Source organism: Lissotriton helveticus, chromosome 4_1, assembly GCF_964261635.1.
Source record: "Lissotriton helveticus chromosome 4_1, aLisHel1.1, whole genome shotgun sequence".
NCBI classification, from domain to species: Eukaryota; Metazoa; Chordata; class Amphibia; order Caudata; family Salamandridae; genus Lissotriton; species Lissotriton helveticus.
In genome coordinates this window covers 1,165,359,862-1,165,431,950 of record NC_136063.1, presented here as the reverse complement: position 1 = coordinate 1,165,431,950, position 72,089 = coordinate 1,165,359,862, and positions in this window count along the sequence as shown.

The following is a 72,089-nucleotide window of genomic DNA, read 5'->3' as shown; positions in this document are numbered from 1 at the left end:
GGGGATGAGGTGGTCGACGCGTTTCAAACCCCACTCGTTACTGGGGTTCTCCTCAGGACCAATAGATTCTAAAACAAGACAATGAAAGTGTGCTATCAGCAAGGTTCCATACCAAGTAAAACAAGAGACACAGTCCCCGTGAACACACCAGCCTACCTTAACCTGCAAACCACAGCGTATTGAATATTCAATTTTCAAAACCGGCGGCTGATTTGATTGCGCAGCAAGGACGCGTGGCGACTGTGATCTAGACAGAAAAACCGTGATGGTTTCAATTACACGAACTCGCTCCACTCATACGCTCTATCCTAACCTAATGCTAGGTGGGGCTCTTACCTGGACTGCGACCGGCTAACGACTTGCCGTCGGGTCCATCCTTCTCCTTCTCCCGTGGGGTAGTTGCCGTTACTGTAAAACGAAGGAGACACGTGAGCGGTTCATACGCATGCTGAACCTCGATTCTGCTAGCGGTTGCGAATGGTTTCAGCATACCTGTCAAGCAGATGGCATCCCTCCTGGTTTCCACAAGTCGTTTGGGAGTAATTTGGAAAACTGGGATTCCTGGGATTCCACTTCCTGGTTTATGAACCCAGAGGGAATTCTGGGACTTGTAGTTCCGCTGCCAAAACCGGAGTTTTGGGGAATTGATTGGTGCCTACAGCTTAATTCTTATAGATCTCAGAGATCTCATTTAATCCTTTACCGGCTGTGTTGAATTTCATGATAAGTAGCGCCTCGCGTTGAGACAATTTAGCGTCCACATCTCCTCCCCTTGGGTCTTTTTCAATTTTCGAAAGAACAGTCCATTTAAACGCATTCTGTTCATGTTTCATTCTAGTCCAGTGATTGACTAGTGGTGCATTTTCCACTCCTCTTTTAATTCTAGATTTATGCTGGATGATCCTGCTTCTAACCTCTTGCGTAGTTTTCCCTATGTATACCAATGGGCACGGGCAAATGATGGCATAAACGACGTTTCTACTTTTACAGTTAGTAAAGGTGTCATGCTTCCAATGGATGTTATCCTTACTGAACACAGAGTCCTCAATTGTGTCGTTACAGCATGTACAAGTTCCGCACTTATGGTGACCTTTGGTAGGGGGAAGTCCAAACAGGCTTTTCAGAGTGGGTGCTTTTGCTTTAGGGAGGGCAGCTCTAACAATATGGTTGGCTACACTTTTTTCTTTTTTGTACGCGAATAATGGAGGTGACAAAAAGTCTTCATGAAGGTCTTTCAACAAATGCCAGTTCGACAAGATCAATTTCTTGTATGGATTAGCTGCTGGGCAGAATGTAGTCACACATACCAATCTTTTCAGATCTTGTTTAACTCTCTTTTCCAAAAGAGTTTCCCTCGGGGTCCACCAGGCTCTTTTGATGGAATTCTTCAACAATTTTTTGGGGTAACCCCTTTGTATAAGACGCTCTTTGAGGTAGTCAGCATGTTTGAAGTATTCCTCCTTTTTTGAGCAATTTCGGCGTATCCTTAGAAATTGGCCGTAAGGAAGGTTTTGCTTCAAGTTGCGAGGATGGTTACTCGTGAAGTGTAATGCCTTGTTCCTATCAGATGATTTACGGTGCAAGGTCGTCATTAGTCCCTGTGTGGTGGATTCTATTTTCACGTCCAAGAACGTGATGGATTCGTTAGATGATGTGATGGAAAATTGAATATCAATGGTTCTAGAATTAAGCCATGCCACGAATTGGTTTAGTTCCTCCTGGTTCCCTGTCCAAATCAGGAACACGTCATCGATATAACGCATGTAATGTGAAATGTGAGAGCTATATGGGTTGTCATTAGCAATGAATTTCCCTTCATATAGTCCCATAAACATTATGGCCAGCTCTGGAGCAAAGGGGCAACCCATCGCTACCCCTTTTATTTGAAAAAAGAACTCAGAGTCAAAAATAAAGAAATTCTTCTGTAATGCAAACCGGGATAGTTCAAGGATGAACTCGGTGGGGACTCGAACTGGTCTCTCCCGCCTGTCCAAAAACCAAGCTAGTGTTTCCAAAGCTTGTTCTTGGGGGATTTGCGTGTACAAAGACACGACGTCAAGGGTCACCAGTAGTTGTGTACTACTGTCAAAAGTGACGTTAGCCAAGCGATTCAAAAAAGCAGTGGTGTCTCGCAAGTGGGCTGGAATGTTATCAATAAATGGCTTCAAAAAGAAGTCGATGTATTTAGCGACTGGCTCAAATAGGGAGTCACACCCAGAAATTATAGGGCGACCCGGGGGGTTCATCTCATCTTTGTGCATTTTCGGTAGCACATAAAAAACTGGGGTTCTAGGGTTCTTATTTTGCAAAAATGACAATTCCTTAGGTCCAATTATACCTTGATCAAACCCTTTTTGAATGACGTCAAATAGTTGATTTTTGATTTCTACAGTAGGGTCCTTACCAATGCGTCTGTAGCATTCCTGATTGTCTAGTTGGCGGTGGACCTCATGTTTATATTTGTTTACGTCCCAAATAACTATGGCTCCGCCTTTATCGGCCTGCTTGACCACAATGGTATCATCGTTTTTTATGGCCAGGAGGGCATCTCTCTCAGTTTTAGATACATTGTATTTAACAAAGGTTTTGGTTTTTTCCAAAGCTGAGATTCCAGATAAAATGGTATTCTCGAAAGTCACAACTTCTTTGGGAATTTTAGGACCTTTGGGACAGAATGTCGATTTCCTTTTTAAACCTGTTACCTCCTCTTGATGTTCTTCAACTGAGTCTTGGAAAAATGTTTTCAGGCGGATTTTCCGACAAAATTCAAGCGTCTCTAATTTCATTTTCACATAATCAGTAGGTCTACATGCTTTGTGACAATAACAAAGTCTTTCCACCAATATCAGAATAATACATGTTGACTGTTGATTTTTCAAAAAAGACTTTAAAATTGCACATTCGAGAATAATTGTTTCCATATTAACTCATGACCCAAACGTGGATTTACCTGTTTTTTTGTTTATTGGTTGTTATATAACTGCTTGTGTGAATGTGTCTTTGTATGACTGGACGGCCATGTATGTTGGAAGTATGAAAATGCTTTTCTTTCCTTGACACTGTTGTATATATTGTATATATAGAATTTAACTGTTTCTTCTTGCATTAAGACTTTTGTCTAAATTCGAAACAAAAATTGTTATAAATATAAAAATAAATCTGTTTTTCATGCTAATATCAGCAGGTTGTGATTGTTTAAATTCAACACTCCCAGTCAAAATGGTTTAAATTACTCCTCAGCATTGGCTTTTGTATTGTTGTGTTAGTTTAACTGGCTCAGCCTAGCTGAGTAAAGAGTCAAGACCCAGTTGTGTTTTTTGACTTTGTAGCGGGCAGGTGCCCGCGAGGTCCTGATAGGCAGGGAAAATCCTGCCACAGGGTGTTTAGTTATTTGTGTGATCTGGTGTCGTCTGCCCAGTTGTGGGGCATTTGTGCTTGGTCTTAGTCACTGTTAAATACACTTCAACTATTTGACGTCATTCAAAAAGGGTTTGATCAAGGTATAATTGGACCTAAGGAATTGTCATTTTTGCAAAATAAGAACCCTAGAACCCCAGTTTTTTATGTGCTACCGAAAATGCACAAAGATGAGATGAACCCCCCGGGTCGCCCTATAATTTCTGGGTGTGACTCCCTATTTGAGCCAGTCGCTAAATACATCGACTTCTTTTTGAAGCCATTTATTGATAACATTCCAGCCCACTTGCGAGACACCACTGCTTTTTTGAATCGCTTGGCTAACGTCACTTTTGACAGTAGTACACAACTACTGGTGACCCTTGACGTCGTGTCTTTGTACACGCAAATCCCCCAAGAACAAGCTTTGGAAACACTAGCTTGGTTTTTGGACAGGCGGGAGAGACCAGTTCGAGTCCCCACCGAGTTCATCCTTGAACTATCCCGGTTTGCATTACAGAAGAATTTCTTTATTTTTGACTCTGAGTTCTTTTTTCAAATAAAAGGGGTAGCGATGGGTTGCCCCTTTGCTCCAGAGCTGGCCATAATGTTTATGGGACTATATGAAGGGAAATTCATTGCTAATGACAACCCATATAGCTCTCACATTTCACATTACATGCGTTATATCGATGACGTGTTCCTGATTTGGACAGGGAACCAGGAGGAACTAAACCAATTCGTGGCATGGCTTAATTCTAGAACCATTGATATTCAATTTTCCATCACATCATCTAACGAATCCATCACGTTCTTGGACGTGAAAATAGAATCCACCACACAGGGACTAATGACGACCTTGCACCGTAAATCATCTGATAGGAACAAGGCATTACACTTCACGAGTAACCATCCTCGCAACTTGAAGCAAAACCTTCCTTACGGCCAATTTCTAAGGATACGCCGAAATTGCTCAAAAAAGGAGGAATACTTCAAACATGCTGACTACCTCAAAGAGCGTCTTATACAAAGGGGTTACCCCAAAAAATTGTTGAAGAATTCCATCAAAAGAGCCTGGTGGACCCCGAGGGAAACTCTTTTGGAAAAGAGAGTTAAACAAGATCTGAAAAGATTGGTATGTGTGACTACATTCTGCCCAGCAGCTAATCCATACAAGAAATTGATCTTGTCGAACTGGCATTTGTTGAAAGACCTTCATGAAGACTTTTTGTCACCTCCATTATTCGCGTACAAAAAAGAAAAAAGTGTAGCCAACCATATTGTTAGAGCTGCCCTCCCTAAAGCAAAAGCACCCACTCTGAAAAGCCTGTTTGGACTTCCCCCTACCAAAGGTCACCATAAGTGCGGAACTTGTACATGCTGTAACGACACAATTGAGGACTCTGTGTTCAGTAAGGATAACATCCATTGGAAGCATGACACCTTTACTAACTGTAAAAGTAGAAACGTCGTTTATGCCATCATTTGCCCGTGCCCATTGGTATACATAGGGAAAACTACGCAAGAGGTTAGAAGCAGGATCATCCAGCATAAATCTAGAATTAAAAGAGGAGTGGAAAATGCACCACTAGTCAATCACTGGACTAGAATGAAACATGAACAGAATGCGTTTAAATGGACTGTTCTTTCGAAAATTGAAAAAGACCCAAGGGGAGGAGATGTGGACGCTAAATTGTCTCAACGCGAGGCGCTACTTATCATGAAATTCAACACAGCCGGTAAAGGATTAAATGAGATCTCTGAGATCTATAAGAATTAAGCTGTAGGCACCAATCAATTCCCCAAAACTCCGGTTTTGGCAGCGGAACTACAAGTCCCAGAATTCCCTCTGGGTTCATAAACCAGGAAGTGGAATCCCAGGAATCCCAGTTTTCCAAATTACTCCCAAACGACTTGTGGAAACCAGGAGGGATGCCATCTGCTTGACAGGTATGCTGAAACCATTCGCAACCGCTAGCAGAATCGAGGTTCAGCATGCGTATGAACCGCTCACGTGTCTCCTTCGTTTTACAGTAACGGCAACTACCCCACGGGAGAAGGAGAAGGATGGACCCGACGGCAAGTCGTTAGCCGGTCGCAGTCCAGGTAAGAGCCCCACCTAGCATTAGGTTAGGATAGAGCGTATGAGTGGAGCGAGTTCGTGTAATTGAAACCATCACGGTTTTTCTGTCTAGATCACAGTCGCCACGCGTCCTTGCTGCGCAATCAAATCAGCCGCCGGTTTTGAAAATTGAATATTCAATACGCTGTGGTTTGCAGGTTAAGGTAGGCTGGTGTGTTCACGGGGACTGTGTCTCTTGTTTTACTTGGTATGGAACCTTGCTGATAGCACACTTTCATTGTCTTGTTTTAGAATCTATTGGTCCTGAGGAGAACCCCAGTAACGAGTGGGGTTTGAAACGCGTCGACCACCTCATCCCCGTTTTTGGGTCTACATGCTTTGTGACAATAACAAAGTCTTTCCACCAATATCAGAATAATACATGTTGACTGTTGATTTTTCAAAAAAGACTTTAAAATTGCACATTCGAGAATAATTGTTTCCATATTAACTCATGACCCAAACGTGGATTTACCTGTTTTTTTGTTTATTGGTTGTTATATAACTGCTTGTGTGAATGTGTCTTTGTATGACTGGACGGCCATGTATGTTGGAAGTATGAAAATGCTTTTCTTTCCTTGACACTGTTGTATATATTGTATATATAGAATTTAACTGTTTCTTCTTGCATTAAGACTTTTGTCTAAATTCGAAACAAAAATTGTTATAAATATAAAAATAAATCTGTTTTTCATGCTAATATCAGCAGGTTGTGATTGTTTAAATTCAACACTCCCAGTCAAAATGGTTTAAATTACTCCTCAGCATTGGCTTTTGTATTGTTGTGTTAGTTTAACTGGCTCAGCCTAGCTGAGTAAAGAGTCAAGACCCAGTTGTGTTTTTTAAATGTGAGATGGAAGCACTAGAGGGGGAGCAAACTAAGGAAATATCAAAATGTACTCCCATTGGGAAGGTGGAAAGAGATAGGGATGGGCAAGTAAATACGGCTAACCCCAGGCTAACCGAGCTGGATGCGAAAAGAGTAATAGGATTAGGTGGAAAGCTGAACATCATGTCATGGAACATAGCGGGCATAGCAGGCAAATTTGAAAACATAGATTGGCGGAACCAATTAGAAGGGTTCCATATAATAGCCTTGCAGGAGACATGGGCAGTTGATCCCTCGCAGTATCAAATAGAAGGCTATAAAGGCTTTTTTGTGCCAGCAAAGGAAAGCAGAATGGGAAGAGCAAAAGGGGGGCTAGCCCTCTATGTCAGCCTAACCTTAGAAGGTAGATGGTCAGCACCAGCATGGACGTCACAAACATTACAGGCAATAAGGTTCCAAGGTAGAGGGCTCAGGTTATTTGTACTCAACGTTTATAATTCAGGACCCGTAGAAGGAGAGAATGTTGTCCTGGGGGAGATAGACGAAAGACTGAGTCAAGAGTCAGAACAGAAGACAGGAGGGGGAGGACCAATAGTAATATTAATGGGAGACTTTAATTGTCACCTATGCCAAACCTTTTTTTTTTTTAAAGTATATTTTTATTGCAGAATTACGGACAAAACATCGAGAAAAGCAACCATTAGCACCCCCACCATACAAGGTACCACATGTTTCCTGGAATGTACACAGCCCATCAGCCCACATCCCGGAGGCCGGGCGGCGTAAGTTCAATGTCCAACAAGGTTTCCTAGTATGTTACATAGGGATGACTGGTCAAAATTATAATCCTGTTTCCGCATTTTATGTCCCCTCAACAACAACTTCCCCCCCCCTAGACATCCCCCGGAAGGGTCGTGCTTACCGTACAAGTCACACTGAAGCTTACAGAGTGTACAGAGCATAGTCCCGCCGATACATCAGCGTGACGACTCATCCGGTTCATACTCTGGACTACCTGCATTCCAGCTCTAACGGGATAGTCCACGAACTCCTCTATTCCCTCCCCCCCTTAACTGCTGCTGATGTGGGTGGTGGCGATGTGTGTTGGACAAAGTGGCGCGTCTGCAAGAATGTTTAAATGTTCGTGTTTCTAGTCTCCTGGAACTCAGTTTCCGAAGATTCCTCCTCTGTATTGTCCGTCAAATAATCACACAAGGCCTGCACAATCGTCTCCCAAGCCCTAGCTGCCTCTATGCCCTTCTCATTCCCCAATCTGGTGGCCTGCCGCATCCTCAGTGCACTCTCGCATCTCGACCACTTCAGCAACTCATTCGACCATCTCCCCACCACAGGGACTTCCTTGGTTTTCCAGCGCCACGTGATCTCCCTCTGTGCCAACATAAGCCCCAAATCAATGAACTTGCTCGTGATTTTCGTCTTTGCTGTGTGGGGAAACCATAATAATAGGCACGCCGCCATGTCAAATTCCACCTCCCTATCCGTGACCGCGTTCAGAAGGGCGCCCACCTCAGGCCAATACGTATCCAGCTTCGGGCAACCCCACATCATGTGGTCCAGTTCAACCTCCGGTGCCGAGCACCTCGGGCATGCCGCGTCTTGCACTTGAAAGTGCCGGCGGAGCTTCCCCGGGGTCAGGTATGCTCTATGTAAAAGGAAGAAATGTATTTGTTGGAATCTAGCATTTCTGCTACCCTTCCATGTCCGTTTCAGGATGTGGGCCCAGTCTGCATCCAGAATAGGCTTGCCTATACTGTCCTCCCATCTGGCTTTCAACGCCGCGAGCGGTTCCAGCCCGTCGTTCAACATCCGCGATTGGAGACATGTCACCGCCTTGATCGTACCCGCGGCCATCATCACGTACTGACAGGCCATGGTCGTATCCGGCTCCGTCAATCCCACCTTCCAGTGTTTCTGCATTGCAGCAGATATCGCCGCATGCAGGAGATAATCCCCATCCGGGAGGCCAAATTGCTCCCGAAGCACCGCAAACGGGGCCAACACTCCTTCCATAAACAGATCACCCACAGCATGCAATCCCAACTCTTCCCATTCCGCCAGCGAAGACCAATCTCCCCCATGCGGCAGCGCCATCAGCATCCCTATAGGGATCTCCGGGGCATACGGGCTCACTGCCCGCGCCCGCCTCAGGCTCCTATTCCAGCATAGCCGGAGGGTTTTTTCTTCTAAGGTGAGCTCCCTCAATGCCAATCTCAGTTGCATAACAATATAAGAAAGGACATGTCTCTGGATACCCATCCCTCGGAGCCGATCAGGACCCCTAAACTCCCTGGCCACGTTCTGTGTCAGAATCTGAAGCTGGGCCGCCAGGTAGTATAGTTCAAAATCCGGCACCGCCATCCCCCCCTCAAGTTTGGGTCGAATCATGGTGTGCAACGCCACCCTACGCCTGCCATGCCCCCAGATGAACTCAATAATCATCGACCGCAGGTCCCGAAAGATCCGCTGCGGGATCCAAATAGGCAGAGTTCTGAAATAATACAGCAGTCGAGGGAGTGCCACCATTTTCAACAACGCCACTCGCCCATGCACCGACAAAGGGAGAGATGCCCAGAAGGACATGCAGCCACACAATCCCCTGATTCACCGCCCAATATTTCCCTCCAGGAGGCTCGTCGCATCATGGAAGATCCGGACTCCCAGGTACGTAAAGCACCTGTCCGCCCAGAGCACATCTACCGCAAGAGGAGGGCGCTGGGTATCCGCTCGCAGCGGGAAGACACAGGTCTTATCCCAATTCACCCTAAGTCCCGACAAATCGCCGAAGGAGGAGAGCAGCCTCACGGCCCGCTTAAGGCCACCTCCGTATCCTCCAAATACAGCAACAGGTCGTCGGCATACAATGAGATGTAATGAGTACTCTCTCCGCAGCGTACTCCCATAAAGGAGTCCCCCGCCCTGGCCAGTGCCGCCAGCGGTTCCATCGCGAGAGCGAACAGAAGGGGAGAGAGCGAGCAACCCTGCCTAGTCCCTCTGCGTACCGGATAAGCGGATGATATGAGTGACCCCACTCGCACTCTAGCTGTGGCCAATGAATACAGAACTATCGTCCAGCGCACAAACCCCTCACCAAGTCCGAACCTCTCCAGTACCCCATCCAGGTAACACCATTCAAGGCTGTCAAAAGCCTTCTCAATATCCACCGACAAAACAGCCGACGCACCGTCCGAACCCAAGGCACCCTGCAGTATACGGATCAGCCTGCGTGTGTTAATGGCCGTGTTCCTAGTAGGGATGAACCCTGCTTGGTCATCGTGCACCAGCCTGGTCATATGAGGGAGCAGTCTGGTGGCCAAAATGCGGCTCAATATCTTGTAGTCCACCGTTAGCATAGAGAGGGGTCTGTACGACGTCACATCCAGCGCATCCTTACCCGGTTTCAGAAGCGGGACCACTAGCGCCTCCCTCATGGAAACGGGAAGGCTCCCCAACGTCATCGCCTCCGAGTACACTGCCAGCAATCTGGGTGCCAGTACATCCACATATTTCGCATAAAACTCAATCGGCAGGCCATCCACCCCCGGCGTCTTATTCCTGGCCATCCGCTTAATAGCCCCACGGATCTCCAATAGAGAGATTGGGCCGCCCAAATCCTTCGCTGGCTCCTCGTCTAGTACCGGGAGCTGCACCGCGCGTAAATAACCACTTATGGTCGAAGGCCCCGCCTCCAGCTGAGTATCATAAAGGTCCGTATAATACGACTGAAAACGCTCCAAAATGGCCGTTTGAGAGTGGACCACCTCCCCTGTGTCGGTTCTGATGCACATAATCGGGCCACTCTTCGGTGCCGGGTCAGCAAGCCTCGCCAGCAGAGTGCCCACCTTATCCCTCTCCGCATGGACTTTCGTGAGGTATAGTTTATAATCATAGCATCTCAGTCTCTCCGTCTCTCTCGCCACCACTTCCTTCGCTTCCATCAGTCGTCCCTGCAAATCCGGACATTCAGGCCTATTCCGCTCAATCGCTCTCAGCACACCTTCCGCTCTCTTTAAATCCGCCAGGACGGCTGTCCGGACATTCGAGAAGTTACCCATGCACACACCCCGCACCACCACCTTCATTGCGTCCCACTCCATCGATCTCGTGGCAGTCGATCCCTCATTCTCCTCAAAATAAAGCGTTATACCCTGGCTAACCCTGTCCCCAAACACCAAGTCCTCTAGAGTGTCTGGCCGTAGCCTCCAGGTCGGGATCGCAGATCTCGCTCTCTGCCATCTGACCGCCATCAACAAGGGATTATGGTCTGAAATGGTCCTAGCAAGGTATTCAGTGTGTGTTACCATGGCAGCTATGGGGGCGCTACACAGTATGGAATCTATTCTGACATGTAGAGCGTGCAGTGTCGAGTGGAAGGAGTAATCCCTAACAGCTGGATGTTGCGTCCTCCACACATCCAGCAGACCCCACCTTTCCTGCCAGTCCCTTCTACGTTCCGACAGTTTACGCACCGGGGAGTCAGCCAACGGCGGATGGGACCTATCCCACACTATATCTGTGATGGAGTTAAAGTCTCCCCCTAGGATAAGTGGGCCAATGAGCCCGAGAGAACATCAAAATAACGGGCCTGATCTACATTGGGGGCATAAACGCTACATAAGACTACCTCAGAACCATACAGCCTCCCCCACACCGCCACAAATCTGCCTCCAGGGTCCACCATCTGATCCATTACCTGGAAAGGAACCCCCGCCCTGACCCATATTAGCACCCCCCTCGCAAACGCCGAGTAAGAGGTTCCAAACACTTGGCCACGCCACCTTTTCTGCAATGCATCACACTCTAGTTTGGTCAAGTGAGTTTCCTGCAACATGGCAATTTGAACCCCCCTTCTCACCAGATAGGCATGCACCTTGTACCTCTTTGACATTGTCCTAAGACCTCGAACATTCCATGTGAGACACTTTACATCAGGTAATGACCCCATCGCTGCCGTCTCTCCTCCACCCCACCATTGTTAACCAACCCACCACATCATAGCAGCCATACCCTCCCCCCCAAACACCCCAACAAACTTCCCCAACCCCACTCCCCAGGACAGGACCTAACAGCACTGCTCTAGCCCCCATCCAAACCCATAACATCACACACATTCTACTAACCTGTGGCAGTCACCACAGGGAGCCTTAAGGGCAAGAGGGGGGTGTCACCTATGCCAAACCTTGTCATCTGCTGGCACAGGATGGGACTCCTGCCCTTTAAAAATGGTCCGCATTTTGAGCATAATAGTGAGGGTTCACTATTAACTGCACTAACAGAAACCCACTTATTAGCTCATACCATTGACCTGATTGTCCAAGAGGTGGAGGTTACGTACGTCCCAACATTTAAAGGGAGAGGTTGCTCCACCATCATAGATTACATTATAAATGTAGCCGTACTTGTAAAGCGCACTAATACTCCTGAGTGTCCTGGCGCTGTACTCATACCGCTAGGGAACCCTTCCTGGTTTTTCCCCGTGAAATTTCCACTCCTGGGCATCCCCAGGGTGCAACCAGGCATCCCTAGCATCCTTTTCTAAAGCGAGGATTACTAAGGTTAGTACGGAATGGAGCACCTTCAGTGACCATAACCCCCTAACCATGGAAATATCTTGTAATATTGGGGGGGGTAAAACTAAACCGGGGGACACTAGCCTGCAGCCAACAGATCAGGGGAGAAGACTCAAGTGGGCAAAAATAAATCCCAAGGAATTTTATAAAACCTTAATTCAAAAGGGTAGCAAACAAGTTGAGGAGTGTTTGGACTTCCAAGTTGAAGGACCCACTTTAGTGGCAGTGTTCAGGACCCTGACAGAACTGTCCGACAAACTATTGAAAACTAGGGGGCCAAGAAAAGGCAATGATCAACCAAGATGGTTTGATGCTAGTTGTTCAAAAGCACTGAGGAACTTAAAACTGTCTTTAAAAACCAAACCGAGGGACAAGGCTGAAGTGGCCAAACTCAGGCAAACCTATAAATCGAAGGTGAAAGCAAGAAAGATCACCCTACAAGCAGAAGTTTGGGCAGACCTGCGAGAGGCAGGTGAGAATAGGGATTTTACAGAGTTCTGGAGGATAGTAAATAGACCATGCTTTCAAGATCACACTGCCCCGGTGATAAGTACAAACATCCTCCCGGAACAATGGGTTGCTCATTTTAAGGGCTTTTATAGCGACCCTAATGCAGAAGTCAATGAAGGGGCCTGGGAGGGTACCCTGAACTCTGAATCATACCTCTCATTAGAAGAGATAGTATTAGCAATTAATGGGCTAACCCCAAACAAAGCACCGGGGCCTGATGGCACTCCACCAGATCTATACAGGAGTAATATAGATCTCCCCGATTCTAACAAGGGTTTTGAACGCAGCCATTCGTTCTGGGCTACCACACTCTTGGTCCACCGCACGGATCAATCCGATATTTAAGAAAGGGAGCAAGGATGACCCAAAATGCTATAGACCGATCTCATTAATTGACGTGTCTGCTAAAATACTTGGCCGTGTAATTCTGAATCGGCTGATGGATTGGACAGAAGAGCATCGTACCTTGGTGGACGTTCAGTACGGGTTCAGAGCTGGTAAGTCGACCAGTGATCAGTGCCTAAACTTATACCTGTTAACTGCTAAATATACTAAAGCTAGCAATGGTACGATTTACATGGGTTTTATGGATCTAGCGGCAGCCTTCGACAATGTAAATAGGTCAAAACTGTGGGCAATGATGCTTAATATGGGCATTGAGGCGGGGCTAATCAATATTCTAAAAGAGTTACACTGGAATACGACGGCTGTGGTCCGCTATAATCAGTAAGGGGGATGCACAGAACAGTTTCCATGCACAAAAGGAGTAAGGCAGGGGTGCATCCTTGCCCCCTTCCTGTTCTCACTTTATATTAACGCCCTGGAAAGTGCACTAATTGCCCTAGCGGTGGATTGCCCCAGAATAGGATCTCGTCAAATCCCTGTACTATTGTACGCGGACGACGCGGTCCTGCTCGCCCGGACACCAAGGAGCTTACAAAAATTGGTGGACGGATTTGCTCAGTTTATGGCCAGTCTAGATCTGTGCGTAAATTTGAAGAAATCATTCGTCATGATGGCCGGGAAAAATCCCTCAAAAAAGTTTGTATACAAAATAGGGACACATACGTTGGAGTCAGTGGACACCTTCCCGTATCTGGGCCTTTTGATGGATGGTAAACTCGAATTTAATCCTCTTGTGATGGAGCATTGCACAAAGCTAGTTTCCTCGAGTGGTGCAATATTAAGTTTTGCAAGTAGGCTAGGACGATGGTGCCCCAAACACATTATGACCATGTATTCCTCAATTAGTGTAGCAAAGGCCCTATATGGAGCAGAAGTGTGGGGTTTCAGGGACCCTAAAAAACTACAATTAGCAGAAGACAAATTTTTCCGCAGAGTATTGAAAGTCCCACACTCCATCCCTCCTGAAAAAGTGCACACGGAACTAGGGACCCAATATATCTCAGACCTTGTCAAGATGAGGCCAATTATGGCATGGATAAGAATATGGTCCAATCCAGAGGCAGCACTGACCAGGGAGATTATTCTGGACTGCCTGCATAGAGAGAATGGATTAAAAATCCCGTGGCTAAAATATGTTAAGAACGCTCTAGAAAGTATAGATGAGCACCTCCTCTTTAGTGACCCTGTACCGAATTCTGCTAGATGTAAAGCAAGGGTCAAAATGCTGCTTGAAGAGAAATTTAAAACTGCAAGACGTAATGCTGATATGTTGAAAGGATCGATTGCAGCTCATTGTCGAGTCAGCAATGGGGAGGTTATGGAAGCTTATCTGTTCCTGATGTACAACCAATATGATAGATTTTTATTATGTCGTTTTAGGCTCAATCTGTTACCTAATATTTTAGCGTATCCCTCAGGTTTTACCGTAACGATTGAGCAGAAGGGTGCCTGCGGCTGCGACAATAGGTCTCCGCAGGACACCCTTCATTTTGTACTTTTATGTTCTTTTTACTGGAATCCGAGGTGCAGATTTTTGGTTGAGATCCTCAGGAAACAGAAATTCTGTCAGGCAAAAGCTGCATTACTCTTTTTACAGAAAGCTAGCGATATGCATACTCTATGTTGTATTACTAGTTTTTTAAAAGTGGCAGTAAGGTTGAGGAATACAAGGGATTAGCAAACATTTGAACAGGAATATTACCTCCCCATATGAAATGTATCCTTTACTTGTTTTGGTCTTTCTTTTTTAATGTCAAAAAGTTCAGAAATGTAATTTAATGAATTTTTTTTTTTTTTTTTAAAACACTTTATTGTTGTAAGGAAGGAATAGCGGTTAATCAGTGGCATACATCCATACGGTAATCGTTACATTTCGTACAGTTTAGCATTGCAGTAATCAGCGAACTACAATCTCGTAACTTAGGACAAGGTGGTCTGCTGCTTTACGTGTCTCAGATACACATCAACTGTAGAATACGGTACGTAAAGTGCAGTTCCATGGTACCCCCTCCCTCCAATATCAGTGATGGCTAAATTTCTGTTCATTTAGAACCATAATAACAAACTTCCCAACTAACCCCCCCAAAACATGTGTCATCGTAACCCATACGTGTCTTCCACAGCTCATAGTTGCCTGTGCCCCTAGTCATACTGCAATAGAAAGCCAGATTATTGCCACCCATGTAACAATGACATGATCCCGATGCAATCGCCCCACAACCGTTCATTTACTCCTCCTCCCCCTCTGAGTCTGATTCTTCCCCTTCCGGTAATGGATCACAAATATCCCCTCTGTACTTGTTCCAAGCCGCCCAGACTTTGTTCCATTTCCGGGGCGCTGCTCGAAGCACGTAAACCGCTCTCTCCGTCACCATTAGGATGTCCATGCTTTTAGCCCATTTACTGGTGGTGGGTACGTCTGCCGCCCCCCATTTCTGTGCTATATCCCGCTTAGCCACTGTCATCGCCAGGGATGCCCAAATCTGCTCATATCTACCCAGATCGGTAGGGTCCCAGATGTTTAGAAGGCATTTACGTGGTTCAGGTAGAATGGAAAGTTTAAGGGCCTGGGAGATGGATCGGAGAACCTGCCTCCAGAATTCGCGTATGTGTGGGCATTCCCATAACGTGTGGAACAGTGTCCCTTCCTCCCCGCAGCCTCGCAAACAGAAGGGGTGGATCGCCCTTTGTATTCTGTGTAGCAGTGTCCTGGTGTAATAGATGCGGTGTAGGATTTTAAGTTGGACCAATCTGAACCTACTAGAGATACCCACCTCTTTCGGGGAGGCCAGGGCCTCATTCCACTCAAATTCGTCTGCCTCACCCAGGTCCCCCTCCCACTTTTCTTTAAGCTTTAGCGTCGGGTCTTTGAGATTGTTGATCAGCTTTTTGTATGTAAGGGAGGTGGCGCTTTGGAGCATGAAATCTGTTAGCAATCTATCTTCCAAAGGGGAGGAGTCCGGTAGTGTGGTGCCGGTAGGGATAGTCTGTAGTAAAGCATGCCTAATCTGGACATACCGAAACGTTTCTGTGGGTCCGAGGTTGTATTGCTGCTGCAGTTGTGGAAATGGTATTACTGAGTCGGCGTCCCAGAGGTCTCCCACTGTAGAGATGCCTATTGCGTCCCACCGCTCAAACCCCTTACAGCCTCTCAGGTTCCCCAGCGCTTTTGTGTCCCACAAGGGCGTCATTTTAGTGAGTCGGCCTGCCCACCCCAGCCGGGCCTGTGCCATGTGCCACAGCGCCACAGTGTGTTTGGTCGGACCAATAAGGGCCTTCAGTTGTGATTTGTTGTAGAGCACGGACAGCATACAGTCCGTCCCCAGTTGTTCCCAATCCGCCCGATAGGCCGGGTCGCTTTTCGGGGCGTGTATCCAATAGTTTATAATCTTGAGTTGGGCCGCCCAGTAATATAGCTGAATGTTGGGGAGCGCTATACCCCCCTCGTACCAGCTCTTTACCAGCTTGTCATACGCTATGCGTGCCGGGCCTGTGTTCCAAAGCAGGACCGTGACCAGCGCGACAATCTGTTGGAAGTAACGCTGCGGTACCAGGTGTGGAGTATTCTCCAGGACGTAGAGGAGGCGTGGGAGGGCCATCATTTTGTACAATGCTGCCCTGCCCAGCAGGGTCAGGGGGAGGGTCGCCCAGTGTTTAACATCTGCTCGCAGGCGATCCATGGGAGGTTTTAAGTTGTTCACAAAAAATTCTGCCTCCCCGCTCGCGATGACAATGCCCAAGTATTTGAAAGAGGCCGACGTCGCAAGCATAGAACAGTTCCCCTGCAGTCTCGGCGCCGGGCCTTTCAATGTGTATATGGTAGATTTCGACCAGTTGAGAGTGTATCCCGATGTGCGCCCATGCGTGTCACATAGGTCTAGTAGGGCTGGGATGCCGGTCTCGGGTGCGGTCATGTAGACGAGCATATCGTCCGCGTATAGCGAGACTTTGTCCTCCCATCCCTCCTCCCATTTGATGCCGGCGAACAGGGGCGTAGATCTGATCTGGATGGCCAGGGGCTCAAGCACCAGCGCGAAGAGCAGGGGGGACAGGGGGCAGCCCTGTCTGGTCCCCCTGCCCAGTGGGAATCTCGGTGACGTGTGGCCATTGGCCACCACTTGTGCCACGGGCTTCGTGTAAAGCAGCCGTATCCATGAAATGTATTTCGGCCCGAACCCCATGCGTTCCAGTACCACAAAGAGGTATTCCCACTCTACTAGGTCGAACGCCATTTTGGCGTCGAGAGAGAGGATCACCGCCTGTTCCGTAAGGAGGTGCGCGCGGGCCAACACTCCGTGAACTCTTCTGAGGTTCATCGCAGTGCTCCGGTGGGGCATAAAGCCCGACTGGTCTGGGTGAATTAGGGTATTGAGATGGGGCAGCAAGCGGGTAGCCAGAAGCTTAGCCAGTATTTTGGCCTCGCTGTTCAGCAACGATATCGGGCGGTAAGAGGTGCACGCCGTCGGTGGTTTTCCGGGCTTGGGTATAACTACGACCGTGGCCGTGCGTTGATCCAGCGGCAGCTCTAGTCTGTCCCTACTCTCCAAATACATGGCCAGTAATGGGGCACTGAGGTCTGTAGCCGCGGACTTGTACCATTCTACCGGTATCCCATTAGGGCCCAGCGCTTTACCCGACTGTAACGCCTGGATCGCCAGCTGGATTTCCTCCCCCGTCGGGTCTAGCTCTAGGGTGTCACTATCCTCTTGCGCAATGCTGGGGATGGTGATGTCCGCAAGTGTCGCCTCCGCCATTTGTCGTGTGACTCTCCGTTCCGGTGTGTAAATTGCCTGATAGTGTCGTGCCAATTCGCCAACTATTTCTTCCGGGTGTACCAGCGTCCGCCCACCCTCTGTGATGAGCCTAGGAATACCTCTCGCTCCCTTCCCCTTCTTATCTAGCCAAGCTAGCATACGACCCGCCTTGTCGCCCACATCGTAAATTCTATGTTTAGTGTTTGCGATGTAACCCTTCTCAGTCGATTTGAGGTGGGCTAGGTATTGGTGCTGCCGGAGCATGAGGGTGTGTGTCGCGGCCGGGGAGGGGTCCGCCATATGGACGTGATTGGCCGTGTCAAGTGCAAGTTCCAGGTCTGTGAGTTCCTTCCGTGAGTCCCGCTTGTGTCCCGTAATCGCTGCAATGGCCGCCCCCCTGAGGACAGTTTTGTACGCCTCCCATAAGGTGGAGGGCGACTCCACTGTGCCTGTGTTTTCAGCAAAATACAGTGACGTCACCAGTTTGAGTTTCTTTCGGATCTTGGGGATTTTTAAGAAATTGGGGTAGATTGGGTAGAGTCGTGCATTTCGTTTCCCTCCGGAGGTCAGCGATAGGACTATCGGAGAGTGATCCGAGATCCCCCTGGGCAGTGTGTCCACCTTTTCTACCATATCTAGTCCCAGCCCCAGTGTCATAAAGTAGTCTATGCGAGATAAGCTATTATGTACCGCCGAGTAGTAAGTGTATTGGGTGGTCGCAGCATGCAAGTGTCGTCCGAGGTCTACAAGGCCTAGAGCTTCCGCAAAGTCTGACAGTGGCGCAGTGCCTCGCGGTCGGGTTCTGGAGGGATAGGTGTCCCTGAGTGGATCCATGACTGCATTGAAGTCCCCCCCAACAATCGTGTCGCCATCGGGGAGATCAAGAAGGAATTTGCCCAGTGCTGGTAGGGCCACCGAGTGTAGGGCTGGGGGAATATATACTGAGATCACGTTGAGGTTCCTGCCCTCCCACTGCCCATGGATCGCAGCAAAACGACCCTGGTCATCCGCCACTTGGCGGGACATCATAAAGGGGGAAGATCTTTTCACCAGTATGCCTGTTCCCCTGGAGCCAGTAGTGAAGTCAGCGTGTACTGCCATTGTGTATCCACGTCTGTCTAGGGCCTTGCAGGTGGATCCCGTGAGGTGAGTTTCTTGCAGGAGGACCACATCTGGGTTCTGTCGCTTTATGGCCTGGAGTACCAAGCCTCTCTTGATTTTGTCACCCAGGCCCCGGACATTCCATGTCAGTATGCGCAGTGGGGGAACCCTCCCTGCCTCGGAGGAGCCCGCGGCGGGCGTGTGACTAAGTGGCCTGGCCATTAGGCTGATGAGGGAGTCTTGCACACCACGTGTGCTGTGGCTTAACCCAAGCGTCGACTTGCGTCGTGCTGTGTAGGAGATATGCAGATGTCAGGGTGATAGTACAATGCAGAAGGTAAACGATGACTACAAACAAGATTAAGCATTCCAACATATAAACTTCAATCCCCTCCCCCCTCCCTGCTACCCTGCTCCACGGACAAACTCCCGCCCGCATCCCCAACTGTGCAGAGTGCTTTAACCCTCCCCTATACATCTTACTTGCTTGTAGGGTTGGTGAGTCCCCTCTGGGCACCGCCTGCGCCCACCCTACTCAGCCACGTCCGAGCCACGGTCCCGCGGCCCACACAATCTCAAAAACAATACATTGTAGTGTTACACCGGAGTCAATTGTCCAGAGTCTAGCGGGTCTCTCTCAAGGTCCGATTCTGCCTCTGTCTCGCCTCCCTGGCGTGGTAGCTGGGAGGACTGACTGGGTGATGTCTGTTCAGTACGGTGTCGCGGTCGGTCTCGCCGTGAGCGGTGCCGCTGCCCCGCTGGTCTCCAGCCCTCCAACCATTCTTGAGCCACCTCCGGCGTGTCAAAAAACCAGGTCTTTCCCTCGGCCACTATCCGCAGTTTCGCAGGGAACATCATGGAGTACGGAAGGTCCCTGTCGCGTAATGCTTTTTTAACCTCCGTGAAGGACTTGCGTCGCCTGGCCACCTCTGCCGTATAGTCTGGGAAGAACGCTAAGGTTGCATTTTGAATCTGTACTGGTGGTGAATTCCTTGCCGCCTGTAAAATTGCATCCCTGTCTCTGAAGTTGAAGAGCCGGGCAAGCACCGGTCTCGGGGCCGCCCCCGTCTTGGGCGGGCCCCCCGGGACTCTGTGCGCTCTCTCCACTGAGAAGAAGTGAGATAGGCCTTTGGGCTGGAGTTTGTTCTTGATGAGGTCTTCTATGTAGAGGTCCATGGCCCCCTTCCCCTCCGTTTCTGGAAGCCCAAGGATACGCACGTTGTTGCGGCGCGAGCGCCCTTCCTGGTCGTCCAGCTTGTCGTGCAGGAGCTTGGTGACTTTTTGCATCTTCTCCATGGCCAACTGGAGCTCCGAGGTGTCTTCCACAAGTGATTTTGTGACCACTTCCACCTGTGACACCCTCTCCGCCATTTTGTGAAAGTCCGCTCGCAGCAGGGATACTTCGGAGGAGATGGCGCCCACTGTAGTTTTCACTTCTGAGAGTGTTTTCATGATGTCTTCTAACGTTATTTTCGTCGCCTTTTCTGCTTCCTGAGCATGACCTGTGGAGGGTCGCCCCGTGGTTTGCTGATGTCCCTGGTGACCATAGGCGAATTTATCCAGTTTGGCTTGCGTTGATCCGCTCCTGAGGCCTTTTCCCGCCATAGTGGTTGGGTCCGTGAGGGTCAAAGATATATCCCGGGCAGTCGTGACCTGCGCGTCGACTGAAGTCTCCGGTAGCAGGAATCAGCCAGATAGTAGTAGGTCGGGGGGGGAGGTGGCTAAAGTGTCCCCCCGCTGTTCGTGCAGGTTCCACTGGCCGTTAGCGTGGGAGTCAATGAGCTGCCGGTGCTTTTCGTGCGGTTGCCCCCGGTATTTTCCCACAGCGATGGAGCGGTGTCTGTGATTCCCCCTCGTTTGACCGTAGTGCTTCGTCTCTCCCTATTACAGCCGCTATTATAGGTGATGGGCCCGGGCTGCTATCTTCTCTCGTATAATGGACAGGCCGCAGCGCGCTGGGTCACTGCCACTGCACCAGCGCTGCTGGCGGCGTCCAGTATGGTGCGGTCCTGGGGGGTTCCCGCGTGTACGTTCGGCGGGGCGTCGTCCCCCTGGGGCCCCGACTTATTGTCTTTAGTTCTGGTGCAATGTCCGGGTCTGTTGTTCCCCCACTCCCGCGCGGTGGCTGATGTTGCCCCCTGCCGTGTTGCGCCACCAGTGCAGCTCTCGTGTGGGGTGGGGGGGAGGGGGGGGTGTAGGATGTTGTCCCCGGTTTGCGCGGCCCAGGCTGGGGTTACACTGACCTCTGTGCTGCTCAGTTCGTAGCAGCCCGTGTGCCACCGGAGGATGCCGCCAGGAGTCTCAGGCCTGCTTGGGGCAATCCGGCAGGTACCGGGGTACGTGCACTTCCCTTGGCCGGCTCCGCTGCACTTCCGCCGGGGTCCGCCAGGAGTTTCGGGCTTGTTCGGAGTTTTCCGGCAGGTACCGGGGTGCGCTCACTTCTCGCAGCCGGCTCCGTTGCACTTCCGCCGGGGTCCGGATGGCACGCAAGGCCGGTGCCTCTTCACCGAGTGTAGGCCCCAACTCGCCACACGACGTAACTCAGGCTCCGGTGCATCGATTGCCCTGAAAACTGGACCGGTGACACCGCTTGGGTCCCGGACTCGAACGCCGCCGCTTCAGGCGTGCTCGGTAGCGGATAAATGTAACGGATATCTTGGAAGGCTGCAGTGCCCTCGGGAGCTCTCACTCTATGCGGCCGCCATGGTTGGCTGTTAGCCACGCCCCCCCATTTAATGAATTTTTTAATGAATTTTTAAATTGTATAAATTGTACTTTTATGATGGTTTTTTACTGTCGAAATAAAGATTTACTGAACTGAACTAGACACTGCCTGGGGCACACAAGGTGTCCCATGCAAAATCCAGTCAACCCGGTTCTGGGGCACTCCAGCCCCAGCTCTAGGCGTGAAACTGGACAAAGGGGAAAGGGGTGTTACCACCCCCTTCCTGGGTCCCACCCATAGGAGGGACCAAGCAGGTAATCCAGCCCCTTGATTTGGAATAAAGGTAGGAGCTGTGCCAGTGCACATCAGATTATCCTGACTGAAACTTATGAAATGAAACTCTGGACCCTTCGACATCCTACTCGACGTTGAGGACTGAAGAATCTCCCTTGTGGTCAAGGAGTGACCACCCTGTGCAAACAGGCACCATCCAGCACCTCACTGTTTCCTTTGTTGCAGCTCCCGCCGTAACTTGAGCAACAGAGATCAACAAGACCCAGCGTGCCTGCCTTCTAACAGCCCGATCCACAGACCCTGCAAAGCTGAGACCCATGGAGGCGACCTGAAGCGTGGGGCCGGCCATCTTGGAAAAACTATGAAGCGCTGACTGTGCAGCTCCCGAGGCTCCCTTGATGCTGTGCATTAGAGTTTAAGAAGCTCCAGCTCCTAGCAGCTTTTGCACTGAAGCTCACTACTCCACACTCACCGAGTGCTGCGTGGGGCCCTTTTGCATTTTCCTGCTTGATGCGTTGGTCCGGTCGCTTGCCCGTTGGCTAGCGACCCCAGTACCAATGAACCTTTGAATTTGCTCTGCTAGTCTAGTTGCTCCAGACTGGCCCTCGCTCCCCTGAAAAGGAGCACCCACTCTGACCTTGCTGGTCCGAGTAAGAAGCGATCTTTGATTCCTGCGTGGGTTGCCTTTGCCAAAGCTTGTTAACTCCGATCCAGAAGCTGACACTACCAACAGCGAGAGCTTTTGTGGGACAGCTTGTGATCCACTCCTGGACATCCTCGGTGCTCCATAGTCCATGTGGCAGCGGAGACAAGCTTCGTGACAAGCACCTGATTGCGCCCAACATCGCCTGGTTCCTTCCTGGTTACTTCCTGGTCACTGGCTAGTGACCCAGACTCGGTCCCCTCTGCTTTCAGGTACTCTAAATCTTCGATCCACCCTTGGATCACACCGGACACTTCTCTTCTGGACGCCTGCAGCATCTTCATCTCCAAGCACCACAGATCTTCGTGACGAAACTCGACACGCTTTTGCACCTGTGCACCCGCTTCCTGTGGGTGAGGTAACTCTTGAACGCTGGTGCTCCTGTAGTGGTTTACACCTCTAGCGTCTAAGTCTAAAGTTTTGTCCTTCTGGTCCAGTCGGAAGACCCTTAAAACTGTAACTTGATAACTTTTACGCACCCTTGACTTGGCATTGGTGCATGCGTGAGCTTTTAGCGCTGCACCCGAATCCCGCGGGCTACTCCCGTCCTAACTGCTGTTAGTCCAGTGTAGTCCCAGCGATTCCCAAGGCACTAGGCCTTACCACTGATCGAATAGTGATACTTATACCACTTTTTTGATATATGGTTTGAGTGGCCACCGGCCTCATCCATAAACGTGCAACTTTAATATGTTATATTGTGCTTTTGTTTAAACGCTTGTGCTTCTATACTCATAAAGAGTACAGGGGATTATTCTGAGAATAAATACATATATTTTTATAATATATAACTTTTGTGGTGTCCTTTCATTTGATATTACAGGATTGCATATGGTAAAACAGCTGGCTTCCCATGTCCTCTTGAGTTAAGCCTTTAGGCTGCTTAGTCCATGCTACCACTAGGATAGCTTGTCTTTTAAGGTTGACTTACAACCACCACCATAAGGGATTGTTTGGACTGATATCAGGTGCCCCCAGAATTGGAGACATACATCAGGCCAATTTCGCACATTGGTGGGCAGCGGTGCGGATTTGAGCTTGCTGTTGTTTTACCATTGCAATCTTTTATCAAATTGAAAGATCACATTAAGTACCATAGGTACATATAAACAAAGCTTAGCATATTTAAGTTCTACTGAACTTAGTAGTTGTAGCTAAAAGGGCTTAGCACACCCTGACTACAACTCACTAGCAAGGTACAGTAGGAAAACACTTAGTGTAGGTAAGTGCATCACTTACACCTCACTAGAGTCATGTCTGGCACACCTTGATTACCACTGGTTGGCCATCTACTGCACGGGAGCATCTGACAGCGGAGAGTCACAGCGGCAGAAGCGAAACAGGAGCGAAGCAGGAGCGAGCAAGCAGAACGCCAGCCACCAGCCGCCGGTCGCCATATTCATACTGCCAAAAAGTTCACCCGCTCCCCCGGCCCCCTGGTCCTTGGGCCCTGGTGCGGGGCGGATAGGCGGCAAGGCGAAAGGTCGGATCTGCAGAGAAGCCGATAGGTCGGGTCTGCAAAGAAGCCGCAAATCGAAAAGCGTAAACTGAAAGCCTACTGGTGCATTAAAAGGTCCCGCTCCGCTTTCTCCCGAGATACTCCCGAGATACTGCTGCACCGGACGCCGGCCGGCCCCGGATCCCTGCCCCCGCTCCTGCCTTGCTCCTCCCTTGCCCCCGGAAGGTCGTGTGGAGTGCGGAGTGCATAGGGAGGAGCTGCGAGGTCCGCGAGGTCCGACTCCCCATCAAGGCAGCGTTTGGTGGCGGCTGCGGACAGAGTACAGAGTACAGAGGATCAGGTCGGAGAGAGCCCGCATTGGATCAGCGTCCGAGCCGCAGCCCAGGTTTGGCATGATCGACTGACAGCTCCTTGGCAGGCGGGTGCCGCATTGGAGACCCCCGGACTGCAGGCAGGTCTAGGGTATTGGGGGGCTGCTGGTTGCAGGCGCTGGCAGCAGAGAGAGGCAGTAGTGGCAGTGGGAGAACTGAGGCTATAAGGCAGAGGCTGGAGGCAGGACTCTAGGATCCAGGCAAAACCCCTACCACTCGCACTGCCAGGTCAGCCTACACTGCGCCCATTGTATGCGGATACCACTTGCCAGGAGGGAGGCATAGCGCTTCACAGTGAGATCAAAGGGGGTAATTAACTCGCACCAACTGTGATAAATTACTTAAAGCGACGTCGCAACCTCCCATTGACTACTAACTACTAACTATTAGCTGCTGTATCTTGCACGGTTCTTCCGCACCACCCCAGCCTCATCAAAATTTCTACGCCATCGTAGAGGCACTGTGTTCCGCCAGGCTCTAGCATAGCCGCTCCTAGCGCGCCTCGTACTGCAGTTACACCTCACCATCCTCCCTGACGGCAGCTGCTCCTGCTCAGTTGGGGCAGACGGGCCTGGGAGGGAGTGGAGTGGAGCGGAGAGGGAGGCAAAGGCCGGTGCCGTGCAGGCGGCACAGGGGGTATAGACAACGGGCTGCAAGGATACTAGGAAATCATCCAGACAGCCCATAAAGGATGAGATCAGGCTTGATAAGGAGGACACCAAAGCAAAATAAATGGACATCAAAGGCAAAGAAATCCCTACCAGTTGATCAGTGCAAAGCAAATCAAAAAAAAACATCACCAAACAAAACAAATAAAAAAAAGTTCTAACAAAAGTGCTACCCACCCAACTTATCTCTCCAATTGCATCAATGTTCAGAAAAAAACAGGGCGAGAGGGAGAAACTAGAGGCAAACAAAGCTTTCTTCTTTCTGAAAAATCCAGGAGCCACTCTCCTTACGACCCAACAACCTCTTCCGGGCCTACCTACGCCTTTAACTCCCGAGAAGGTCTCCTGCAACAAAGGCCTAACATCAATATTCACGCAACTAACTCCCCAGTTACCTTGGGCGAATTCATCAAGCCCGCCTTGCCAAAACAGGCACCAGGATGAATTTATAGCAAAGGCCCACACGCAGGATGTACTGGGAGAGGGTCTTGTCCAAGAAACCTCCCCGCTGCAAAAACGCAGTACAGGAGATATTTTTGTCCTGGATCTGAGTAAAACACAGGCAACTGGAACTACAACAGAGGTCACCATGGATAGTATAAGGACGAAGGAAGTATCGGCGTGCACAGGAAAATCAGCATTCAATACAGAATTCAAAACACCAACAGATGGACTAACCTTTTTAAAAAAATTCTCGGAAACCAATACACAAAACCCCCCTACAGTACCGCAAATACAGAAATTACTCAATATAGAGCCTCAGATACTCAAAGTCCAGATACACAGGGAACAAAACTCAACTCAAATGGAATTGACTAGTCAGAACACTTCAGAAACGTCATGGCTGAAGCTATTAAATTTTACATCAAGCCCAACATCAAACAATGAATTAATGCAAGACACAAGCAAAAATAAAGGGGGAAAAAACATGGGGGAAATAAAATCATCAAGCCCCACAGTAAGCCTCGCATCAAGCCCAACAATAAACAAGGAAATGCGACAAAATACAAGCATAACCAATCATAAAAGGGAAGAAATCTCAGATAAAAAAACAGGTAAAACAAATGAGGACGGGCAATCTACTCAACTGCAAAGCAAAGAAAAATCAGTAGAATAACCCAGAGATGGAAGAACTGTTACTCCAAAACTGGGTAACTCCTCACTTCCCCAAGAATGTGCTGATTTGTCACTCAATCGGAACTACGAACAGAGGGCTTGTGTAAGCTACTCAGGGTTGTTACTCTCTACAATAGAAACACTTCAATCAACAGTAAAGGCTTTAAACTGGCAATCCGACAAAATGGATATCCAAGTCGATTTAATGAACACTATAGCCCACTACATTGCGGGGATCGACAATAAACTGGACAAACTAAATAATCCGATAATAACTGATCAATCAAAGTACACACTGGAACAGAGTCCCTGTACCTGCGGTCCTATTATAGATAAACTAAACCTCCTTCCCAATCTAATAGAACAAATACTGGCTGTAAGAAAATCAGACCAACATCGCTCGAACGGAAACTCAACCAGGAAAACTACTGATCACAACCACGCTAATAGTCCAGAAACAGTAAATTTGACAAAAAAAATTACTGACCATAATACCGTAAAGATCCCAGAAACAGATACATCTAAAGTAAAGAACAGGGCAGAAATAAGTCAAGCAGCAAACATAACAACGCCAAATAAAAAAACCTGCTTAACAAGACGACAAAAAAAACGGGAAAGAAAAGCAAGGAATAAACAACCACCAGGACACGCGGAAGAAGGTATCAAAATATTCCCCATATTCACCTCAGCTATAAGCAAGGAAGAAACATCAAATACAACATTACAATCTGACGACTCATTTGATCAAATGTACAACTCACCAGGACAACAGCTCCGAACAAAAAAAGAAAGGGAGGCCTCTCGCGCAGAGACGATAAGTAACACTGGCATATTTACATTGTTAACGGCCATAGGCGAAACAAACAACAGAGACGCACAGCCGAGGTTGGTCTTGGGCAACGGAACACAGAAAATTGATACACCGGAAAAAGGAAGCCGCACAGAAACCGGCAGCACATCAAAACCAACCGTTCCCCCAGGCCTACTAATAACCGCGGAGATCACCGAAAAAGACCAAGAGCCGGTCGAGAATAATAAATTAACACCAGCCAGACAAAGATGGGACGTCAACCAAGAAAAACGTCAAGAAGGAACAAAAAACTGTCCACAAGGCAGAGAAGAAACAATACTAAGACAAAGCAGGTCTCAAGGTACGTCACGAGATTCTACAATAGAGGAGAGGATATACCTACTAACAACCAGGGGTACCCATTAATAACAAATGAAAGAACCGTAAACTGGAAAAGCAGGGGTTGGAAAAAGCCTACCACCCACTGCGGGTATAAAAATACTACTAATGCAAGGAGTTCGTCATATAAAATTGAACTGAAACGAGGACACCATTCCAGGGAGGGGAACAGAGTCTGACTACATCAGAGCCCCCCAGATTAACATAGTCACGAACAGAGACTCAACAAAAGAGAGTAACCAGACCATAATGACTATGATATCCCAGCCCGTACAGGCAATCGATACGCAAGGAACACAAACATCCGCCGGGACCAGGCATCATAGTAAAATCAGGCCAAATAACACACTAGAACTAGGGAAAGGCCCTGAGAACTGGTCTAGTAATGATAATTTACATCTCAAACAACTCTTTTTTACCCCGGAATACGAAACTCAGGGGCAACATGACATCCTCAACAGGGGAAATTTGTTTAAACTTTACGCCAACATTGAAGGGCTTCAACACCTAACTAACACGGATCTACTCTCAGTCAAATTCTGCAAGCAAGGTACAAATAATTCATTGGAACAAACATTAACAACATGGCGAACAGCAGAAACCGCCCAGTTAATACTATCCTTTAGAGAGAGGTTCGAATCATGGGGCATAAGACTTTCCAGGCAGGTAAAACCACGCTACCCAGGCCCTTTTGAAGCTCGCCCGGTGACAAAAGAAAAAAAAGAAAAGCGGACAGAAAAAATGGATCAGGCAATTTCAGTACTATGGAATGCTAGAGGGAACAGCCCATCACCGACAATTCATCCCCTAACCACAACAGGTAATCAAATAAACGCCAAGGATGACGCAACCTATTGGCGCTGGCTAACAGACACATTAAATAAACAGAAAAATAATTGACCTCCGAAAAAACCTCAAAAGGATAGTACTCAAGAAATTTTCCACCTATTGTCCTGGAACATAGCCGGATCCAGGAAATGGATGGAAGACGGCTCCCCCCCCACAACTGCACAACATGCGATATCATTGCACTCCAAGAAACATGGGCATTAGAGGAGCTACCTCTTGTTGGGTACACTCACTATAACATACCAGCAAGGAAAAATTTCAACTATGGTCGACCAAAAGGGGGTTTATCAGTTTATATTGCGTCGGATATAAAGATTAACTCAGAACATATAGCCCTATATGGACCAAACATGCAACTAATAAAACTATCAATTCCAGGCAGACCAACTCCGGTACTACTTGTTAACTTCTACACACCCCCAAAAGTGAAAGAGAAACAAGTTGCATTGGATCAGCTAGTATCCATAATCATGGATACTCGAAACAATAACCCATCCTGGGAAATCATCGTAACAGGTGATTTTAATTCAAATCTAATCTATATGCCTGAGGATGATGAGATTATAGCAACTGACAACGAATTTTGGAATGTCAAACCACAAACTCAGCTGCAAACAGAGCGATTCGATCCAATTGGGCGCAAACTGGTAACAAGCCTGGAATTCCTCGGGCTGCGGTTCCTTGATGGGAGAATCAAAGGTGACAATCCACCGCAGCATACCCACCTAGGAACCTTGACGGCCTCAAGGCTTGATTACACAGCAGTCTCTCTTCCTCTATTGCCATTCGTCGAGCAATTTTCAATAGAATATTCTTCAAAAAGCGACCATTCATATCAGCACATTTACTTCAATTTAAAACTGACTAAACATTGCAGTTGTAACATAGTGGGAGATAACATGCCGACCGCTAACATGAAACGACTTAACTGGACAACGTCTAACATCGATGAGCTGCAGGCAAATGTGCAGAGACTAAAAATAGAAAGTGAGGCTACAACAGGTACCCAAATACAAAAATGGGAGAGCTTTACGGGAAAATTAGTAGCAACAACGTCCGTTCCAAATAAATTACATCCTCCCACTAACAAAAATTCTCTGCCTAAGAACTTGGCAAAACTCAAAATAGAGATAAGGGGAAATGCCAGAGTACTAAAAAAGACAACTACGTCGTCCAAAGATTGGATTCAAAGACAAAACCTCAAGAAAGAATATAAAAAGAAAATGTGGGAATACAAAAGATCTCTGAAAGATGACTACTGGGCAAAATTACTCTGCTCCGCCAAAAACACCAACTCAAACGCATTTTGGAGGATTATTAACACCTTAAATCACCCTTCAAATCCAACATCATCCAATGTCCAAGAAGCAGACTGGGTTGCGTTACTAACAGAGAGGTTCGCAGAGATAACATTAGATCACCCCAACCCAGGAACAATCCAACAAACTACCAACGGAGAGTCCCAAAAAATAAAGGGAAGCGTTACTCCCAGGCCTCCCAGCGATGCGGTTAACCTATGGGAGAAGAAGGACGCAACAAATAAGGTCAAACAAACATGGTATAGCGAGGAGGACATAAGAAGAATCATAAGGAAGTCACGTGGCAACGGAGCACCAGGGCCGAATGGGATCACTCCAATAGTCTACAAAACCGATCCGGATTTTTGGTGCAGAAAATTAAAAATATTATTTGAAGAAATAATAAGCGAAAACCAAATACCATCTAGCTGGCAGGGCTCTATAATTTCACCAATCTTTAAAGGAGGAGACAGAACATCCCCAGCTAATTACAGACTGATCGCCCTCCTAGATGTGGAGGCGAAGTACTTTACATCCCTCGTCCTGGAAGATCTAACAAATTGGTCCGACAACACAAAGAGAATACCGCTGAACCAAACAGGCTTCAGGAAAGGAACTGGGACACTAACTAATATTATGTCGCTCTCAGTACTAGCCGATAAATATCTCCGAAGAAAACAGCCCCTTCACCTATGTTTTATTGACTTAAAGGCAGCATTCGATAGTGTGGATCGGAACATCTTATGGAGGAAATTGCACTGTTGGAAGATCCCGGATAAAATCCTGAGGGGGATCTTACTCCTTTATTACAACACCTGGATGGAAGTTAAATTGGGGAACGGAACACGGCTCTCAAGAAAAATCGACACCAGCAAAGGTCTCAAGCAGGGCTGTGTTCTAGCCCCTCATCTTTTTAACCTTTTTATGGCGGACCTAACATCAAGTCTAAATAAGATCCCATCCCATCCACCTAAACTTGGCTCCATTCCGCTAACTCATTTATCCTACGCGGACGACGTGGTACTGTTGAACCTAACGAAGACTGGCATCCAAAGGTTACTAGTAGGGCTGGCAGAATTCATAACAAACAACAACCTGGAGATAAACACAACAAAAACAAAAACAATGCTTATCACCAGGCGGCGGACAGCCAGCACATGCATCTATCTGGAGGGAACAAAGCTAGAGGCTGTGTCCAACTTCAAGTACTTGGGCTTCTACTTTGATAATCGACACAGCCTTCAGCAGCAAATGTCGTACATCACCCAGAGATCAAATTCACTCTCATTTGCTTTTAGATCTTTGGCCAAAAAGCTTACGGGGCCATCATATAAACCCCTGCTGGCAACAATAAAAGCAAAAGTTCTTCCAACCCTGTCATACGGCAGTGTAGGACTGCATGGGAAAGACGCGGACCTGCTTAACAAAATGCAGACAGCCATCTTTAAATCCACCTTTCAAATACAACAGGGAGCCTCACCAGCTCAGACGAGGTTAGAATTTGGAACAGTAAATGAAACAGTGGGAAGAAAGTACGCAAGTATTAAGTACTGGTACACACTGAAACAGAACACGTCAGCCTCGGAATTGCACCAAGCACTATGGGAAGAAATAAGATCTGACGCTAAGTCCCCATACAATCAGTATCTTGAAAAGTCCATAACTGAGACTGGAACAAGAAAACTCTGGGAACTAAACCTGCCCTACCCAGCGTTCAAACAGGCTATAAACAAGTCAACAAAATGTCATTCCCTCGTACTTGATAAGGCCACGTTTAGCACCAGAAAACACGCATGGATGGTTATATCAAATTACAAAACACTCGTGGCAGCCCCATACCTAACAATCACATTTCCAGCTCACAGAAAACAGAAACTAATGGGACTCCGTTTTGGGAAATTTCCATCGATTATGGACCAACCAACCTGGGTGCACGATGGACCGAAAATCTGCAGACTATGCGGGAGGAGCAACGAGGACTTCATTCACCTTGTCTGTATCTGCCCGAATCTAGCTCAAGCTCGAAGCTCTCTTTTAAAAAAGTCTATGAACGAGCGGGGTATAAGAACGTGCAGATCTGCAATTATGGCAACCTTGAACCCAGTAGACACGCGATTGAACTGCCTACTACTAAAATTCCTTGCAGCCCACTCTCAAGCGCTAAAATACACCGCGGCACCCTGTCAACAAAGGGATAATACAACTGTGGTAGCTCGGGGTGAGAGCCTTCCGGAACATTAAGAGAGGAAAAAATCAAGAACTTTAGAACTAAGCTATACAGACTGCACCTTAATTATACTTCATTTGATTTTAAATAACAAACTCGGTATTAGACGGAGAATGTTATAGATTATACTAACAGAGATTGCACTTATATATTAATAAATTTTAAACACAGTCGATTTTTTTTAAAAAATGTATTGTTGTGGTTTTAATTAACTGAAACAATAAAAACTTTTCTACTAAAAATTCTACTAAAAAAAAAAATGTCTGGCACAGTTGAAGCTCTCAGCTCTCTACCTGTGGTGGTTGACCCTCCACAGGCAACCTCCAGCTATTAGAAACTCAGCCATAAGGACTTGAGTGCCTTGTGCACTGCAAGGAGGCTGAAAAGGGGTCACAACCCTACCATTCCCATCCTGATAGCCATCCTGGAGAAGGATGATCTTGAGAAAGCTGGAGACGTTCCCTCAGGGTTAGGAGAAGGAGTGAATCCCCCAGATACTGAGAACACCACCCCAGAGGTAGAAGATGAGGAGGTGGACCCTGCTTCAGAAGGTAAAGAGTCAGATCAGGATCAGAGGGAAAACCAGGTACCAGTTGGGAGGATAAGCCAAGCCAACTTGGTCCTACATGGGAATGGAGAAGGGAATCACTTTCCCAGACCCAATGGCAGAATTCTCCCAGGCAATAGAAGAGAGAGAACTCCTTCCAGGGATTCTCACATTTCTAGTGCCTCAAGAGAATCTCAGAGGGGAATGACTTCCCCCCAGAGAAAAGAGCATAAGGCCAGGATGAGAGCTGTTAGACTCCAAATAGAGAGGGAGGAAGTAGCCCTGGCCCAAGCTAAGCTTGCTTTTACAAGAGAACAGAAGTTGAGTGGGGAGACACCCACTGGTGGCAGCACTATCCCTAAGGATAAAGACAGGTCCTATGAACATAGAAACCTGAGTAAGATTGTGCCCCCTACAGAGATGGGGATGATATCCACAAATGTATAACTGCTCTGGAGAGGGCCTGCATGGTACAGCAGGCCCTCAAGATCTGTGGGCAGCAATCTTGTGGCTCTCCTTTTCTGAGAAAGGGAGAGATAAGCTCCTCACTGTTAGACCTGAGGTTGCTAAAAACTACTCTGTCTTGAAGAGTGCTCTTATTGAAGGGTTTGGCCTAACCACTGAGCAATACAGGTTGTTGTTCAGAGACACACAAAAAGCACAGACTCAGGACTGGACTGATTTTGTTGATTGTGTCACTAAGGCTCTGGAGGGTTGGTTGCAGGGAAGTAAAGTCTCAGACTATACAGGATTGTACAATATAATAATGAGAGAACAGATCCTTGATAACTGTCAGAACCAGCAATTGCATCAACACCTTATTGACTCAGATCTGACCTCTCCCCAAGAATTGGGAAAGAAGGCAGACAAATGGGTCAGAACAAGGGTAAAGCAGAAACCCCAGAACCAAGGAGGTGATCAGAAGAAAGCAGACCAGAAGGGTGGAGATAAGAAAGATAAAGACCAGAAGTCTTCTACAGGCCTCCAAAATAATTCTAATAAGGAGGGTGGTTCCCAAAATGGAAACAAGAAAAAGAAGAATGATGGCCCAACGAAACCTTGGTGCAATACTTGTAAGTCCACTTCCCACTGGGGGAGTGAATGCACCAAGAAAAATCCAGTTCCTACCACTGCAGCCCCCAAGGCTATAGTGGGGTTAACCCTGGGTACTGAGACGGAGTCTGGCCAAGTCAGAATACCTACTCAGGCAGTTCTGCTATATGATGTGGACATATCAGTGTCCACTCCTATGAGTCCCAATACTTTGGGCAAATATAGACAGACGCCTTTAATCAATGAGAAACTGGCTCAGGCCTACAGGGACACATGTGCCAGTGTCACTATGATGACACCTAACTTTGTGGACCCTGGACAAATCGTACTACGTGAGAACTACCTAGTGACCAATGCTAGCAATGCCACTACTACACATAGTGTGGCTGTTGTTAAATTCTCCTGGGGAGGGGTAACTGGCCTCAAGAAAGTTGTTGTTAGTGCAGACCTCCCAGTAGACTGTCTTTTGGGCAATGATCTAGAGGAATCATTATGGTCAGAAGTGGAGTACAGGACCCATGCAGAAATGCTAGGGATTTCAGCCCATGTCCTTGCTGTAACCAGGTCCCAGGCCAAGAAGTGCCTACCTGAACCTGTGGTGGATCTTGAAACAATAGACCAACCACAACCCAAGAGAAGGAGCAAGAGGGTCAAGGCAGTGCCTTCCCACTTGCCCCAGGTTGAGGATCAGACCTCACAGGAGGATGATTCTGTGATCCAAGAGGAGACTGTCCTGGAGGAGCTTGAACCTGAGCAGGTTGAGTTTCTGGGGACAGGGGGACCCTCAAGGGCAGACCTGGGGCAGGCTCAGTTGACTTGCCCTTCACTTGAACCCCTCGGACAGCAAGCTGCTGCTGAGGCTGCTGGGAATGCTCAAGGTACCCATAGAGTGTATTGGAATGATGGGCTCCTTTATTCAGAGGCTAGAGACCCCAAGCCTGGTGCTACCAGGAGGTTGTGTAGTGTAGTTCCTATTATCCCAATAGGCTCTGCGCATTGGAATAATATCTTCAATAGTATAGACCTAGGGCAGAGGTTAACTAGGTCTTCTACCGACGATATTAGACTTAAAGTTTTGTGTTTGTGCCAGCTAGCTCAGAGTTCACTAGAAACTTTCTCGAATAGGCAAGGAGGATTTTAACCTCCCTGGATAGACAAGAAGGGATTTAGTTTCTGACAACCATAGAACATGACAACTTTGCTCTCCCCTAATCAAGAGTGTATCTCTAGAGTCGTGTGAAAACAAAAGACAACTTATTTTACTCAGTCAGTTCAGTGCATTCTTAGTTTCACCAGATTGTAGAGAAAAGGAAGAGACGGGCGTGTTCAATAAAAGATGTTATTCATACAAGAGAAATGAATCGCTAATATTGCAATACTTGTAGTTAAGTAAAGTGCATACAGTAACGACAGAATTATAAAATAATACTGTAAAAGCATTGATATGGTTTCTGAGCCATATGATACTTTAAAATGGATAAAATATATACATACATATATACATTTGACTAATCGTACTCAACTGGTGCTTCTAACCACGCCTACCCCAGTGTACCTGACCTAAGCCTAATACGTGGGCGGGAGTAGATAAGTAGCAGTTTAAGTTAAGTTTGTTTGCCAAGGGACTGATTCGAGAATTCTCTGCAAGGGGTTATTCAGTTATGTACCTAAGATCTAGAATGATGGAGGGCTGGTATCTCTTATCCCGGGTCTTGATATTCCAGCTGCCTGCGAGGGCTGCTTGGAAGCGCCGGAGCTGGATTTCTCAGCAGGAGAAAGGCAGCGTCTCGTTCTCAGTGCGTCAGGAAGGCGGGGCAGCGCCTGTGGGCTTCGCTCTCTGCTGGGCTCCTCAGCACGTCTCGCTGCTCCGATCTCGTCACCACCGCATGTGTTTGCTTAAGGCAATGTCGGTAATATTTATACCTGAAAGGTGCCGAGATTGACGTAAGGATGGACATATATACGTCAATAAGGATGTCATATGAACGGGCTCGTTCGCACATTCTTTTGCTGAAGTTCTCGGTGAAATCAAAACAATGGTTATGGGAATTTCCCAGGTCGCTGTAGGTTTGATTTGTTTTGAGAACTCCGTATGCCTTATCAGGGGCTGGAGGAATATCGCTTGTCTAATTAGATGGCATGCGTTATGACCTAATCAGATAACGCGCTTCTGTGCCGTGGTGTGGCTTAATCAGATAACGGTTTTTGCACCGTTAGATGGCTGCCAGTTAATTATTAACCAGACCAGGGTCAGGAATAGGGGAATCAATACAGTACCTATAGGAATACATCACACCCACTCCACGTAGACTATGTCCATATTTACAAATCTAGGCATAGTGAAACCAGTAGCGTTTGTGTATATCGTACCACCCCAAAATACATTCATATGTATCCTGAAAATTTTGAAACATAATCACATGTACTATCACGTGTACTATATGCACAAGCAGTCTAATAATGCTAAACATATAACGCATATTTCTAAATTCAGCATGAATAAATGCGAAAACCACACATGAAATGGCTCTTAATACAGAAAAAAAGTGCGAGACCATTTCATCACAATCATAAAGTTATGTATAATAGTGCTAGAGGATAGCGAATGTCTCGTGACTACCTAAAATAGAAATTTAGTTCTCTAAGAATAATGTCTACTTTAAGCAGAAGATAAGTGTCCCAAAAAATCGTAAATATTTTGAATTGGGGAAAAAAGGTTCTTGCAGTCTGAAAAACTGATGAGAAAAATTTTTCATATCGTTTTTCAAACGTTGAAGGCCAAATTCAGGATGTAGGGAACTCCGAGTTCTAGTTTGCTCAAAGTTATTCCTGCTGCTCTGGTGAAAACATCATATCATTTAGACTGTTGAAAAAACTGTCAACAGCTTCTTGCGTAAGTTCCACTAATTCGGAAAAGGTTGTTACCATGCATTCATGAGCCTGAGCATGATTGCCTCCATTGATGTTTTGATCAGCATAGCTGACTGAAGGTCGTACCTGATCGATGCTGCTTTCATCTTGTACTTCACTACCCCTCAATCGTAGTGGTGAAGTCTCCACGAATGCCGTCATCAGGATTGGTAGCCGCTGGGGACAGCACAATGCATGAGCCGTTACCGGACCCAACAAGGTATCTGCATCCATTGGCACATCCGGTTGTAGTGCCAGACAGGTGTCCAACACGTATTCTTCGCCGCATAGCAAGCACCTTAATACAGGCATAACACAACTTTGCCACATTGGTCTAAATGAAAGAGACCAAGTCATGTTCAGGTCTCTAAGCCGGGATAGTCCAAGGATTTTAGTTACCCGGTCCCGGTAGCCAATGGCTAGGATCATTTCTTCCCTTGTCGCAGGTGTTTTGTCTGTGACATGGTTTGCCATAGCGAAATAACAGGATCAAAAATAGAATACCCGCTACTAGTCCCAAAAGGAGTGGAAGTCCGCCAAAAATGGAATGGACAAAGTCTGGAAAAATACCCAGGATGGCTTTGAATGGAGTTAAAGCACCCGAAAACACTGCTTTAAATACACTGGAGACACCAGTGGTATCAGAAATATTTAAGATTTCGTTCAGTATTTCTGCGAAATGTATGGGGGAATTAGTTGATAATAATGAATGAATCTCTTCTGTTGTCCTTGCAACTTGGAGATCATATGTTTCTTTTGATGACGTGAGCCTGGTCGGTGTCTGTAGGAGCACAGTCTTCATTCTGCTTAAAGTATCTATTCGAATAGAAGCAATTTTCAAATCGGGCCATAACCTTGCCTCCCTGTCTGGAGAATCGTTCGGGAACAAAACTCGTTCACAGCACATGACCTTCCTAGTCACGGTTATGAGATAAGGTTTTCCGGGCAGCAAACTACAACATCTGCGATCTACTATTAGAATGTAACTCCCGTTCGAGAGTCTCCTAAAGAATGGTTCTATTCGTGTTGCAGGTGTGCCTAGCTGATAACATGAAAGGTTATTTGAAGTCCCTTCACAGGCTCCATGCAAGCTAATACCCTGACACAGAAGTGTACCACTTAGTGATCTTGCACAATTATTGCCACTGAGAAACACTTTCTGGCCTTTATTACTGACACATTCGTGTGTATAGGGCAAGTTCCATATTGACTTAATGTATCCTTTACCCAACCTTTCATACTGGCCTGCCTGTATATATTTTTGGCAGAATTGAAACTGGAAAGTAGTTATCTAAATATTTATTATTCCATGTATTATCCATTCAATGACAGGTCGTTCTGACATTGTCAATGGTAATCTCTCAAGTTTTTCAATGCTCAGAATTGTATAGTCAGCACCCTTCTGTGCCAAACTGATTTGTTTATCAGTAAGGTTAAAGATATTAAATAATGACGTTGTGTTGATTAAACGCCAAGGCACATAGCCAGAATGCAGATTTTGTAACGTCCAGCCAATCTGTACAATAGAACGCAATTGGGACTGACCGTGTTGTAACATCAGTAAGTCTTGCGATATTATATCGATTGCTGAAGACACAATGCTGTCCAGAGAATATATTCTGGAGGACAGAGTCATTAACCCATTGTCCACCACAGAAAGTGATTTTTCCAAATTAATACGGTCAATTTCCCGTATTTTTTCTGCTGTCTCAATTTGAGTTACTTTCCAAACTTCGTTATAAGCTGCATATATAGAGGCCGCTATGAAACGTTTTTAACGCTGTTTGCGTGGTCCCAACATGAAATCACCCAAGTCAGCACCTTCTGTAAGTAAAGTTAGGTGTTGCTTAATTTCAGCCAGTGTGGACGTTTGTAGCCATTGAAGGCAGAGCTTGCCCACGCTGTAGGTGGTTACTATCCCTGGATGTTGTCTTTGAGAATATCTAGGGTCTGGCCTAGTCAATGTGAACCCCTGTTTTTTGTTCAGGAATCTGTCTTGACAGTTATTTGTATCTGTGGGCCAGATCAACCATTTTTTCCATTCAGGATGTGTTCTGTTTTGGTTTAATATATGGTTTACGTCTATCTCATCATCTATAGAGCTATTACTGTTCACCGTTGGCTTTGGAATAGACGGTTTGTTCAAATCTTTGATTTTTGCTAAGCCAAGACAGGTAGTTTGTTGAATAGTGTCATTCAAGAATATAATTTGTTCTGGGATCATGCAGGCTCTTAACAATGATTCTATACCTTGTACTTGCCAATCTCTTGTACCCCAAACAGTTTTTGCTTCAATATTATTGTTCCAGAAATCAAACCCAAATGTATTCATTTGTTCAAAGAATGAGTCGGAATATATCAATTTTGTGTTTGTAAGCATGGTCTTCATACCTGTCTTATTTGTCAATTTGAAATAAAATGTTTCTGGATTACTTGTGTTAAACCCTGAAAAGTATGAATATTTATCATAAAATGTTTTTGAGCTGTCTTTTGGAGGAGTAGCACAATGTTCCCATTGGTTATAATTTAAAACATTTCTAGGTTGAGCAGATTTATGTAGATAATGGTTACCATAGTGGTTATAGCAGAACATCTGATCATAATTAGACGAACCCTGCAAATAATCATGTTCTGTAAATTTAGCAGACATCACAAGATCAGACATCATATCATTAATACTTTCAAAGTCCCAATCATCAGCAAATGAGCTCGGTTTTACAAAGTCACTCAATGAGATCTTGAATTGGTGTGGATACTTAAGGATTTCAACCGGACCATAGATTTCATAATCAGTTTTGTCCCATGCTACACCGCCTGGTATAGGATTGGCTGTGAAGTTCACTGAAGAAAGTTCTCTTTTCTCGATGTGTGAAGATGTGTGTGGTTTAAGGACCAAGTTGATTTTCTGGCTTGCTGTGTCCATTTTAGCATATTTTCCTTCAATGAAATGTCCCAAGCATAGTACCATGATGAGCCAAAGAATGAGGATAAATGCACCGAAGGCTACCCAAAACTCAATCCATGGAGAAATCAGATAGGTTTCTTTCAGCTGTTGAAAAAGTTCCTTAGCTTTGTCTTTAAAAGTTTTTGTTGATGGCTGTTTCTTTGCTTCACTCAGGTCTTCAGATGAATCATCGAAGTTGATGAAGTAGCCGGATGCTGTTCTGTCAATTGTTCCAATTGTTTTTGGATTTTGCTTTGTTTCATTAGCAAAGTCTGCAGTTACATCATCATAGGTTGTTGTTTCTTGATGAAAAGTTTTAATTTGGGTTTTAAGAGGTTCAAGTTCCATTGCTTTGTTGCATAGTCCTTGTTGATTCACTGTAGTTTTTCCAAATGTGATCAGTCTTCCAGTTTGAGCCTCTGTATTCGTAGCAAACATTGGTGTTCTGCTACTTCTTGGGAGTCCACTTGGCCTACTGTTTGTTATCGGCCACATGATTGTGGTTTAACCAGGTCGATCGATACAACTCGGTTCTCCTTTTTACCAGCAAGGGGCGGTAGTACTACTGATCTTGTCCCGTTGACAGACAAGACAGGAACTGCTTTTCTGTAAGAAGGCCCAAATTCCTTCTTTACCGCGATCTTCTCTCTGACTAGATCCCCGACTTTTGGAATCCAGACAGGCCTTGCTGGGACAGGTGGTTTCTCTTCAGTGGTTGTTGGCTGTTGTTTCAACTTTATGTTGCTCAGGTCTTTTCTTGTTTCATTTAAGTCCTGTAAAATAGCCAAACGATCTTTGATATCAAAGCTTTTGTCTTTAACCACTGAAGTCTGACTATCAAGATCTTGGATCATCATTCTAGTCCCGAACAATAGTTCGTACGGACTGAACCCTTTCAGAGAATTTCTTGGCAGGTTATTTAGACTACGTTGGACACTTATTAAATGTTTGACCCACCCAGCTCCCGAACCTAATACCTTTGCTGTTATAGATTGCTTTATGCCTTGGTTTTTTCTTTACACCATCCCGTTTCCCTCAGGAAGGAAGTGAGAAGAGTCCCGCAATGCAATGTTCATTCTGGCCAGGCACCCCCCATAAGCTATTTTTAGAGCTAGAGTGAAGATTTTGGTCAGAACGTAACATGCTTCTTGCGTATATGCCATTATAGACTTGCAAATCTTTTATAACAGTTCTGGCGTCAGCCGAAAGTTGGGGTCTACATTATAAGTGAAAATAGTCTTTTCATGTTAATACGACGCATTTTCATACTGGGTTCTGTTTTTTTGTTGATTTGATACCTTCTGGAGTGAAACGCCATGGTAGTAAACCGTTTCTCTCGCCACTGCGATCCCTGTTGCAGTCTGGGCAGTTTTTTACAAAAATGTGATGATGCAGGCTCATGCCTGGCCACCAGTACACTGATTGTAATTCTTCCAGAGAATCTTTTAGCTTAAGGTGTCTGAGACCCTCACCCATATGTGCGTCTGCTATTAACAAGCCTCTCCTGTCCATGTTTGGAATTACTCTATCCCCCACTCCAGGGATTCGAGCAAAAGGAACAGAGTTTGCATCGATTATGTATGTATAATTGAGTGGATAATTGATCGGTAGTGCAGAGCAGTCGCCTTTTGATGACGTTTTTACTGCCAGCACAGTTTCACCGTCAATGTATTTTACTGTACGCTTTTTTGTAGCTACGGAAGCCGGTTTAGTTGCTCCCGCTGTGGCTGTCTCAGCCAATGAATTCCCTGCAACGTGAACGCCATCACGCTGATGACTCAGTAAATGTATCACGTGTGTTTTTGGTAGTTCTTTCTTTAAAAGAACTAATTGTTCCCAAAGTACTTTCTGCTTTATTGTGGCACCTGTGTCATCTTTGTAACCGTTTTGAATCCATTTCTGCAAATCGTTATTGTATGATTTGACGCAGTAATACGAATCGCACACAATAAGTGTCGGGAATTCGCGATCGGCATTATCTAGCGCCATTTTTAACGAAATTATTTCAGTTTGTTGTTCTGAATTATTTTCCACTGAGTGTGTTTTTGTAAGTAGAGGTCTTAATTTACCTCCGCGCCACACTTCTTTTACAATTTCGCATGTGGCGTTGTAAGCCAGCTCTCCCCAAACTGAGGGTTGAGCATGCCCGTCTGTATATATTACACAGGCGTACTGTCGTAAAGGCAGAATGTCGATTGGCAGAGGGTATTCTCTCTCATATTCTAGATATTTTAATTCTTTCATTTCTGGGTCAAAATAGTATTTTACTTTGTCTGTAGCAACAGAATTTACCCATTGTATCCATTCTGGATTTAGTGCAGTTGTCGGTAAATTACATGGTGTTGTTAATGCCTCAAAAGCTGATTCTGCTGTTCTGACTGTAACCTGTCTACCGTCTGCTTGGTATTTTTCTTTTGCTTCAGCTGTTTGAACCGCTTGAACAACATTTTCTTTAATGCTGAACCTTTTTTCAGCTTCTGTGTACAAATGTGATTTGTATGCTGTTGGTACCTTCTCTCCCTCATTAGAGGTTAGGTATGTGAATCCGCATCTTCCTGGGATGACTCGAATCACAAGGTTGCGTGTGTTGTCACGTGTTTGTAGTTTTGTTTTAACTAACATATCTGTTTGTAAAGATCTCAAAATTTCTGTGTGTTTTTGAGTCCAATTGATTCTTTTAAAATCTGGTTTTATTAGATCATAGAGAGGTTTAATTCTCTCTGCATAATTTATAATGTAAGTTCTTCCGAAGTTTAGGAAGCCTAGAATTGATTGTAAGTTTTTCAGTGTTCTAGGTGCTTGGATTACAGCACATTTCTCTAGGAAATTGTCGGCCGGGCTTTTGCCTTCACTTGAAAGTTCATATCCTAAAAACAGGACTGTTAGATGGGCAATTCTTGACTTTTAAAGTTGAATTTGTAACCCTCTGCTGCGAACCCAAGTATTATGGTGTTCACTCTCTTCAAGTGAGTATCCAAGTCATCGTCTGTTAGATAGATGTCGTCGACATAAGATAATGCCTCGTCATCATATGTTTGTAGTAATTCTGTTACTCTCGCTGAGAATAATCCTGGGCTGTTTTTGAACCCCTGGGGCAAACAACAGAATTTTTTTTGCGTGCCATTTATTGAGAACGCCGTCAAATATCTGCTCTCTGGTGCTATATTTTGACAAAAGAATCCATTAGAAATGTCTAAGGTTGTTTTGTATTTTTTGCGCACTATGTTATTCATTAGTGCAGCACTATGCGAGTTTTGTACCGCAAATGTTTTGCAACATGAGTTAAGGTGTCTGTAGTCCAAAACAAGACGATATGAATTGTCTGGCTTGGAGACAGGAAACAAAGGGTTGTTCATTTGTGAGGTGCAAGTTTCAATCACCCCCTGGTATTCAAGTTGATCTAGGATCTCTTTTACCTGTTTTTTAGCTTCTTGCTTAATCGGGTACTGCCTCTGTGCAGTAGGTTGTGATTTTAACTGGATTTTGTGAGGAGGAGAGTCCTCATCCCATCCCACATGATTTTTATATAAGGCAGGGGCTTGAGCTACTGCCCACTTTCTTGCAAGTGTATATTTTTTATGAATTGGAATATGGTTTGAGAAGGCAGGCATAATTATTTCTTCGCCATGTGGGCACTCCCTGACAAACTCTGGAGGCCAGTCTCGTTCAGCTAGAAGGATGTCATAGCCCTTGGAGAGATTATCCCAAAACAGACCCCTTATTTTTCTAGTCTTATCCCCTTCTATACGCAATGTTATTTCATATATTTTATGAGGTTTGCTAACTCTGGTATCTGCAGTTTCCACCTGAATGTATTCATTCGTGTCCACTGTCTCCAGATGATTCATAAGGACTTTGCGAGCTATGCTCACTTCTGCTGCGCTGTCTAGCATTGTCTGAGCCCATTCTCCGTTTTTCAGCTGTGTCCTCAGTATTTTCGGCATTGTTGATTACTTTAATACTGGCTACCTTCTTTTTTGGAAATTGTAATTTTTTATTCAGATGAGCAGGTTCTTTGTCTTTGGACTTGACGTGTTCTTCCCTGTGTTCTGATCGTCCTCTTCTTTCCGATTTCTGCGAGGAAGTCTGAAAAGATTGAGAGGGACGCGTATCAATATCTTGATATCTATCAGGTTTTTTTTATATTTTCCCTATTTCTAAGGTTGTATTTTTTCACAGAGGGCTCCCTTTGGGGAGACTTGCATCCTTGATCAGGAGATCTTTCTCTCCGCCGAGGAGACCTTCCTCTGGACTGGAATCTTTTTTCTTTAGGATTGGATTGTTTATTTCCATCCCAGCTCTTTTTTTGATTGTTTAAATTATTTTTTATAAATACCTTTTCAGGACTTTCAACTAGTTGGGGTTTCACTGGTATTCCACCCAAACTATCTCTTCCTAGTTCTTCATAGGATTTTTCTATGATTCTGGCAATTTCAGATGGTTGGTCTGCTATATTTGTCTCTTTTAACCTCTGGCGAATCGCCACATTTGCTGCTTCTCCCTTTATGTTGGCTAATAATATTGCAGAGACCTGCTTGAAATCTTTCAGTAGTTTCATACCGAGAGTTAAAGCGGGTTCTGGACCATATTCATCTTGAATCTGTTTTAGCACATCTGGTATTACTGACATGGATGGTACACCATGTGTTTTTGTGTAAATGGAGGCAAAGACTGTTCCCCAAGTGTCACAGTCCTCCACATGTGGTGCGATTCCCATTGGGAGACAGATAGTCAGAATCCTATGTTTCTCAACAGGGGTGGTATCTGGAAACACCGCCTCTATTTGAGTGATTTTTTGTGCTAGCCAGAAAGGAATTTGTTCCCGTTTTGCGGGTACTTTACCTAGACAGGACTGTATGTTCTGAGGTGTAATTTTATTTGTGTTCCCCTGATGATTGGTCAGCTGTGGAATTTTAATAGCTGGTTGGATTGTTGAAGTCCGCATTACATATTGGACTAATTGTCTATGTATTTTATTAATTGTTTTAGCTGTGCTAAAAGCTCTGGTGCAGGCATTTCTTCAATGTCTGGATGTGGTGTATATCCGGCTAGGACCGGCCACGTTGCTCCTGGTCTACCTAGTGGACCGAGCCTGGTGATGTGATTATTATGTTTTAGGGCGCCATGAAACAAGAGCAGGTGCTCTTGGAATTTGAGTGGTATTTCCACTTCCTCGAAAGGAGTGTACTCACTAGGAGGTTCCTCTATTTCGTAATAGTGGAAGTCCTTTGTTACAGTGTTTGCTGCTGGAAAGTTTATCCATGAATAGAATACCTCTGTCTGCCGATATTCGTGTGCCTCAATTACGAATATGACTGTACCACCTCTTGGTGTCAGTCCATTTTCTATAAGTTTTAGGGTTATAGATTTCCTTATGTTGACCGGGATGAGTATTGCATCTGGGTCATTTTCCAGCAGAGTATTGTCTGCTACTAGGAGTTCAGCTGCTAGTCTCCCTTTCTTCTTCACTTTCTGTCATTTTACTGACAGGAAGGTTATTCTGTTTGTTTGCAGATCAGGTTTCTATGGAAACAAAGATTAGATGCACAATATTTTGGAACAGTGTATCCTTCAACGTTGAATTAACCAAGAACCATACATAGGAGTCTCCTCCTGCGAGGTTTGGCGGATATGACCTTTCACCCACTCCAGACGTCTTTGGAGTATTATGGGAAAAAAAGGGGTTCTGTGTGAAAAAGCACGACTGAGTTACTCTAATGTCTTGCGTTAGTTTTATCGCCTATCCAAACGTTTGGGCGCCATGTAGTGTAGTTCCTATTATCCCAATAGGCTCTGCGCATTGGAATAATATCTTCAATAGTATAGACCTAGGGCAGAGGTTAACTAGGTCTTCTACCGACGATATTAGACTTAAAGTTTTGTGTTTGTGCCAGCTAGCTCAGAGTTCACTAGAAACTTTCTCGAATAGGCAAGGAGGATTTTAACCTCCCTGGATAGACAAGAAGGGATTTAGTTTCTGACAACCATAGAACATGACAACTTTGCTCTCCCCTAATCAAGAGTGTATCTCTAGAGTCGTGTGAAAACAAAAGACAACTTATTTTACTCAGTCAGTTCAGTGCATTCTTAGTTTCACCAGATTGTAGAGAAAAGGAAGAGACGGGCGTGTTCAATAAAAGATGTTATTTATTGATCAGTCTCTTTTCTCATACAAGAGAAATGAATCGCTATTATTGCAATACTTGTAGTTAAGTAAAGTGCATACAGTAACGACAGAATTATAAAATAATACTGTAAAAGCATTGATATGGTTTCTGAGCCATATGATACTTTAAAATGGATAAAATATATACATACATATATACATTTGACTAATCGTACTCAACTGGTGCTTCTAACCACGCCTACCCCAGTGTACCTGACCTAAGCCTAATACGTGGGCGGGAGTAGATAAGTAGCAGTTTAAGTTAAGTTTGTTTGCCAAGGGACTGATTCGAGAATTCTCTGCAAGGGGTTATTCAGTTTTGTACCTGAGATCTAGAATGATGGAGGGCTGGTATCTCTTATCCCGGGTATTGATATTCCAGCTGCCTGCGAGGGCTGCTTGGAAGCGCCGGAGCTGGATTTCTCAGCAGGAGAAAGGCAGCGTCTCGTTCTCAGCGCGTCAGGAAGGCGGGGCAGCGCCTGTGGGCTTCGCTCTCTGCTGGGCTCCTCAGCACGTCTCGCTGCTCCGATCTCGTCACCAACGCATGTGTTTGCTTAAGGCAATGTCGGTAATATTTATACCTGAAAGGTGCCGAGATTGACGTAAGGATGGACATATATACGTCAATAAGGATGTCATATGAACGGGCTCGTTCGCACATTCTTTTGCTGAAGTTCTCGGTGAAATCAAAACAATGGTTATGGGAATTTCCCAGGTCGCTGTAGGTTTGATTTGTTTTGAGAACTCCGTATGCCTTATCAGGGGCTGGAGGAATATCGCTTGTCTAATTAGATGGCATGCGTTATGACCTAATCAGATAACGCGCTTCTGTGCCGTGGTGTGGCTTAATCAGATAACGGTTTTTGCACCGTTAGATGGCTGCCAGTTAATTATTAACCAGACCAGGGTCAGGAATAGGGGAATCGATACAGTACCTATAGGAATACATCACAGTTGGTTATACCTCTGCAATTTAGGGGCTTCCTTCTCACCTTGGCCCATGATATTCCCCTTGCAGGACACTTAGGCCAGAACAAGACTTGGGACAGGCTTGTCCCTCACTTTCACTGGCCTCACATGTCAGAAGATACCAAGGAGTTTTGTCGCTCCTGTGTCACCTGCCAAGCCAGTGGCAAATCAGGTGGCACCACAAAGCCCCCCCTTATACCTCCACCTGTGGTGGGGGTGCCCTTTGAGAGAGTTGGGATTGACATTGTTGGACCAATGGATCCCCAAACAGCATCTGGGCATAGATGTATCCTGGTGGTAGTGGATCATGCCACCAGGTACCCAGAGGCAATTCCCCTGAGGACCACAACAGCTCCTGTTGTGGCAAGGGCCCTACTTGGAGTATTCTCCAGAGTGGGCTTTCCAAAGGAGGTCCTTTCAGACAGAGGAACCAACTTTATGTCTGGATACTTAAAAACAATGTGGAAAGAGTGTGGAGTAAACTATAAGTTTACCACACCCTACCATCCACAGTGCAATGGGCTTGTTGAAAAGTTCAACAAGACCCTAAAGGGAATGATTAAAGGGTTACCTGAAAAGCTTAGGCAAAGATGGGGCATCCTTTTACCCTGCTTGCTCTTTGCTTACAGAGAGGTCCCACAGAAGGGGGTTGGCTACAGCCCTTTTGAACTTTTGTTTGGCCACCCTGTGAGGGGTCCATTGTGTCTTGTGAAGGAAAGATGGGAGTTACCTCTCAAAAAGCCTAAGCTTGATATTGTGGACTATGTACTTGGTCTACGCACCAGGATGGCTGAGTACATGGAGAGAGCATCCAAAAACCTGGAGGCCAGCCAAGAATTACAGAAAGCTTGGCATGACCAAAAGGCTGTTCTGACTGAGTACCAGCCAGGGCAGAAGGTGTGGGTGCTGGAGCCAGTGGCCCCAGCAGCTCTCCAAGACAAATGGTCTGGACCCTACACCATACTTGAGAAAAAGGGAGAGGTCACCTACTTGGTGACCTTGGCACCCCTAGGAGCCCCCACAGGGAGCTCCATGTAAACAGATTGAAAGCATTTGTTGACAGGGAAGACATGGGTTTACTCATGGCTACAGATGGGGAACAGGAGGAAGAGAGTGACCCTCTCCCAGACCTGCTTTCCCAAAACCCTGATGATGGCTCAGTGGAAGGTGTATCCTTGGCAGGCAGCCTCACTGACCAGCAACAGATGGACTGCAGACAGGTGTTGCAGGCCCATAGACATATGTTTTCTCTTACACCCAGTCAAACTAACTGGAGCACCCATGAGGTGGACACTGGTGACAGTCTGCCTGTGAAGAATAAAATCTACAGGCAACCTGACCATGTCAGGCATTGTATAAAGGCTGAGGTGCAGAAAATGCTTGAACCTGGAGTGATTGAGCCATCAGAGAGCCCCTGGGCCAGCCCAGTAGTCCTTGCGCCAAAACCTCATACCAAAGAATGAAAGAGAGAAATGAGATTTTGTGTGGACTATAGAGGTCTCAATGCTGTCACTGGGACAGATGCTCATCCCATTCGAAGGGCAGATGAGCTCATAGATAAATTGGCTTCTGCCAAATTTCTGAGCACGTTTGACTTGACAGCTGGCTATTGGCAAATCAGGTTAGCTGAGGAGTCTAAAGCCAAAACAGCATTCTCTACCCCCAGTGGACATTATCAGTTTGTGGTGATGCCCTTTGGTTTGAAGAATGCACCTGCCACCTTCCAAAGGTTGGTGAATCAAGTCCTTGCTGGGTTGGATGACTTTTGTGCAGCATATCTAGATGATATTGCTGTCTTCAGCTCCACCTGGGAGGATCACCTGATCCACCTGAAGAAGGTTCTGGAGGCCCTGCAAAAGGCAAGCGTGACTATCAAGGCTACCAAGTGGCAGATAGGGCAGAGCAAGTTTGTATACTTGGGCCACCTAGTAGGTGGGAGTCAAGTTCAACCATTGGAGAGAAAAATCCAGGCCATACAGGACTGGGCTCCTCCAACTACCCAGACACAAGTCAGAGCCTTCTTGGGCCTGACTGGGTATTACAGGAAATTTGTAAAGAATTATGGATCCATTGTGACTCCATTAAATGATCTGACATCCAAGAAGATGCCCAAAAAGGTTCAGTGGACAGTTAGCTGTCAGAAAGCATTTGAAGACCTGAAGAAGGCCATGTGCTCTGCACCTATCCTGAAGAGTCCTGACTACTTCAAAGAGTTCATTGTCCAAACAGATGCTTCTGAGTTGGGGGTGGGAGCCTTGATTTCACAACTTAAGGTAGATGGTTAAGACCAGCCCATTGCTTTTATTAGCAGAAGGCTGACCCCTAGAGAGAAACGTTGATCAGCAATTGAGAGGGAGGCCTTTGCTGTGGTTTGGGCCCTGAAGAAGTTGAGACCATACTTGTTTGGCACTCACTTCCTAATTCAGACAGACCATAAGCTCCTCTTGTGGCTTAATCAGATGAAGGGTGAAAATCCCAAACTGCTTAGGTGGTCCATTTCCCTACAGGGGATGGGTTTTACAGTGGAGCACAGACCAGGGACTGACCATGGCAATGCAGATGGTCTCTCCAGGTATTTCCACTTAGAACATGAATACTTATCTGGCCAAGGTTAAGTTTAATGTCCCTGCGTTTGGGGGAGGGGGATTATGTAGGAGAGTAGGGTCTGCTATCCTATGGTCACCCCAATTTTTGGTTTTTGCTTCACTGGTTTTCGACTTAATGTGGCTGTGGGCGTGGTAATCAGACCCACAGCCTGCTGTTCTCTTTCTAAATTCACATACATGTACTATAGGTACATCACCAATGTGGTACAGGCCACCTTGTCAGCCCCTGTACCATGCACTATAGGTGCTCAGGGCATAGGTGCATCCAAGGCCTACCAGGGGCTGCAGCATATCTTTTGCCATCCCTGGCTGGTACTTAAATCAACACAACTGGCTGATCACTAAGCTGGGGCAAGGTGATGTAATCACCCCTTGCTTAGATATAGTATACCTATATTTAAACCTATATCTGGACACATATATACCTATAAGTCACTCCTAAGGCAGGCCTTAACAATCCTGGAGGCAGAGTGCTTGGTTTTATGTGAGATGGTGCTCTAGCATGAGCTGAGCCTGTCTGCAGAGGTCGGAACCATTTCCGTACAGCTGTTCCAGTGATACTGCCATACCATATACTCTTAAGTGCATTGTAATCCTCGCTGTTAATGCTAACTTTGGTTTGGCTCTATCAAAACATGTCGTGTTTGGTGTCATACACTTTGGAATACTACCCCCTCGCCAGTTCTGGCGACAAGGGTAGCATTCCACCCTTCTAGAGGGAGAAGACATGTTACTTTACTTAAAACGCGGTTAATCCTAACCAGAGCCTCAGCATCACAAAATGGATGCTGCTGCCCCGACACAAGTCTGACCTCCTGCTGCTGACCGAAACTTGGCAGGGGAGGCATGGACAAAGGGTTTCCTGTCACAGGGAGGTGCTACACCACCCCAGACAGGAGATAGTGGATTGGAGCAGGGAGGGTTGAAAGAAACTAGACACTGCCTGGGGCACACAAGGTGTCCCATGCAAAATCCAGTCAAACCGGTTCTGGGGCACTCCAGCCCCAGCTCTAGGCGCGAAACTGGACAAAGGGAAAGGGGTCTAACCACCCTCTTCCTGGGTCCCACCTATAGGAGGGACCTAGCAGGTAATCCACCCCTTGATTTGGAATAAAGGGAGGAGCTGTGCCAGTGCACATCAGATTATCCTGACTGAAACTTATGAAACAAAACCCTGGACCCTTTGACATTTTAATCAACGTAGAAGACTGAAGAATCTCCCTTGTGGTCAAGGAGTGACCACCCTGTGCAAACAGGCACCATCCAGCACCTCACAGTTTGCTTTGTTGCATTTCCCGCTGGAACTCGAGCAACAGAGATCAACAAGACCCAGCGTGCCTGCTTTCTAACTGCCCGATCCACAGTCCCTGCAAAGCTGAGACCCATGGAGGCAACCTGAAGCGTGGGGCCGGCCATCTTGGAAAAACTATGAAGCGCTGACCGTGCAGCTCCCGAGGCTCCCTCGAAGCTGTGCATTGGAGTTTGAGAAGCTCCAGCTCCGAGCAGCTTTTGCACCGAAGCTCACCCCTCCACACTCATGGAGTGTTGCGTGGGGCCCTTTTGCATTTTCCTGCTTGACGCATGGGTCCGGTCGCTTGCCCGTTGGCTAGCGACCCAAGTACCGATGAACCTTTGAATTTGCTCTGCTAGTCTGGTTGCTCCAGACTGGCCCTCGCTCCCCTGAAAAGGAGCGCCCGCTCTTACCTTGCTGGTCCGAGTAAGAAGCAATCTTAGAATCCTGCGTGGGTTGCCCTTGCCAAGGCTTGTTAACTCCGATCCGGAAGCCGATACCGCCGACAGCGAGAGCCTTTGTGGGACAGCTCGTGATCCACTCCTGGACATCCTCTGTGCCCCAGAGTCCACGTGGCAGCGGAGACAAGCTTCACGACAAGCACATGATTGCTCCCGACATCGCCTGGTTCCTTCCTGGTTCCTTCCTGGTCACTGGCTAGTGACCCAGACTCTGTCCCCTCTGCTTTCAGGTACTCTACATCTTCGATCCACCCTTGGATCACACCGGACACTTCTCTTCTGGACGCCTGCAGCATCTTCATCTCCAGGCACCACAGATCTACGTGACGAAACCCGACACGCTTTTGCACCTGTGCACCCGCTTCCTGTGGGTGAGGTAACTCTTGAACGCCGGTGCTCTTGTAGTGGGTTACACCTCTAGTGTCTAAGTCTAAAGTTTTGTCCTTCTAGTCCAGTCGGAAGACCCTTAAAACTGTAACTCAATAACTTTTATGCACCATTGACTTTGCATTGGTGCATGCGTGTGCTTTTAGCTCTGCACCCGAATCCCGCGGGCTACTCCCGTCCTAACTGCTGTTAGTCCAGTGTAGTCCCAGCGATTCCCAAGGCCCTAGGCCTTACCACTGATCAAATAGTGATACTTATACCACTTATTTGATCTATGGTTAGACTGGCCACCGGCCTCATCCATAAACGTGCAACTTTCATATGTTATATTGTGCTTTTGTTTAAACGCTTGTGCTTCTATACTCATAAAGAGTACAGGGGAATATTCTGAGACTAAATACATATATTTTTTATAATATATAACTTGTGTGGTGTCCTTTAATTTGATATTACAGGATTGCATATGGTAAAACAGCTGGCTTCACATGTCCTCTTGAGTTAAGCCTTTAGGCTGCCTAGTCCATGCTACCACTAGGATAGCTTGTATTTTAAGGTTGACTTACAACCACCACCATAAGGGATTGTTTGGACTGATACAAGGTGCCCCAAGAATTGGAGACATCATACATCAGGCCAACTCCTCACATTGGTGGGCAGCGGTGCGGATTTGAGCTTGCTGTTGTTTTACCATTGCAATCTTGTATCAAATTGAAAGATCACATTAAGTACCATAGGTACATATAAACAAAGCTTAGCATATTTAAGTTCTACTGAACTTAGTAGTTGTAGATTAAAGGGCTTAGCACACCCTGACTACAACTCACTAGCAAGGTACAGTAGGAAAACACTTAGTGTAGGTAAGTGCATCACTTACACCTCACTAGAGTCATGTCTGGCACAGGTTAAGCTCTCAGCTCTCTACCTGTGGTGGTTGACCCTCCACAGGCAACCTCCAGCTATGACAAACTCAGCCATAAGGACTTGAGTGCCTTGTGCACTGCAAGGAGGCTGAAAAAGGGTCACAACCCTACCATTCCCATCCTGATAGCCATCCTGGAATAAGATGATCTTGAGAAAGCTAGAGAAGTACCCTCAGGGTCAAGAGAAGGAGTGAATCCCCCAGATACTGAGAACACCACCCCAGAGGTAGAAGATGAGGAGGTGGACCCTGAATCAGAAGGTGAAGAGTCAGATCAGGATCAGAGGGAAAACCAGGTACCAGTTGGGAGGCTTAGCCAAGTCAACTTGGTCCTACATGGGAATAGAGAATGGAATCACTTTCCCAGACCCAATGGCAGAATTCTCCCAGGCAATAGAAGAGAGAGATCTCCTTCCAGGGATTCTCACATTTGTAGTGCCTGAAGAGAATCTCAGAGGGGAATGACGTCCCCCCAGAGAAAAGAGCATAAGGCCAGGATGAGAGCTGTTAGACTCCAAATAGAGAGGGAGGACGTAGCCCTGGCCCAAGCTAAGCTTGCTTTTGCAAGAGAACATAAGTTGAGTGGGGAGACACCCACTGGTGGCAACACTATCCCTAAGGATAAAGACAGGTCCTATGAACATAGAAACCTGAGTAAGATTGTGCCCCCCTACAGAGATGGGGATGATATCCACAAATGGATAACTGCTCTGGAGAGGGCCTGCATGGTACAGCAGGTCCCTCAAGATCAGTGGGCAGCAATCTTGTGGCTCTCCTTTTCTGAGAAAGGGAGAGATAAGCTCCTCACTGTTAGACCTGAGGATGCTAAAAACTACTCTGTCTTGAAGAGTGCTCTTATTGAAGGGTTTGGCCTAACCACTGAGCAATACAGGTTTTTGTTCAGAGACACACAAAAAGCACAGACTCAGGACTGGATTGATTTTGTTGATTGTGCCACTAAGGCTCTGGAGGGTTGGTTGCAGGGAACTAAAGTCTCAGACTATACAGGTATGTACAATCTAAGAATGAGAGAACAGATCCTTAATAACTGTCAGAACCAGCAATTGCATCAATACCTTATTGACTCAGATCTGACCTCTCCCCAAGAATTGGGAAAGAAGGCAGACAAATGGGTCAGAACAAGGGTTAAGCAGAAACCCCAGAACCAAGGAGGTGATCAGAAGAAAGCAGACCAGAAGGGTGGAGATAAGAAAGATAAAGACCAGAATTCTTCTACAGGCCCCCAAAATAATTCTAATAAGGAGGGTGGTTCCCAAAATGGAAACAAGAAAAAGAAGAACGATGGCCCAAAGAAGCCTTGGTGCAATACTTGTAAGTCCACTTCCCACTGGGGGAGTGAATGCACCAAGAAAAATCCAGTTCCTACCACTGCAGCCCCTAAGGCACCTGCACCCCCTAGTACAGTCAGCAGTGGTGGTACACAACCCAAGGCTATAGTGGGGTTAACCCTGGGTACTGAGACGGAGTCTGGCCAAGTCAGAATACCTACTCAGGCAGTTCTGCTATATGATGTGGACATATCAGTGTCTACTCCTATGAGTCCCAATACTTTGGGCAAATATAGACAGACGCCTTTAATCAATGAGAAACTGGCTCAGGCCTACAGGGACACATGTGTCAGTGTCACTATGGTGACACCTAACTTTGTGGGCCATGGACAAATCATACTATGTGAGAACTACCTAGTGAAGAATGCTAGCAATGCCACTACTACACATAGTGTGGCTGTTGTTAAATTCTCCTGGGGAGGGGTAACTGGCCTCAAGAAAGTTGTTGTTAGGGCAGACCTCCCAGTAGACTGTCTTTTGGGCAATGATCTAGAGGAATCATATGGTCAGAAGTGGAGTACAGGACTCATGCAGAAATGCTAGGGATTTAAGCCCATGTCCTTGCTGTAACCAGGTCCCAGGCCAAGAAGTGCCTACCTGAACCTGTGGTGGATCTTGAAACAATAGACCAACCACAACCCAAGAGAAGGAGCAAGAGGGTCAAGGCAGTACCTTCCCACTTGCCCCAGGTTGAGGATCAGACCTCACAGGAGGATGATTCTGTGATCCAAGAGGAGACTGTCGTGGAGGAGCTTGAACCTGATCAGGTTGAGTTTCTGGGAACAGGGGGACCCTCAAGGGCAGACCTGGGCAGGCTCAGTTGACTTGCCCTTCACTTGAACCCCTCAGACAGCAAGCTGCTGCTGAGGCTGCTGGGAATGCTCAAGGTACCCATAGAGTGTATTGGGATGATGGGCTCCTTTATTCAGAGGCTAGAGGCCCCAGGCCTGGTGCTACCAGGAGGTTAGTTATACCTCTACAATTTAGGGGCTTCCTTCTCACCTTGGCCCATGATATTCCCCTTGCAGGACACTTAGGCCAGAACAAGACTTGGGACAGGCTTGTCCCTCACTTTCACTGGCCTCACATGTCAGAAGATACCAAGGAGTTTTGTCGCTCCTGTGTCACCTGCCAAGCCAGTGGCAAATCAGGTGGCACCACAAAGGCCCCCCTTATACCTCTACCTGTGGTGGGGGTGCCCTTTGAGAGAGTTGGGATTGACATTGTTGGACCAATGGATCCCCAAACAGCATCTGGGCACAGATTTATCCTGGTGGTAGTGGATCATGCCACCAGGTACCCAGAGGCAATTCCCCTGAGGACCACAACAGCTCCTGTTGTGGCAAGGGCCCTGCTTGGAGTATTCTCCAGAGTGGGCTTTCCAAAGGAGGTCCTTTCAGACAGAGGTACCAACTTTATGTCTGGATACTTAAAGGCAATGTGAAAAGAGTGTGGAGTAAACTATAAGTTTACCACACCCTACCATCCACAGTGCAATGGGCTTGTTGAAAGGTTCAACAAGACCCTAAAGGGAATGATAAAAGGGTTACCTGAAAAGCTTAGGCGAAGATGGGACATCCTTTTACCCTGCTTGCTCTTTGCTTACAGAGAGGTCCCACAGAAGGGGGTTGGCTACAGCCCTTTTGAACTTTTATTTGGCCACACGGTGAGGGGTCCATTGTGTCTTGTGAAGGAAGAATGGGAGTTACCTCTTAAAAAGCCTAAGCTTGATATTGTGGACTATGTACTTGGTCTCCGCTCCAGGATGGCTGAGTACATGGAGAGAGCATCCAAAAACCTGGAGGCCAGCCAAGAATTACAGAAAGCTTGAAATGACCAAAAGGCTGTTCTGATGAGTACAAGCCAGGGCAGAAGGTGTGGGTGCTAAAGCCAGTGGCCCCAGCAGCTCTCCAAGACAAATGGTCTGGACCCTACACCATACTTGAGAAAAAGGGAGAGGTCACCTACTTGGTGGACCTTGGCTCCCCTAGGAGCCCCCACAGGGTGCTCCATGTACACAGATTGAAAGCATTTGTTGACAGGGAAGACATGGGTTTACTCATGGCTACAGATGGGGAACAGGAGGAAGAGAGTGACCCTCTCCCAGACCTGCTTTTCCAAAACCCTGATGATGGCTCAGTGGAAGGTGTAGCCTTGGCAGGCAGCCTCACTGACCAGCAACAGATGGACTGCAGACAGGTGTTGCAGGCCCATAGACATATGTTTTCTCTTACACCCAGTCAACCTAACTGGTGCACCCATGAGGTGGACACTGGTGACAGTCTGCCTGTGAAGAATAAAATCTACAGGCAACCTGACCATGTCAGGGATTGTATAAAGGCTGAGGTGCAGAAAATGCTTGAACTTGGAGTGATTGAGCCATCAGAGAGCCCCTGGGCCAGCCCAGTAGTCCTTGTGCCAAAACCTCATACCAAAAATGGAAAGAGAGAAATTAGATTTTGTGTGGACTATAGAGGTCTCAATGCTGTCACTAGGACAGATGCTCATCCCATTCCAAGGGCAGATGAACTCTTAGATAAATTGGCCTCTGCCAAATTTCTGAGCACGTTTGACTTGACAGCTGGCTATTGGCAAATCAGGTTAGCTGAGGAGTCTAAAGCCAAAACAGCATTCTCTACCCCCAGTGGACATTATCAGTTTGTGGTGATGCCCTTTGGTTTGAAGAATGCACCTTCCAAAGGTTGGTGAATCAAGTCCTTGCTGGGTTGGATGACTTTTGTGCAGCATATCTAGATGATATTGCTGTCTTCAGCTCCACCTGGGAGGATCACCTGATCCACCTGAAGAAGGTTCTGGAGGCCCTGCAAAAGGCAGGCCTGACTATCAAGGCTACCAAGTGCCAGATAGGGCAGAGCAAGGTTGTGTACTTGGGCCACCTAGTGGGTGGGGGTCAAGTTCAACCATTGGAGAGCAAAATCCGGGCCATACAGGACTGGGCTCCTCCAACTACCCAGACACAAGTCAGAGCCTTCTTGGGCCTGACTGGGTATTACAAGAAATTTGTAAAGAATTATGGATCCATTGTGACTCCATTAAATGATCTGACATACAAGAAGATGCCCAAAAAGGTTCAGTGGACAGTTAGCTGTCAGAAAGCATTTGAAGACCTGAAGAAGGCCATATGCTCCGCACCTATCCTGAAGAGTCCTGACTACTCCAAAGAGTTCATTGTCCAAACAGATGCTTCTGAGTTGGGGGTGGGAGCTGTGCTTTCACAACTTAATGTAGATGGTCAAGACCAGCCCATTGCTTTTATTAGCAGAAGGCTGACCCCTAGAGAGAAATGTTGGTCAGCCATTGAGAGGAAGGCCTTTGCTGTGGATTTGTCCCTGAAGAAGTTGAGACCATATTTGTTTGGCACTCACTTCCTAATTCAGACAGACCATAAGCTCCTCTTGTGGCTTAATCAGATGAAGGGTGAAAATCCCAAACTGCTCAGGTGGTTCATTTCCCTACAGGGGATGGACTTTACAGGGGAGCACAGACCAGGGACTGACCATGGCAATGCAGATGGTCTCTCCAGGTATTTCCACTTAGAACATGAAGGCCCACATGCATCAAAGTAGATTGCATTCGCAATCGGTGTTAATCGCACAATTCACCCGTTTGCGAATGCAATCTATCTTTTTGAGATGCATGATTGTTTTTGTGGTTTTTCGCATTTTAAGAAATCGCAATTATATTTGCGATTTCTTAAATGTCTCGCAGTTTATGCGAATCGCATTTGTTTGCGAAATGTTCCAATGCATCAAAATTAGCAATTTGCGATTACAAAGAAAATCGGAAATTGCATTTCCAAAAATAAGAAGAAGTCAGAGGTGGTGTTAAGTTTTCGCAGCCATTGGGAAACTTGTGTTCTTCAGGGAAACAGCTGTTGTGGGCCTTTAGGGAACTGGAAGAAGCCTTTCAAAATGCCAGATTTCTATTTGAGTCAATAAAACCGACCTGACATGTAAAAATATGACATAGGCTGATGGTTTCTGACCTCACACATGCACACAATGGTTTTTTTAAAGTAAGATGTAACAGGAGGGATGTCCTGAACAAATTCTCCCTTCCATACACAACACAATGGTGAATTTTGAAATGTAGGTAGGCAAAGTTGTACATATGTAATTATACATGTATGCTGCTTCTTCAAAAAACATTTCTTCTTGGAAATTGATGATGTTAACAGTTTAAAGGCAGTTGGGTGTGAAAATCAGAGAGTCATATATGTTTTCAATCTCTCATCCACCTCCACTGCTCCTTAGGGCAGAACACATATTACAAGTGCCTTGCTGATTGGCAGCTACAGTATATAAGGCAGGGGTCTTTCAAGTTCCTTCCTTTGATGGGCTTCACAGAACTTCCAGGAGCATTGCACAATGGCAGCACTTTTCTTCTTGGCTCGCCGCCACAGATTGAGAGTAGCCGCAGGATGGAGGAGAAGGCAGATACAAGAGAGAATTTTTAGAGTACGCATAACCTTGCTTGGGCAAACTGATGATGAGATTTATGATAGGTACCGGCTCACTGGTAACTTAATTTTAGATTTAATTAATGATTTAGACCCTATTTTGCAAAGGGAGACTCGCAGGACAAAAGCAATACCTACTCATGTACAAGTCCTGTGTTCTCTACACCTTCTAGCTTCTGGTTCTTTTCAGGGAGTAGTAGCTATTGCTGGCGGTGTCTCCCAGAGCTCCCTTTCAAGATTTTTTAATGCTTTTTTGGATGCTATGTTGCGTAGAATAAGGAATTACATTAAGTTTCCAACTTCTCAACAGGATTTGTTGAAAACTAAAGTAGATTTTTATAATATGGCACAATTCCCACATGTAATAGGCTGTGTGGATGGGACACATGTACCTATTTGTCCGCCCTCAGAAAATGAGTATATATTCCGTAACAGGAAATGTTTCCACTCACTTAATATTCAAGTGATATGTAACTCAAAGACCATTATTACTGACATAGTGGCTAGTTACCCTGGCAGTGCCCATGATTCATACATCTTTAAGCACAGCGCAATACATGCAAGACTTCTTGCTGGACAGTTTGGAGATGGTTATTTGCTAGGTAAATATGGAAAATCAATTTTTATTCAATTATTAAACTTCATACACTTTCACTGCTTTAGTAATGTCATTTATATATCTATGTTTTTTGAAAGGTGACAGTGCCTATGGTGTCAGGTCTTACATTTTGACTCCATACCTCAACCCAGCAAGTAGAAAGGAGCAACATTACAATCAAGCTCACAAATCAACTCGCAATGTCATTGAGAGAACCTTTGGTGTTCTTAAATCAAGGTTCCGCATACTGCATAAGACTGGTGGAACTTTGCAGTATAATCCCAAAATATGCTGTAAAATAGTTGCTGCATGCGCAATGCTACACAACATGGCAACAGAGAGAGGCATACATTTGGAAGAAGAAGATGTCTTACCGCCAAATGACAATGAACCACAGCAACCCCCAGCCAGACAACATGGACCAGAAGCAGCAGAAGGAAGGAGAAGAAGAGCTGAGATTACACAGAATTATTTCTCAGAAAGGTACAATGCTTTATTTGTGTTTTTGCCTTAATAATTTTAATTTCTTTCACCAAACATAAGATGATGTGCTTTCAAAATAGCTTTTTCAGCAATTAACTAAATCAATTAATGACATGTTTAAAGGAAGAAATTCTTGTACATATGAAACTTTTGGTACATGCAACATTCTTCAAATAGTCATGCATGGGAAATACATTGATATCATGTTACTTTTTACGCCCGCGCACACTTAAAGCCTTCCCAGCATTTTTATCTTTCTCCAAAACCATTAGGCACCCTTCTTTCAGATTTCTATTACTATGTCTTGACCCAGCAATGGCACACTCAGGTGGGTCTACACTTTGACCACCCACAACACTGTCAAAATTTGAAAAAGTAATCCCTGGTGGGTCACTACTGTTTGAAACATGTCCTAATTCATTCCCTCTCACCATTCCCCTTGAAATTTCAACAAAAACATCATTGAATTTTTCCCGCATGACAACATTTTGTTTGCAGATTTTTGCTGCACAAGTAGAAATACGTGACAACTGTCTGTTCTGACCATGTAAGCTGGTCATTAGCCTCAGGTGCCTATTCACACTTTCCTTATGTTGCATTTTCATTACAGTGCACATTGATTCCAATGACTTAGCAATCCTGTCAAGTTTCTCAGCAGTTGCCTCATGGCCATTTTTCAAAGCCTCAACCATCCTAATCATAGTGCGGTGAATGCCACCAAGTTGTTTAGACATATGTGCTATTTTGCCTTTAATAATTCTAACATCTTTGCCTTGCAGGCGCTGTATCTTCAATATTTTGTCCTCAACAACACGGCCAGTGCTGGATCCCTCCTCAAATGTGGCCAAGTTTGATGTTCTAGAACGCCGTCTATAAAATTGACTTTACCTCCTTCGCCTACTAGGCCTTGCATTGGTGACTGTTGGTGTTGGTTCAGGTCTTGTCACTGGATTAGTTTGACTGTTACCCTCCTCTGAATCAGTTTGTAGTAACTGGCGTACTCTTTGCCTTTCATTCAGTGGCAAATTAGCAGTGGAAGTACTTGGATTATTAGCCTCTTCATTTACATGGATTTCTAGGGTACTGAAATCCCACAAATCTTGCTCAATTAATTCTTGAAGCAATTCTGTTTGAAAAAGTGCAAACATATTTTTAATTCAGATATTGCTTTGTAAATTTTACATTAAAAACAAAGTTACATTATGAGTAATTGTTTCCAAGACATGGTTTCTTTTACATTAAATTTACTCTGTGTCTCAGTCAAAGTTACAAATATGACTTTTACCCTACTACTTAATGATAGAAACTACAGTTCCCAAGATGCATTGCTTAAAGCATGATTAGATTGCTACTCTGGAGCTGGCAACTTCAGATAATGTAATGTAATAAGTAAATGGTGTTTTGAAAAACATGCTTTCCCTATGTTCACTTTGGCAAAGGCCACAAGTATTTCAATCAGTGTACTTGTCTTACATCTTATATTAAGACTTACCTTCAGAAGGGGTAATGAGATCAGACGTGTCTATGTCCATGACACCCACAACTGCCTCAGTCAAAAGTGTCCCTTCCACAAGGTCTTCTAAAGGGGTTGTGGGTATGTCTTTGGGGGGACCACCTCCTGTTTTTTTTGCAGATTTCACTCTTGACGCAATCTTCTCCTCTGCGCGACTACACAAGTCGTACCACCTTTTCTGTAAGTTGCTGATTTCACGGTGGGCAACACCAACCGCATTCACCTTGGATTGTATGTTAAGCCAAACATTTCTTTTCACAGCATCAGGCACCTTATGTGACAACTTGCCAACAAGTTGATCATGCCTGTCAGTCACCTCTTCAATAAGGATTTCAAGTTCCTTCTCTGAAAACTTTATTTTCCTTTTTCTTGAGGGCAACTCTTCTTCTTGGTTTTCCATCTCAATTTCTCCTTAACAGTGAAGAACACAGACTGCAGCAGCAACCTCTCACAGCAGCCTCAGAGACCAACTGCCAGAGCTTCAGTCAAACCAGTTCCCAGGTGCCAGTGATTGCCTTACTGGCTTCCTGGCAATCAGGTTGGTGGAATTCATCATGTGTCGTTTTTCGCAATATACGAATTCGCAATTAAGAATTTGGGTGCGATTCGCAAAAAAATGCGATTTTTTGGAAATCGCAAAAAAAAAGCGAAAACAATCATGAATAGACAATTGCGATTCCTTATTTGCGATTCCTTAAAAATCGCAAATAAGAAATCGCAATTACTAACATTGATGCATGTGGGCCGAAGACTTATCTGGTCAAGGTTAAGTTTAATGTCCCTGCGTTTGGGGGGGGGGGGAGGTTATATAGGAGAGTAGGGTGTGCTATCCTATGGTCACCCCAATTTTTGCTTTTTGTTTCACTGGTTTTCGACTTAATGTGGCTGGGGGCCTGCTAATCAGACCCACAGCCTGCTGTTCTCTTTCTAAATTCACATACATGTACTATAGGTACATCACCAATGTGGTACTGGACACCATGTCAGCCCCTGTACCATGCACTATAGGTGCTCAGGGCATACTTACTCCAACATTATTGTTGGACGGCCCAGAGACAGTATACATTCCCAGGGAGGCTGGAAAAGATTTTTGTTAAATGTCAGATCACTCCCTAAACATTATATGCAATTATGGGACACTATTCACAGTATTCAGCCTGAGATATGTTTCCTGACAGAAACATGGCTGAAACCCCATACTATCCCCACTATCACCTTAGGGATACCTATGGGATATAAAATTCTTCGTCAAGACCGCCCTGAGAAGGTAGGAGGCGGGACTGCCATCATATATAAAGATACATTGAATATTAGAGTCTTAGAACAAGTGATGTTACCTACCATGGAAGTAATAATTTTTCATTTAAAAATCAGCCCCAAGGTACATTGGAAAGGAGCATTAGTCTACTGCCCGCCTGGACCTAATGCTGGATTCTCTCTTGCCCTTACAGAACTGTTAGCCCCCTACATGAAAGCTAACGGGAATTTTATTTTACTCGGAAATTTTAACTTTCACACTGACATTGATGATCACCATGATACGAATGTATTCTTAACAGATCTTGCTCTTTTAGGTCTGCACCTCCGAAATAGTGGACCTACTCATTCAGGTGGTCACACCCTGGATTTGATTTTTACCACCCATCCCAATGTTTACTGCTACCCCCCTAAGCACATTTATTGGTCTGACCATAAAATGATAGATTTCTCCCTGCTACATTTAGCCAATCCCATAAATAACCTTGCTACTCAGTCCACTAAACGTAGATCATGGCATAAAATCACTCCTGCCAGGTTCACACAAACCTGGAAACTGTCGTGGATTGGCAGCAGCGCAAGCATATAATCGCCACTAACCTTTGCTCAGGATGTCCGGCAGAAACGACGTCTGATGCTAAGTACCCCAGTCCCTACCAGCTACGAATCCCACAGCGAAGGATCACTCACTGTGTGAACACATACCCAGCAGGGAAAGGGTAAGTGGATAAAATAAAAAACAGATAGTGGTGAATCCTGAGGATCCCTCTGGGTCTGGTCAAGTGGCGGCAGAGGAAAGACAAGGGCACTCCACCTGTTCCAGGAAGAGTAAAGGAACAATATTATCACCACTTCCTCTGTGTCTGTGAATACCGCTAACCCACCTCGGTTTCTGAAACTTACCAGAATCACACACCACCCAGGCCGTTTAGAAAGAACAAACAACGGAACACCTGCGGGACAGAGGCCCTCTGACTACTCAGGTATGAATGAGTCCGGAGAATGGCAGACTGTTCCTTAGCTCTGGGGTTCCGGACCGTTGCCTGTAGCGGTAAGAGTACATAGACCGTGACGGCTGTTAATGCACAAGCCGAACACGGCCTTTCTCCATGGAAATGTAAGGGTGCTCAACACAAAAAAGGAAAGAGTCTCTGTCTCTCGTTTCAATGATTCCCGCTCGGGACGTCACAAGAACTACGTCTCCCATAATGCCTCTCTGGGGAGTAGCGGGCTGAAAGGAGGCAAAACCCCGTCTTTGCGGCAGACGAGTTTCCCTCTCGGAGTCTTCAAGGTACAACCAGGGTCCAGACACAATCAGGCGCACGGTACCAAATGATTCCCTAACTGACTATGGTACCACACGAACACAGGGTTTGTAACGGAGGCGGGCCCGCCTCCGTTCGCCTAAGTACTTATCAGTAATGCAGGCAGCAGGTTGAAAGACGGCTTCAGCTTTTCTGCAGTCTTCAGGCTTCTAGCTGAAATCCGGCGGGGAACACCATCCGCCCTTCCCACGGCTTCCGGATCGATTGACAAGCACCTTTCTGGAGGAAGGGAGGTGCTTAAGTGTGCTAGGTCCCGTGACTCCGCTGACTTGTCCCTTGGCATGCTGGTTCTTGTAGTTCATTCGGCCTGTCCTACATATACTTCCAGGCACACTCCAGCGACGGGGCTTTCCAAGTTGACCTGTACCCCGCCCCCAGGACCCAGCAATCGCTACAGAACCCCCTCTCGAGGACTGCCGACTCGGCGGTCGACCCGGTCTACCCGGATGCAGGGCATGGAAACGCTCAACCAACTCGGGACAGTGCAGATTACCCACAGGTTCCCAAGACTGATCCTCAGGGCCATACCCTTTCCACTCCACCAGATATTGGATCCCACCCCTCACCATCCTGGAATCAAGAATGGAGCGCACCTCATACTCTTCCTGCCCGTCCACCTCAATGGGAAGGGGTTTCTCCGGGAGCCTCGTACTGAGAGGGCAAGGGACGAGGAGGAAAACATGGAACACAGGGTGGATCTTCCAACCCTCCGGGAGTAGGAGCCTGACAGCAACAGGGTTAATCACTTCCGTTATGACGTAGGGACCCACGTATTTGGGTTTCAGTTTGGAATACCCCTTGATGCGGAGGTTCCTAGTAGAGAGCCACACCTTGTCACCCACCCTATAGCTTGGCTCAACCGCCCTCTTCCTGTCAGCGAAGCGTTTCTGCGCGGACTGAGCATCGGCCAGACTACGTCTTGCATCTATCAACACCCCCTGAGATGTGCATGATGTTCGTGGATGCTAGGGACTGGGGAGCGAATAGGCCACTCAAAGGGCAGGACATTCTGGTGAAACCCATGGAGACAAAAAAAAGGAGAACAACCCAGTGTTGTGTGCACAGCATTATTGTATGCAAACTCTGCCATCCATAGGAGCACAGTCCAGTCCATCTCGTTCTGCAGAGAGAAGCAACGAAGATACTGTTCCAACGTCTGGTTCAGACGTTCCGTTTTGCCATCCGTCTGAGGGTGGTAACTGGAGGAAAGTCGGGCATCGATGTCCAAGGTGGTGCACAATGCCTTCCAGAACCGAGACGTGAACTGAGTGCCCCTGTCTGTTATCAGCACTCTGGGGAGACCGTGGGCCCTTACAACATGTTGGAGAAACACCTTCGCTAGTTCTGAAGACGTGGGTACTTCCGTCAGTGGTATAAAATGGCCCATCTTTGTCAGGTGATCTACGACAACCAGGATCACTGTCATTCCATCACAGGGGGGCATCTCAACTATGAAGTCCATGGAGAGAGTATGCCATGGTTGGGGAGGTATGGGCAATGGTCGGAGTAGACCCACGGGTCGAGTATGTACGGCCTTTCCTTGTGCGCAGACAGCACAATTCCTTACGTAGGACCGAACGTCCTCTCGTAACTGGGGCCACCAGAAGGAACGTTCTACACTGGCTATGGTTTTGTACATTCCCATATGGCCTCCCAATACGGAGTCGTGGGACCAAGCCAACACTTGCTGCCGCAGGGCTTCTGTAGGAATAAACAAGGCGGTACCATGATAGGCGAGGTCATCCTTTTCTAGGCGATGTTCTGGGTCTTTCTGTATCCATTCCTGTAGATTCATCCCCGCCAGGGCTATCTTAACATCCTCTAGGAAGTTGTTAGCGGACAGAAGGGCTACAGATCCTGCGTTCGTTTCCGCTTCCTTGAGAATCAAAGGTGTTTCAGCTTCATCTGCCCCTTCCGGTTCTCCATCATCTAAACGTGAAAGTGCATCCGCCTTACCGTTTTGGGGTCCAGGTTTGTACTTGATGATAAAATCATAGTCTGAAAAGAACAGGGACCACCTTAGCTGTCTTGGAGTAAGGGCCTTGGCTGTTTTCAGGAATAACAGATTCCTGTGATCCGTATAAATCTCCACAGTATGCACCGCTCCAAGGAGATAGTGACGCCATTCCTCACATGCCCGTTTGATGGCGAGTAGTTCCTTGTCTGTGATGGTGAAACGGCATTAAATAAATTTCAAAAACTTAAGAGGTCCACAATGAGAGCTTACTTCTCTAAACTTATCCAACAGGCGGAGAATTCCTCAAAAACTCTCTTCACAATCGTTAAGGATTTTGTGAATCCGCCTGCATTGAAAGCTCAATCTACTCCCACTCAGGGTCTCTGTAACGGACTATCCGATTTTTTCCAGGAAAAAATCATTAAACTATCGTCTTCCTTTGAGTCCGTACCTTCCAGCCCCTTGCCAGGTCCATCAGACACCCAGCTCTGCTCTTTTAATTCCTTTGCTGAGCTGACCTCAGATTCAGCCCTGTCACTTTTAAACCAGGTGAAGTCTGGATCTCCTTTGGACCCAGTTCCGGCGAAAATGATGGTCAATCTAGCCCCTGTTTTAATCAACCCCCTCCTCGCTATATGGAACTCTTCTCTGAATCATGGCCATTTCCCCTCAGTTTGGAAACAAGCCAGGCTGCTTCCTATTTTAAAGAAACCAGATGCAGATCCTTCCCAATTTAGCAATTACCGCCCCATCTCCCTTTTGCCTAAACCTGCCAAAATTCTGGAGAAAGTGGTCCAGAAACAACTGGCCCTTTATCTAGAAACTAACCAGTTGCTGCATGATTCACAGTCCGGTTTTAGAACGGGATACAGTACCGAGACTGCTTTGCTAGAGGTATCGGAGACGATTAGGGAATCGGTGGACAGGGGCGAGGAGGCCATGCTGGTCCTCCTGGACCTGTCCGCCGCATTCGATACTGTGTCTCATGCTATCCTGGTGGCTAGGTTGCAGCAGCTGGGGATTGGAGGCATAGCCCTGGCCTGGATTAAATCATTTATCTCAGGGAGATCTCAAAGGGTACTTCTCCGTCCTTTTGAGTCAGAAGACAAACCCCTTCTTTGCGGGGTGCCTCAGGGCTCTGCCTTGAGCCCTCTTTTGTTTAACGCGTATGTGGGCCCTCTTGCCAGGGTAGTCGAATCGTGGGGAGTCAGGGTGGTCTCTTATGCTGATGATACCCAGCTCATTTTTTCTTTTAGAGACCATTCTGACTCGCATTTTTCCAACTTTCGCAACTGCCTTGGCAACATCTGCACCTGGATGGCTTCCAATCATCTGGCCCTTAATACAGACAAAACCGAGGTGCTTTTCTTTGGTCAGAAACCAGCCCCTCCAGCCAACCTGTGGTGGCCTACTGTGCTGAACCCCCCTCCCAATCCAGTAGAGTCAGCCCGTAATCTCGGCTTCCTTTTCGATAACACCTTGTCCTGCAAAGCCCAGGTTAACAAAGTCACCGCAGCCTGCTTTGGCAAACTGCGCATGATCAGGAAGATCTTCCCTTACCTTCCCCAGACTTCCCGCAAAACAATTGTCCATGCTCTCATTACGGCACATTTGGACTACGCCAACAGTCTATATGCTGGAGCCCCCCTTTATCTCATTGACCGATTACAAATCGTTCAAAATGCGGCTGCTAGGCTTATTGGAAACATCCCTGCCCGCAACTCAGTCAAAGCATATCGGAAAGATTTACACTGGCTCCCTATCGCTCGTAGAGTTCAGTTTAAAATCCTTACCCTTGCCTTTCGAGCCATTCACGGAATTGGCCCATCCTACCTGAGCCAGAGACTCAAACTTTCTAAGTCTGTAAGAAACCTAAGGTCCAATAATCTACGTCTATTGGTTGTTCCCAGATTTAGGCTAGCCCGGAGCGGTGGCAGAACGTTTGGTGTGACGGCGGCTAAATTCTGGAACGACCTCCCTATGGACCTTAGGTTCATCGAGTCTGAGCAGATCTTCAGACGCAAATTAAAAACTTGGCTGTTCACCCAACCTTGAGTAGGAGGGCCTCTGCTACACTGGGCTGGAGGGAGGACCCAGGTTACCTCCTCTGGTGATATTCTTGATCTTTCAGCGCCGGGACACCCCCGTCGGGGGTAGCTGCGCGCTTTATAAGCTTCTTAAATAAATAAATAAATAAATAAATAAATAATAAATAAATAATAAATAAATGGTGTAATTAACCTCGCAGGGCGAGAGCTTCTTGGAGAAGAAGGCAACTGGGTGTATTTGACCGGTAACTGGATGTCGTTGGGATAGCACGCCTCCGACCGCATATTGAGAAGCGTCAGTCTCCAGAATATATGGTCTTTGCGGATCAGGATAACGCAGGATGGGAGCCTGGGTGAACTGCTTCTTTAGATACTGAAAGGATGCCGCCGCCTCCTCACTCCAGACAAACGGAGTATTCTTCCTCAACAAACTGGATATTGGGTGTATGATTTTGGAGAAATCCTTTATGAATCTTCTATAATAATTTGCAAAACCGAGAAAGCCCTGCACAGCCTTAACGGTCTTCGGGGTACTCCAATTGATGATTGCTTCCACTTTGCTCGAATCCATTTGAAAGCCTTGTGCGTTGATCACATATCCAAGGAAGGACACCTCCTGTACATGGAACAAACATTTCTCCAGTTTTGCATACAATGAGTTCTGTTGTAGTCTGCCAAGCACAGATTTCACATGCATGACGTGTTCAGAGAGGGTAGACGAGTACACCAAAATATCGTCGATGTAGACGATGCAATAGGTCTCCAGACACCCGCGCAAGACTTCATCCATGAAAAACTGAAACGCGGCGGGGGCGTTGCATAACCCAAAGGGCATCACCCTGTATTCAAACAAACCGAACTTTGTGCGAAACGCTGTTTTCCACTCATCCCCCTTTTGGACGCGCACCAGATGATAGGCCCCACGGAGATCGAGTTTGGTGAAGAATCTGGCCCCCTTTAGCTGGTCCATGAGCACTGGTATCAAGGGGAGAGGGTATCGGTTTTTGATGGTCACTCGATTAATGGCTCTATAGTCGATACAGGGCCTTAATTCCGCGCAGTCCTTCTTCGGAATGAAGAACATGGGAGATGAAGCAGGGGAAGTTGAGTGTCTGATGAATCCTGACGCTAGGTTCTCCTCTATGTACGCCTTCAGATACTGTGTTTCTTTTTCGGTCATGGCATAGACCCGACTGCATGGAATGTCGGCTCCTGGTACAAGGTCAATCCGGCAGTCGTACACCCAGTGTGGGGGCAAATGGGTAGCCTGTTGTTTATCGAACACAGGAAGAAATGCCTGATAGTCCACGGGAAGTACGGTAGCGCAACAATAACGGACTTGTGAGCAAGCAGTAGCCAAACATGCAGACGGTGATGTTTCAGGTATGCAGGTGTCAGAGGAATCGTGAATACAATGTTCCTGACAATACTCGGATGACAGTGTGATGGTGCGTGCAGCCCAACTGACTTTTGGATCATGAAGAGTTAGCCAGGGCATTCCCAATATGAGACGGAATTGGGGGGCGTTGATTATGTCAAACTGAATATGTTCCTGATGATTAAGGCCTGTTTGCATTAGCATAGGACGAGTGTGGTAAGCCACTGGACCAGATGACAAAACGGTTCCATCAGCGGCTTTCACCAATTCAGGTTTTTCTTTTTTCTCACAGGCTATACCGATCCTCATAGCGAATTCTTGATCGATATAGTTTCCGGTGGCTCCAGAATCTACCAAAGCGTCTATGTTCAATGCTTTCTGAGGTGTGACCCATAGGGTGACCTGAAGATTCATGTGCGCCACAGCAGGATGCAATGTGTTAGCAAGTGAAGGGGAGATCGTTAGTGGCAAACAACCCAAGGCAGAGACCTCCTCCTGATTTGGGTTCTTCAGTTTTCCGTCGGTTTCTCGGACTGTACGAGGGCTTGTACCCTTGGAACGAGGGCTCTTTCAGGTACTGCATTCCTGGCTCGGCATTCTTTAATAAAGTGTCCGCCTTTCCCACAGTACAAACATTGTTTTAGACAGCGTCTTTTGTCTTTCTCCTCCTGTGTCAAGGGACCACGAATTCCGCCTATCTGCATGGGTTCAGGGCCTTCAGTCGTTTTGGCACGTTCTTCCGTAGGGCCTTTAAAGCGAGGGTAGAATGGACGATTTTCCCCTTTGGTTTTGTCCCCTCTCCTCTCCAAGAGCCGATGGTCCAACTGAACTGTGAGATCAATGAATTCCTCGCACGTGTCAGGAAGCTGTACCACTTGTGCCAGGACATCTTTTAGTTCCCCTCGGAGGCCTTGGTAGAACAATGATATACGTTTAGAAGGGGGCCAGTCAGTTTCGACCACCAGCCTATTGAACAAGGTAATGTATGATAACAAGTCCTGAGAACCTTGCCGTATGGTGAGCAGTTCCCTATCCAGGGTCAGCATATGGGATTTCCGATCAAAAAGCTTTCGTAGTTCCACACAAAAAGCAGGAAAACTGTGCAACACTGGGTCATTTCTCTCCAACAAGGGGATGGTCCAACTAGCAGCGTTACCACCCATATAGGACATCATTAATGCGGTCTTAGCGGGATCGTCCTGAAAAACCCCAGGTTTACATAGGAAATGTAACCTACACTGATTCAGGAATGTCTCGAATTTTTGGGGGTCCCCGTAAAAGCGTTCAGGCGGGGCCAAAGGAACACCCACTGTCTGCACTACGTGAACAGTATGAACTGGATCCGTCGGGGGTGCTGTGGTAGGGGCTACTTGAGGAGGAACAAAAAACCCACCCCCTTCTGCTCCCAGAGGTGTAGGTGTCTTGGTGCCAGGAGGAGGTAAGGTAGCAGGTTTCAGATAAGGACTCCCCCCTGTCCCTTTCCGGGATAGACCTGCAACCTCTCTCCGTAATGTACCTACTTCTTTGTGCAGGGTCTGGTTTTCTGCTCTAGATGTCGCAACTTCTTGCTGCAGGGAAGCCAAGCCTTCCACCACGGAAGCCAACACTGTTTCGATATTCATCGTTTGGGCCGGCTTATAAACTTGGGCTTGTCAATCTGTCATGGATTGGCAGCAGCGCAAGCATATAATCGCCACTAACCTTTGCTCAGGATGTCCGGCAGAAACGACGTCTGATGCTAAGTACCCCAGTCCCTACCAGCTACGAATCCCACAGCGAAGGATCACTCACTGTGTGAACACATACCCAGCAGGGAAAGGGTAAGTGGATAAAATAAAAAACAGATAGTGGTGAATCCTGAGGATCCCTCTGGGTCTGGTCAAGTGGCGGCAGAGGAAAGACAAGGGCACTCCACTTGTTCCAGGAAGAGTAAAGGAACAATATTATCACCACTTCCTCTGTGTCTGTGAATACCGCTAACCCCCCTCGGTTTCTGAAACTTACCAGAATCACACACCACCCAGGCCGTTTAGAAAGAACAAACAACGGAACACCTGCGGGACAGAGAGCCCTCTGACTACTCAGGTATGAATGAGTCCGGAGAATGGCAGACTGTTCCTTAGCTCTGGGGTTCCGGACCGTTGCCTGTAGCGGTAAGAGTACATAGACCGTGACGGCTGTTAATGCACAAGCCGAACACGGCCTTTCTCCATGGAAATGTAAGGGTGCTCAACACAAAAAAGGAAAGAGTCTCTGTCTCTCGTTTCAATGATTCCCGCTCGGGACGTCACAAGAACTACGTCTCCCAGAATGCCTCTCTGGGGAGTAGCGGGCTGAAAGGAGGCAAAACCCCGTCTTTGCGGCAGACGAGTTTCCCTCTCGGAGTCTTCAAGGTACAACCAGGGTCCAGACACAATCAGGCGCACGGTACCAAACAATTCCCTAACTGACTATGGTACCACACGAACACAGGGTTTGTAACGGAGGCGGGCCCGCCTCCGTTCGCCTAAGTACTTATCAGTAATGCAGGTAGCAGGTTGAAAGACGGCTTCAGCTTTTCTGCAGTCTTCAGGCTTCTAGCTGAAATCCGGCGGGGAACACCATCCGCCCTTCCCACGGCTTCCGGATCGATTGACAAGCACCTTTCTGGAGGAAGGGAGGTGCTTAAGTGTGCTAGGTCCCGTGACTCCGCTGACTTGTCCCTTGGCATGCTGGTTCTTGTAGTTCGTTCGGCCTGTCCTACATATACTTCCAGGCACACTCCAGCGACGGGGCTTTCCAAGTTGACCTGTACCCTGCCCCCAGGACCCAGCAATCGCTACAGAAACAGCCTATATTCTCTAATTCCGACAACATCGATACTGCCCTCTCTAAATTTAACTCCACACTGACGACAGCTATTGACACTCTGGCTCCTCAGAAAAATTTGAAAAAACCCACCATAGCTAAAAGGGAAGCATGGTATACTGAGGCCCTTAAAACAGAAAAGCAGGGATGTCGAAAGTTGGAGAAACTTTGGAGACGAACAGGCAATGGGGAAGATAAGAATCGGTATTTGGAGGCTATGAGTACTTATTACAAAAATATAAAAAAAGCAAGAAAAATAAGCCTCACCACCCAAATTGCAGAGGCGGGCAACTCTACAAGAGAGCTATTTAAAATCATTCAGACCTTCACTAAACCTGTAGTGTGCGAGAGCCCAGATACTTTCACTCAAGTTCTATGTGATGAAATATCTCAGTTCTTTGAGGTCAAAATAGAAGGGATATATAAGAAAATTACTGCAGTGTCGGGTCCTTTGGATACTGAGGCCCTTGAAATTTTCCCAACGGTGACCTCTGGGGAAACCTTTCATGTTATCCCAGAAATAACCATTAAAGACCTGACTGCGCTTATCAACCAAATAAAGACAGGCTCTCCTACTGATTTGATACCCGCCAAACTAATTTCCCCTCTGAACGAGATATTAGGATCCTCTATTCAGAAATTGCTCAATCTCTCCTTTGCCGAGGGACTACTCCCACAATCCTGGAAGGAAGCGGTAGTGAACCCTATACGCAAAAATTCCACCTTGCCCTGGTCAGAACTCTCCAACCTTCGCCCGATTTCTCTCCTTCCTTTCATCAGCAAACTGGCAGAGAAACACGTTAACACCATCCTCTCCAGCTTTATCGAGGCGACAGGGGGCCTGGACCAATCTCAATCTGGGTTCAGGCCCAACCACAGCACTGAATCGGCCCTTCTTTCTGTGACAGATAAGATCAAAATGTCACAGGATAGAGGCGGCTCCATGATTCTAGTGCTGTTGGACCTGTCCGCAGCCTTTGATACCGTGTCTCATAACATCCTTCTCAGCCGTTTGCAGGGAGTAGGAATTGGAGGCTTAGTGTTATCATGGTTGGAG